The sequence below is a fragment of the Haliotis rufescens genome, unplaced genomic scaffold (assembly GCF_023055435.1).
Source record: "Haliotis rufescens isolate VD_foot unplaced genomic scaffold, xgHalRufe1.0.p SCAF_2, whole genome shotgun sequence".
Classification (NCBI taxonomy): Eukaryota; Metazoa; Mollusca; class Gastropoda; order Lepetellida; family Haliotidae; genus Haliotis; species Haliotis rufescens.
In genome coordinates this window covers 51,096,591-51,168,679 of record NW_025963890.1, presented here as the reverse complement: position 1 = coordinate 51,168,679, position 72,089 = coordinate 51,096,591, and the positions used below count along the sequence as shown (strand labels likewise).

The 72,089-nt window shown below is 39.4% G+C and overlaps 1 protein-coding gene across 1 annotated transcript; it reads right to left on the bottom strand.

Annotated features, from left to right (window-relative positions):
* Nucleotides 1-43,218: 43,218 nt before the first annotated feature.
* LOC124114319 (pancreatic triacylglycerol lipase-like) lies at nucleotides 43,219-69,520 on the bottom strand. The gene is made up of 11 exons (XM_046474813.2): nucleotides 69,407-69,520; nucleotides 62,828-63,093; nucleotides 62,144-62,290; nucleotides 55,271-55,379; nucleotides 54,774-54,890; nucleotides 54,175-54,294; nucleotides 50,785-50,900; nucleotides 49,530-49,662; nucleotides 47,280-47,403; nucleotides 46,379-46,579; nucleotides 43,219-43,436 (listed from the first exon to the last, which is right to left on the bottom strand). The coding sequence occupies exons 1-11, from the start codon at nucleotides 69,507-69,509 to the stop codon at nucleotides 43,361-43,363; spliced, it is 1,512 nt and encodes a 503-aa protein (XP_046330769.2). The 5' UTR covers nucleotides 69,510-69,520; the 3' UTR covers nucleotides 43,219-43,360.
* Between the last annotated feature and the right edge of the window lie 2,569 nt (nucleotides 69,521-72,089).

Below are 72,089 nucleotides of genomic sequence, written 5' to 3'. Positions count from 1 at the left end.
GCAATCCAATAGCTAGTGCCTTTCAATAAACATTTACGACAGATATATGCAATTCTCCAGTATTTTAAGACATTACTTTGCTTTTTTCGACGACTTGTATGCGTCTTCCATGTAGTTATCGTGCCTTTATAAATCACGTTCTTTTTATTTTAATAAATAAAAGTGACAAAACCCTTTCCAAAAAAGCTATTTCATATGTTTAGGCAACAAATTGCTGAAACAAGATAACAACGGGTTTTTTCCAGAACTAACGTCCGTCCATCTATCAATAACACTCAATGCTTACTGATATCAAAGCGTTTCATTATCGAAGGAAGGACCCGTTTCTGTTAGACGTACCGATTTGCATATACATTGTTCACAGACCTTCCCTTAATAGGTGTAAGGCTATTATAGCAGCTGTAGATCATCCCTATCAGCCGCCGCTGTCGGCTTCTCCTGCACTATCAAGGGACCTAGTTATTAGATTTTTTGTTTTTGTTTCAAACAATCTCTACATTATTCATCGTACACAGTTTTCCGCGGTATTATACAAGTATATATAATTGTCGAATAGTACCTTTTCAAATGTCATTTTTGCCAATGTGCCATAACTGAATTTACATCTTCAGGTCTGCACGTTCGGCATGTTAACTGAAATGAAATCACATGTGGTGTCAAGGCCACATCCGGGTTGTTTGAGTTCCCCATTGGGATATTAGTCCACGTGACCACACGGCTGTCTCAACCCAAGACCTTCATCCTTATGTATCTGGCTGCTCTTTGCAACGTGAGAAAATGAAAATGGCAACGGCTTATGTTTGATCGTTTCGAGTGGATGATCCGAGACAGTACATACGCCTGCAGGTAACTTTCATTCACCGAATACAGCCACCATACAAGGGGCGTTAAATCGTCAGCAGCACATACATTCTTCAAGAACAAAACGGCCTCAACCCAAGACCGCAGCAGCACATACATTCTTCAAGAACAAAACAGCCTCAACCCAAGACCGCAGCAGCACATACATTCTTCAAGAACAAAACGGTCTCAACCCAAGACCTTAATCCTTATGTATCTGGCTGCTCTTTGCAACATGAGAAAATGAAAATGGCAACGTTAAATCGTCAGCAGCACATACATTCTTCAAGAACAAAACGGCCATACTTCTTAATCGATTTACTCAATCAAGTGCATTTATGTAGTATGAACACTTACCAATAGTGATCATTGTAAATGTTGCTGAAATCCCTTAAATTATGGCTCTGGAAACATGTGCCTTTCGTTACGTTGTGTACCCATGAAAGACTCCAGGTTTCCACAATACCATGTTAAAGCACAGCAGCTTACGATGTACCCATCGATGTATGTAGGACTTGGCGAATAGAGGAAGTCGATACCATGATACCTGTGTGTCAACTGTAACCACGCTGACTGACACAATAACGTTATGACTATACAATAATGATTAGGACCAGGTAGCGCCGATTTCAAATACTTCAGAATGATTTTTGTCTGGTGTCCTCACTATATTGCCGTTTACGCCAATGGAATCTGTATCTGCAGATAATCGCGTTCTCGTTTTAATATTTATATGCATCTGAACCATGGGTGGAGACAATTATGTAGTGTAGAAGTGTTTTATGGTAGACATGTGGGCGTGGGAGTTGGGGGCATTTTGGGCCCGGACGTCAGTGTCAGAATGTCTTTCCTTTTTGACGTGGGCAATACGTTCCGGTGTTTATTTTTTGTCTTTGCATGTGTTTGTGGCGGGTGCTTCATTTTCGCGAGACCTGGTATCATTACAGTTTGATAGTGATTCGGTTAGCTAATGATATAGTCAGAATCATACAATCGACTCAAATGATTATGGAAAATTGTTTTGTTAGACACACCACCAAAATTAATTTGTTGCCTCACAATTTACTGTACTTTGATTTGAATTAAGCTTTACTAAAGCCCGAGCATCAGTATAAGACGGATTATGTTTATATGTAAGAGCATAAGATCATACATGTACTATGTTCGTATTCCATCGTTTGGTAATAAACGGCCCGAGATACCTGTCGGACTTAGTATTCTACAATCCCCTGGACATCGAACTGAATAGCCTATAGGATCGTTTCTTCCACCTGCACGCATGGAATAGCCAAAGAGTCACACACATATTCAAGGTTTCAAACACAATCAACAAATCGTCTTCCCCTTTTGAGAGGAAAGTGGACTCTCCGAAGGGTAGCTTTTATCAAAAAGTACAGTGCACGTAAACTGTTATATGACTATTGTTATTACTTACTATTAGTTTCGATATAGTTAAATTGTAATAATTAAAATTAGTTCTTAGTTTAAATACAGTTGAATATTACATCTTAAATAGTTGAACTTTCTTTGAACGTTAATTGTCAGTTGATTGAAACAAACATACATTGACAATAGGGTTTGGGTTTTCATAAATAAAGGTATATATTGCGTCACCTTTTGAGGAATAGTTGAGAGGTTTGAACCAATCAAAAACAAAAATCAAATGCTGGCATAAACACATATGTTGATGAACGGAAGGTTTATGAATTTAGTTATGCAGCCAATGTAGCAGATGATTATTCATTTTTAACAAGCCCTGTTTTCCCTCTTGTGTATCCGATGTCAGAAAAGTCCTCCACAGGCCCAACTCTGCTAAGAACTGTCAGTGTGCGACATTGATGCAACTCGATTTCCGAACTCGTGTCTTCAAGGTGTCAAGGTTTTTTGGTAAAGTTAAAGGTTCTCCCAGGGAATTGGCCCCCGTATCATTCACGTCGGTTTCCCCAAAGTGTTGTGAAAACCTGGTGCATGACTGTAATACTATCAAAACCCCAACCATTCACTCAATGTAATCCCAAATGATGAAACCAGGCTTAACCCTTTTTGTTCACCTCCTCACAGTGTTTAATGTCCCTTACTGTGTTGCAATTTCTTGTTCGTTTTTCTTTACGTATAAGCTGCAGACTTATCTCGACTGGTACACAATAGAAGTAATTCAATATTAACATATCGTTTTTAGTTCCAACAAAATCACTAAATCGTTATAATGTCTCGCTGAATTTTCTGGTCCATCACTTGATCGTTTGGTTTGTTTACAGGCCACCGTCGCATGGCAGGAGTACTGATGTGCGGCGTCAGACAACAAACACTTACTGTTTTAGCCAATTATATGAGAGGCGGATGTCCCCTGTAGGGCAGGACATGGTTACACTTCTTGCGAACAACTGGTGTCATCACCAATTTACATTCACCCATTCACATACTTTTCTTCTCTATAGAGTCTTTTACCAATTGAATCTTGGCAGATAATCGAAACTGAATATTCTCTGTCGTTGACGTTTTACATTTAAGATTTAACATTGTTAACAAGTGCCCCGTTCCACAAAGCGATCTTAGCACTAAGGTGATCGTAAGTCCCATACTTTAACATATGGTTACGATCATCGTAGCGCTGAGATCGCTTTGAGGAACCGGGCCCAGGACGTCCATAACATTCAAAAGAAACCGTGCTACATTTCCTTTCTACATGAACGGGTAAATTTGTCTGACCATGCATTGATGACCAACCTGGTACAGGCTTGAGTTTCCTCACAAAACCCTGGGAGAATGGGGAACACCAAGTGTCAAGAGGGTGACATTTCAGTTATCTTTTCAGGTATATTTGATAACAAAACATAAAGAAAAATGATATGCTCATATTCCACTAAGGGTATTCTCGCCTCCATTTTCTTTTGATGAAAGATTAGAACAGAAGCCAGATAGATTCAGGAAACACAAGGACGGATTTTGTCTCCACACCGGAGGCCGCCTGCAGCGGAATGTGTCTGTAAGTGCTGTCACATCAACATTTCCTCACTCCAGCCAGCAGATTATGCAAGTCAGGCAACGGCAACGACGTTATCGGCGCTGCAGGTGACAGCAGCGACTCACTTCAGACATGCGACATCAAGTACTCATCACTTACAATAGCTAGCTTCTATTGGTAATCTATCTGGAACAATGAGTCTTGCTATCAGGCTTTGTTCAAAAACGTTACGCCAGGCTACGTCCACAAACTAAATTATGGATTCCTAGATGACTGGAGAAAAGTATGTTGGTCCAATTAACTGAGCGCTCTCTTGGTTGTGTGTGATAAATTATTGCATGCGTATAAATCCCGGGCATAAACGAATCAGCCAACGCACGTGTATACCTTTGACTCTACAGGTTGTCACAGGGTTAATGCTTATTGTATGCCACACATGAGCAGGAGTTGTCCCCATGTCCTGGCTTGGAAAGTAGAATGCTGTATATTTTTTCCGTATCGTAAACAAATATGTTAAGAAAGAAAATATGTGTATGGTTCGCCTTATACAATCTCTATTTATGAAAACACACACGGCTAATAATCACTAGGTATCTTCTTATTATCCCTGATCTTTAATAAAAGCGACAAAACCCTTTCCATAATCAAAAGACATTTCTGCCCAAACCAATGTCTATTTACGATTCAGACTATTAGTTCTAGTTTCAGACGAGTATATCATTGGCATGGGTTTATGAATCACTATCAAATAGTGATGATATCAGGCGAGTGTGTCAGATTATCCTGCCCCACCAGTGCCAGCGTCACAAACATTCAAAGGCAAGTCAATTTTTAACCTGAAAAAACACACGGGGACATCGAACATCATTTTTGGAAAAGTCAAACACACATAACCCTCCGTGACAACTGATGCTATATATCCTGTCCCATCAAATTCCTTTGTGTTATGTATAACCCAGTTCTTGGCAGGTGTATTGCGAATAACCCCAAGTTGGAGAACTATAAGTAGTGGTAGTGATTTGTTGAAGTAGCGGTATATGGTTGTGCATCATCATGAAGGATTACTAGTGAGTGAGTGTGTGTGTATGGTTTTACGCCGTTTTTAGCAATTTCTAGCAATATCACGGCGGGGGACAACAGAAACGGGCTTCACACATTGTACCCATGTCGGGAATCGAACCCGGGTCTTCGGCGTGACGAGCGAACGCTTTAACCACTAGGCTACCCGACCGCCCTGAATGATTACTACATCACACGAGCATGCTAATCAACGGACACTACGTTTATCATCATAATTTGTTTCGCAGATTGAATAAGTAGTACTAGTAGTAATAGTGTTGATTGTTAGTGGTAGGAAGTTAATTGAGGCTCTCATAAAATACATCTACCCATACCGGAAGTGTGAAATAGAGTCAGCTGCCCTTAGTTCTTGATGTTGTTTACACTGGGAAAGACTTTATCGTTCGAGTGTTGTCGCGAGAAGGCTGGATCTACTAATATAAGATCAAGACGAGAGCGATTCGAGGCCTTCTACGACCTGTCAACTTTTCAACTTGCGGACGGGATACCTATCTGAAAATATCGACTACCTAACACCCCTCATTCCCAACTTGGTGTAGTGTGCCATTAATCAAACTGTTGAGATTTATAATTACAGATACATGGGTTACATTATTCAGCAGTGGTCAGAGGAGAAAATATTCTTGTAATTTAGCATATATTCAGCACTCCTGTACGTTGTGTGTTCTTGACCACCCCAGTCGATATCTACAACATCATCGAGCAGCTAAACACTATGTAAACCTTCGGATTCCCCTGAACCAGTCGGCAATGTGTTACGTCATGTTTTGGTCAATACTACTTGTGCTGCATTCAATGAAACGGTAATCTGAGAACACCATGGCATCAGCACACTTATTTTAATCACGTACCAACCTGACATTAAGGTTATCTGAATGTCAACGTACACTTTGATCTCATTCGCACAAAATCGAATCCCCTTCAGATCACTGTGATATGCTAAAACATGAAACAGGTTTTTCTATACGATTTGCTTCCTACCATATGTTAGTTTATTGGAATGAAATGATCTCGAACCATCAAAGATAACGGGAGGCTAGTTCTGTTGGAAAAGTCTGTAATTCATACACATTCAAGAGTTAGTCAAATTATTTAATTAAAACGTTGAATTATTGACGACCACAATAAAACAGGTAAGGCAAACGTAATCTGAAGTTTATACCTAAACATCAGCGACCAAGAGCAATGACAGTGGTATGTTTGTCAGAGTTGAAGAAGTAATGACGAAGAGCTGAGCAATGCCAACCTTCTACATGTAACACGTATATTAATACTTCCCTCAAAACAAGCTAGATACTGCCTACCTTCATAATAGTTTTGGAATATTTTACCAAGTCTGGATGCCTGATCGACAATTGCATAACTATTGAGTAACTTTGGGGCATACAGGTACTATTTCTTTACAACTGATTATGTAATCACATACTGTCGAATAAACAAATAGCGAAAGTAAAATCTTCAGATGGCACTTGAAACTAATATTCCAGTTGACGTGAACACACAGATAAATAAAAAAAATTATTATACCTCAAACAATTTAAACTGCCTCGGCTCAAGCGTTGGTATGCATAGAGTTTGGCCAACTTTTAACGACTTAAACAAAAATCAATGTTAAGTGTACATGTACACATGTAAAGTCTTCATCTAATCTGTGTCTGAGCCGCATCACCATCGTCCCTGATTTCTGACTATCGCAGTTTACGTGATCTGAAATTCATAAAGACATTTCCTTGTCCATAAATATAAAGTAGGTAAACGTTTAGAACATTAACGATGCTTGAAACCATTCTAATACTCTCTGCCATCACAGCATTTCGAACCTCCTGGAACATATATAATCGAGTTAATAAAACAAAAATATGACACATTTTATTTGCAAGCTAAACATTCAAGAATTATAAAACAACAATTGTATTTGTTTAACAATTCTATAATGGCGAATTCATGTTTTTTATACGTTGAAATCGATAACCATGCATATCATGAATTCATCTGTTGTGACAAAGTATACATATCTGTACTTTTTCACTTCCATATTTACATACGATTTTGAAGAAAAGAAATAACACGAAAAAACCTTTCAAGAATCATAAGTGATCTTCACTAAAAGCAGTTCATTGTACGACTCCGATTATAGATCACTGACATGTGTTTCACGAATACCTGGTTTCATCACTATTTGATAGTGATTCATGCTCTTAACAAAGTCGGAATCGAACAATCGACTCGGTTTTTGGCAGAGATTTCTTATGAATATGGAAAGGGTTTTGACGCTTTTATCATTGCTCTGACGATTGATTCAACAATATACATAGCAATAACAAGCTGGAATGATAGATATGAATATATGCACAGTTACCCTAATTAACCTATTTCAAATATCTCTGATCCGGATGTGAACCAAGTTCATGGGGCACTAAATAAGCATTCAGCAAGCGGTTAATAACCAGAAACAAATACTGATAACAAATAGTTTCATTATCTGTTTGGAAAGTCACCCTGACAAAATTCCAATGCAGAAAACCCAAGCCTTTACTAACCTACAAAGGAAGAGCGAGAGGAGTTCCCACAGTTGTAGATCATTCTCGTGATTGCAGGCTGCTCATCGCTGTCTCGCCTTGATACATCACCTGTCCTGGTCTCCAGCAACACCGAGGAACCTGGTTTAGTTCAATGTTTAAACGTTGCAGTAGGTTATGATATGAGTGTTTTTGCGGAACCGCAGGATCATTTCCTGCAATGCAGTGTTTGATCTCCTACCACCAATTTGAGTGAATGCTTTAAAGTCTGCCAGACTGTGTAATCATTTGGTTTCAAACAAATTTTTTTTAATGTAATGAATGAAGTATGAGAATATCTATCCCATGGCAAGTGGCTAGCGTATATACGTGCCTCTTTGTCGCAGCCTCCAAATCTTTTTCATCACCCTTTGAATGAAACTACACTGCACTTACTTAAGCAGTTATTCTACAATTCTATAATATTTTTTTAACAAGTATATTACATTTACACAAAATAAATATAATCATGTTTTCATCACAAGAGCTTATTTGAAACTCGAGAGAGATGTCGAACTCTCAACAAAATATATGCCGAATCTAGTGAAGTAGATTTAATCTGAAGAAAAATGATAGCATAATTCAGCATATGTTCAGCACTCCTGTACCTTTTGTATTCTTGACCACCCCAGTCGATATCTACAACATCATCGAGCAGCTAAACACTATGTAAACCTTCGGATTCCCCTGAACCCTGCCTTTAAAACATGGCGTCGGACTGGAGACCAAAAAACAGAAACATGTACATAAGAATGATCTTCAACACAGGGTCATTAAGTGAAGTGTGGTAAAACCTGGCATCAGCACCGAAAGTTTGTCCTCGTTTCATCCCCCAAGACCTACAAACTTCCATTTGAAATTAATCATAGTCACAGTTGGTACTGGGTAATAGTGGTCTGTGGTCTCAGTTTTGAAGCAGACTGGCAAAGTGTCAGTGAGATTGTTTAATCGATGTGTCTGGGAACATCTGTCTTATATTACGTTACGTACACAATAACATCTTTCTCAGGTTTCCATCTACCTTCGTAGTACAAGCGTTTATCAATGTCGTAACACTAAAAGGTGTCAGTGTATATCGAACGGTTTCCACTAAACAAATAATACTAACGCCACACAAAAAAAAACATTTTGTGTTGCTAGTTTAATCTTAAGCGTATGTCCTGAAGGTATACTGATATCACTCAAAGGTCAACACTCTCTTACACGTTCCTCGGTCCATGGGAACCCTGGTGAAGAATTGATCCCTAGTGACCCATTCTTGCAGTTACAACGGACTAAAATGGGATCTGGGAGTGACACACTTTGATTGTTTAATCTCGTTCCAACGTTGTGGCGTAACACCATTCGCTGGCAACTGATCTGGAGGTGATCGGATGCTGAAAGCCAGATGTCACCAGATGCACAGTGGAGACACAGGATATAATTTATTACGTCATTTGCTGCCGTGAGTATTCGTCATGACCGTCATCATAATTATTTTGTATTTTAAGTGAAGAAATATACAAGCTACAAAGTTAGGCATTAATGTACATGTTGTATAACATGGTATACATGATGATAAGGTTAGGTGTTTTTTGTCTCAGTTGATTGGATACTAGAAAGAATTGAAATGTCTTCCGATGAACAAAGCGATTTCAGGAGAATTAACTTATTAAAACGTAAACACTAGTTAATTATCGATTGTAAAAGACAAACGTCGGAATCGAGTTAGTGTTTGGTTTATGCCGTGTTCAACAATTTATTCTTTAAATCAGTAATTTATAATCACACACAGAATCATGTGAGAACCGGGATATTTGTTCTCCCAGATGATATTGATGTACAACCAAGGGCACAAGTATTGTATCGGGGACAGTAGTTTTACAGGAGCAGTTACAGCAAACAACAGCTTTTAAACACTTGCTTGATAACGGTGTTAGAACCTACACCGAAACGTCGCTCTTAATTGTAATATAGAAGTTGTTCATCCATAAATCTTATCCTTACTTAGTACTCCAACTTCTAAATGCCTATAAAAGAAGTTGTAAGCATGTTGTTGCCTTGTCAAAACAGAAAACATTAAATATGTTTATGATTAAATAACTGCAATCTAACATGCAAAAACTAAATGTACTCAGAGATTACTGTCACGGTGACAAATGTGACTCGAATACATTATGCTAATATATATTTAACACTATTTACAGATTATCATAGATATGTCGTCATATCCAATGGAAATATCAATCTGACCATTGAGACATACGGTATGCACAAAAGCGGAGAAGTGGCATTATATAAGTGTTAAGAGGGTGCTGTCACATCAGCCGTTACTCGGGCGAACAAAAAAAGTCATTATGCAAGACAGCATCAGTGAGGACTTTATCGGGTGACAGAAGCGACTCACTTCAGGCCTGCGATGTCAAGTGCTCTTCACTTACAATAACTACTATCTGTTAGTGATCGATCTTGAACAGTGGTTATTTTGTGGAGAAAGGTCGCAAGTCACCACTGAAATCTGAGCACATTACATAAAGGGAGAAAAGGGCATGACTCGTGTGTCCTATTACTTTCTGATTACTGTGTTTAGGTCGATAATAGATTTGATCGGTAAAATTAAGTTTACTTTCGAAAAGAGTGCTGCTTCCTTGCCACTCATGTACTTTAGACATAGAGACAACCTGAACAAGATCCATGAGACTTTTGCATAATCTATTGGCGCCAGATGGCCCACCTTTACTGATGGTTAAGCAGTGCTTTAATTCACTCATCATATAACTGTCTCCCATCACCGCTCTACATGGGAGCAATGGGAGCAATGGATTATCCAAGCGGCAAAGGCGTTAATGTTTGAAGCCTATTCACGATCCTGAGCTACCGCTGACATTTAAAAATTCACTTACCAGAACCGCTTTAATTGTCTGTGTGAACTGCTAGAGCCTTTGAAGAAAAGTATATCGTTCACAATAATTCCATTACCAAATCCATCGTCTGAAATTCTGAATAGTCTCTGCAATCTACCAAATATACTTGTAATTACGAGTTCTTTCAAGTCGTTATTGCGAAAATAGTTGTAATATTGAAACATTGTTTAAGATTAGTCACACGTATTTCAAAGAAATTGCTTAGGCATGAAGGGCCCGAAATATATCCGACATATCCTACAATCCCCTGGAATAAACGGATCGTTTCTTCCACCTGCACGCATGGAACAGTCACATACATATTCAAGGTTTCAAACACAATCAACAAATCGTCTTCCCCGTTTGAGAGGGAAGTGGTTTAATCAAATAGGTATAGTTTGCGTGTAAAAACTATTATAAGACTATTGTTATAACCATGTGTTCATATCGTCTGGCAGCTAGTATAAGAATGCTGTAGAGTGCGGAAGACCTCAGAAGATGTTGAAAGGTCCAAGAAGGTACAGTCGTGTGTTTAAACAATAGAAACAGAAGAATGTTTGCAAATTGGGGGACAGTTTTCATTTCACATGTCACACACACACGCAATTGAGTTATGCAGCCAATGTAGCAGATGATTATTCATTTAAACCAGCCCTTTTTTCCTTCTTTGTGTATCCGATGTCAGAGAATTCCTGCACAGGCCCAACTCTGCTAAGAACTGTCAGTGTGCGACATTGATGCAACTCGATTTGCAAACGTGTGTCTTCAAGGTGTCAGGGTTTGTTGTTAAAGTCAAAGGTTCTCCCAGGGAATTGGCGCCCGTATCATTCACGTCAGTTTCCCCAAAATGTCGTGAAAAACTGCTACATGACTGTGATGCTATCAAAACCCCGATCATTCAATGTAATCCCAAATGATGAACCAGGCCTTACCCCTTTTGTACACCTTCTCACAGTGTTTAATGTCCCTTATAATTACTGTGCTGCAATTTCTTGTACGTTTTTCTATACTTATAAGCACAATAAAAGTTATTCAAAATTAACGTATCGTTTTTTGTTCCAACAAAATCAGTAAATCGTTATAATGTCACGCTGAATTTTCTGGTCAATCACTTGATTGTTTGGTTTGTTTACAGGCCACCGGCGTCAGACAACAAACACTTACTGTTTTTGCCAATTATATGAGTGGCAGATGTCCCCTGTAGGGCAGGACATGGTTACACTTCTTGCGAACACCTGGTGTCATCACCAATTTTCATTCACCCATTCACATACTTTTCTTCTCTTTAGAGTCTTTTACCAATTGAATCTTGGCAGATAATCGAAACTGAATATTCTCTGTCGTTTAAGATAAGACACTTGTCACTTGTCACTTTTTAACCATAACATTCAATGGGGAACCGTGCTACATTTCCTTTCTATATGAACTGGTAAATCTGTCTGGCCATTGATATCCAACCTGGTACAGGCTTGAGTTTCCTCACAAAACCCTGGGAGAATGGGGAACTCCAAGTGTCAAGAGAGTGACATTTAAGTTATCTTTTCAGGTATATTTGACAAAACATAAAGTCAAATGATATGCCCATATTCCACTAAGCGTTTGCCCGCCTCCATTTTCTTCTTATGATAGATTAGAACAGAAGCTAGATAGTTTCAGGAAACACAAGGACGGATAAACTCGCCAGCAGCAGGTTTTGTGTCCACACCGGAGGCCGCCTGCAGCGGAATGTGTTTAGAAGTGCTGTCACATCAACACTTCCTCACTCCTGCCAGCATATTATGCAAGTCAGGCAACGGCAACGACGTTATCGGCGCTGCAGATGACAGCAGCGACTCACTTCAGACATGCGACATCAAGTACTTATCACTTACAATAGCTAGCTTCTATTGGTAATCTATCTGGAGCAATGAGTCTTGCTATCAGGCTTTGTACAAAAACGTTACGCCAGGCTACGTCCACAAACTAGATTATGGATTACCAGATGATGGTTAATGCTCATTGTCGAACGTAAGAAAACATTCCACAGTATTTTCACCAAAACTGGCGCCCCCGGCCAGCTGAAACTATTATAATATGTTCTTCACATCAATGCGATACCTTATTGTTAGACGATATCGTTTATTTACTCAGGTACTGTATTTTAGTGAATGAACATTTGTCTTAAATTTCGATTTGTTTACGAATGACAGAATATAAGGAGGATATTCTTACCCGAGTGTTTCAGTATCGTAAAAATTATGTTAAGAAAAACGATCTGAATATGATTCGCCTAATACGATCTATATTTATGAAACACACGGCTAATAATCACTATCATCTCATTATCCTTGATTTTAATAAAAGCGACAAAGCCCTTTCCATAATCAAAAGACTTCTCTGCCCAAACCAATGTCCATTTACGATTCAGACTACTAGCATTTCGTAAGCATGTGTTTATGAATCACTATCAAATAGTGATGATATCAGGCGAGTGTGTCAGATTATCCTGCATCACTAGTGCCACCGTCAGAAACATACAAAAGCAAGTCAATTTTGAACCTGGAAACAAACACGGGGACATCGAACATCATTTTGGTCACTGATGTGCCAGATTTGGAAATATACTCCACACACATACATTTTAACCCTCCCTGACTACTGATCCTATATATCCAGTCCCGACAAATTCCCTTATGTTATATTTAGCCAAGTACTTGGCAGGTGTGTTGTGAATAACCTCAAGTTGGAGAGCAATTATATAATTAGTGGTAGTGGTTTGTTGAGTTACCGGTCACCACGTTTATGATTTGTTTGGCCGAAGGTATTAGCAGTACTAGTAGTAGTAGCGTTAATTGTCAGTGGTAGGAAGCTGATTGAGGCTCTCATAAAATATATCCACCTACACCGGAAGTGTTGAAAAGAGTCATCTGCCCTTAGTTCTTGCTGTTGTTTACACTGGGAGAGACTTTATCGTTCGAGCGTTGTCGCGAGAAGGCTGGATTTACTAATATAAGATCATGACGAGGGCGATTCGAGGCCTCCTACGACCTGATTCCGTCTTTCTCTACTTGCGGACGGGATACCTATCTGAAAATATCGACTCCCTAACAACACTCTTTCCCAACTTGGTATAGTGTGCCATTAATCAAACTGTTGAGATTTATAATACAGATACATGGGTAGGATTATTCAGCAGTGGTCAGGAAGGATAGTATTCTTGTAATTTAGCATATATTCAGCACTCCTGTACATTGTGTGTTCTTGACCACCCCAGTCGATACCTACAACATCGTCGAGCAGCTAAACACTATGTAAACCTTCGGATTCCCCTGAACCAGTCGGCAATGTGTTACGTCATGTTTTGGTCAATACTACTTGTGGTGCATTCAATGAAACGGTAATCTGAGAACACCATGGCATCAGCACACTTATTTTAATCACGTAAAAACTTGACATAAAGGTTATCTGAGCGTCGACGTACACTTTGATCTCATTCGCACAAAATCGAATACCCTACACATCATTGTGATATGCTAAAACATGAAACAGATTTTTCTATACGATTTGCTGGCTACAATATGTTAATTTATTGGAATTAAATGAGTTTGGCCTAATCTCAAACCATCAAAGATAAGGGGAGGCTAGTTCTGTTGGAAAAGTCTGTAATTCATACACATTCAAGATTTAGTCAAATTATCTAATTTAAACGTAGAATTATTTATGATGTGAATAAAATAATAAAGGCAAAAGCAACCAAGAGCAATGACAGTGGTATGTTTGTCAGAGTTGAAGAAGTAATGACGAAGAGCTGAGCAATGCTAACCTTCTACAATGTTATATGTTGAATATGTGTATATTTCTCTCAAAAAAACTAGATACTGCCTACCTTCATAATAGTTTTGGAATATTTTACCATGTCTAGACCTAGGGATGCCTGATCGACAATTGCATAACTATTGAGTAACTTGGGGGTATACTGGTACTAATTCTTTACAACTGATTATGTAATCACATACTGTCGAATAAACAAATAGCAAAAGTAAAATCTGCAGATGGCATCTGAAACTAATATTCCAGTAGACGTGAACACACAGATAAATAAAGAATAATTATACCTCAAACAATTTAAACTGCCTCGGCTCAAGATTTGGTATTCTATGAGTTTGGTTAATTTTTAACGACTTAAACAAAAATCAAACACATATACAGTATTCATCTAATCTGTATCTAAGCCGCATCACCATCGTACCCGATTTCTGACTATCGCAGTTTACGTGATCTGAAATTCATAAAGACATTTCCTTGTCCATAAAAATAAAGTAGGTAAACGTTTAAAACATTAACGATGTTTGAAAACATTCTAATACTGTCTGCCGTCACAGCATTTCGACCCTCCTGGAACATATACAATCGAGTTAATAAAACAAAAATATGACACATTTTATTTGTAAGCTAAACATTCAAGAATTATAAAACAACAATTGTATTTGTTTAACAATTGTATAATGGCGAATTCATGTTTTCTATACGTTGAAATCGATAACCATGCATATCATGAATTCATATGTTGTGACAAAGTATACATATGTGGTATTTTTCACTTCCATATTTACATACGATTTTGAAGAAAAGAAATAACACGACAAAACCTTGCAATAATCATAAGAAATCTTCACTGAAAGCAGTTAATTGTTCGATTCCTATCATATGTCATTAATATGTGTTTCACGAATACCTGGTATCATCACTATTTGTGATTCCTGTTCGCAATCGACTTGGCAGAGATTTCTTATGAATATGGAAAGGGTTTTGACGCTTTTATTATTGCTCTGACGATTGATTCAACAATATCCACAGCAATAAAAAGCCGGACCGATAGATATGAATATGTGCACAGTTACCCCAATAAGCCTGTTTTAAATACCTTTGATCTGGATGTAAACCAAAATTTCTGACAATAGTTATTGGGGAACTATATCAGCCTTTTAGCAAGCGGTCAATAACCAGAAACAAATACTGATAACAAATAGTTTCATTATCTGTTTGGAAAGTCACTCTGACAAAATTCCAATGCAGAAAACCCAAGCCTTTACTAACTTACAAAGGAAGAGCGTGAGGATTTCCCGCAGTTGTAGATCATTCTCGTGATTGATTGCAGGCTGCTCCTCGCTGTCTCGCCTTGATACATCACCTGTCCTGGTCTCCAGCAACACCGAGGAACCTGGTTCAGTTCAATGTTTAAACGTTGCAGCAGGTTATGATATCATATCCTGCAATCCAGTGTTTGATCTGCTACCACCATTTTGGGGGAAGGCTTTAAAGTCTGCCAGACTGTCGAATCAGTTCGTTTCAAACAAATGTATTTTTCAAAATGTTGTGAATGAAGTATGAGAATATCTATCTCATTGCAAGTGGCTAACGTATATACGCGCCTCTTTGTCGCAGCCTCCAAATCTTTTTCATTACCCTTTGAACTAACCTACACTGCACTTATTAAAGCATTTATCCTACAATTCTATAATATTTGTTTAACACGTATATTACATTTTCACAAAACAAATACATGTTTTCATCGCAAGAGCATATTTGAAATTAGAGACTGCAGTCGACTCTCGACAAAATAAATGCTGTATCTAGTGAAGTAGATTTAATCTGCAGAAAACTGATAGCTGTCTTTAAAACACGGCGTCGGACTGGAGACCAAAAAATAGAAACATGTACATAAGAATGATCTTCAACACAGGATCATTAAGTGAAGTGTGGTAAAACTGGCATCAGCACCGAAAGTTTGTCCTCGTTTCATCCCCCAAGACCTACAAGCTTCCATTTGAAATCAATCATAGTCACAGTTGGTACTAGGTGATAATGGTCTGTGGTCTCAGTTTTGAAGAAGACTGGCAAAGTGTCAATGAGATTGTTTAATCGATGTGTCTGGAAACATCTGTCTTATGTTACGTTGCGTACACAATAACATCTTTCTCAGGTTTCCATCTACCTTCGTAGTACAAGCATTTATCAATGTCGTAACACTAAAATGTGTCAGTGTATATATAACGGTTTCCACTAAACAAATAATACCATTGCCACAAAAAACACGTTTGTTGCCAGTTAAATCTTAAGCGTATGTCCTGAAGGTATACTGATATCACTCAAAGGTCAACACTCTCTTACACGTTCCTCAGTCCATGGGAACCCTGGTGAAGAATTGATCCCTAGTGACCCATTCTTGCAGTTACAACGGACTAAAATGGGATCTGGGAGTGACAAACTTTGATTGTTTAATCTCGTTCCAACGTTGTGGCGTAACACCATTCGCTGGCAACTGATCTGGAGGTGATCGGATGCTGAAAGCCAGATGTCACTCGATGCACAGCGATGACACAAGAGATAACCTATTATGTCATTTACTGCCGTAAGTGTTCGTCATGATCGTCATCATAATAATCTTTATTTTTAGCCGAGAAATATACAAGCTACAACATTAATCATTGATAATGTCCATGTTGATGTACAACATGGTGTGCATGATGATACATGTACAATTAGGTACTTTTTATCTCATTTGATTGGATACAAGAAAGAATTTAAATGTCTAAATGCAGAGTTGTACTGAGGTGATCTCAAGAGAATAAACTAATATAAATGTAAACACTATTTGACTTTAAATTATTGACTTAAATTTCATGTTTTAAAAGACAGTTAGTGTTTGGTTCATTCCGTGTTCAGCAATTTACTGTTTATCTCGGTGATTTACAATCACACACACAATCATGTGAAAAGGGGGAAATTTGTTTTCCGAGATGATGCTGATGAACAAACCAGGGCACAAGTATTGCTCTCGGGGACAGTAGTTACAGGTGCAGTTAAAGCAAACAACAGCTTTTAAACATGGTTGGTGCCTTGTCAAAACAGAAAATATTTAATATGTTTATGATAAAATAACTGAAATCTAACGTGCCAAAACTATATGTACTCAGAGATAACTGACACGGTGACAAATGTGACTCGAATACATTATGCTAATACAATTTACAGACTATCATAAATATGTCTTCATGTGCGTTGAATATATCAGTCTGACCTTTGGGTCATAAGTGATGTACAAGAGCGGAGAAGTGACAGTATATTTGTGTTAAGAAGGTGATGTCACATCAACAGTTACTCGGGCCAACACAAAAAAGTCATTATGCAGGACAGCATCAGTGAGAACGTTATCGGCGCTGCGCGTGACAAGAGCGACTCACTCCAGGCCTGTGATGTCAAGTGCTCTTCACTTACAATAACGACTACCTGTTAGTGATCGATCTTGAACAGTGACTATTTTGTGCAGAAATCTGCGACATATTACATATAGGAAGAAAAGGGCATGACTCGTGTGTCCAATTACTTTCCGATTACTGTGGTTAGGTCGATAATAGTTTTGATCGGTAAAATTAAGTTTACTCTTGAAAAGAGTACTACATCGTTGACATCCATGTACTTCAGACATAAAGACAACCTGACCAAGGTCCATGAGACTTTTGCACAATCTACTGACGCCAGACAGCCCACCTTTACTGATGGTTAATCAGATCTTTAATTGACAACGCTCTCTCACTCATCACATAACTGTCTCCCACCAATGCTTCACGTTGGAGCAATAAAGTAGCCAAGTGGCAAAGGCGTTCATGTTTGAAGTCTATTCATGATGCTGAACTACCGCTAAACGTAAAAAAATATTCACTTACTAGCACCGCTCTAATTGTCGGTGCAAACGGCTGGAGCCTTTGAAGAATAGTACGTCGTTTACAATAATTCCATTACCAAATCCATCATCTGAAATTCTGAACAGTCTCGGCATTCTACGAAATATATTTGTAATTGCGAGGTCTTTAAAGTCGTTTTTACGAGAGTAGAGTCGTCATTACGAGTTCAAAACATTTTCTAAAAACGTAATTGCGAAAATATAATTGTCATTGCGAGTTCTATAAAGTCGTTATTACGAAAATAGTTTCATTAGTAATATTGAAACATTGTTTAAGATTAATTATACGTATTTCATAGAAATTGCTTAGTAATAAACGGCCTGAAACACCTGTCAGACTTGATATCCGACATATTTTACTATCCCCTGGACATCGAACTGAATAGCATAAAAAGGGTCGTTTCTTCTACCTGCATGCATATGGAATAGTGAAAGAGTTGCATACATATTCAATCGCCTTCCCCGTTTGAGAGGAATGTGGACACTCGAAAGGGTAGCTTTCATCAAACAAGTATAGTTTGTGTGTAAAAACTACTGTATGAGTGTCTGATAGCTAGTAATAGAATGCTGCAGAACAGCGTGTCGGAAGACCACAGAAAAGTCCAAAATGTCCATGAAGCTACAGTCGTGTGTTAAAACAATACAAACAATAAAATGTTTGCAAATTGGGAGGACAGTTTATATTTCACACACACACACACACACACACACACACACACACACACACACACACACACACACACACACACACACACACACACATCGTGCTTGTCAAAACTCTTTTATCCACTCAAGATCTTTCGCCGTTCAACGGCGCTTCTGGTGTGATGATAACTTTAACTTGAGTCCTAGGCGACGAACAACAGTAGTATTTGTGGCATCATAATGCCTATGATGTAACAGTGACAATAGAGGGAGAAGTAAAACGTAGTCCTAGTACAGGCGACAGTCATTTTATGTTTGTGACGTCATAAAGCATATGACGTCATAGTTAGTGATAATAGGGGGAGGCATAAATACATTATGGTGTGAGTGCACAAATACACATTGACCTAACTGTTCATTGGTACTGACCGCCTCCGTGGTCTTGTGGTAGAGCTTCCGCCTGGGGAGCGGAAGGTCCGGGGACCGATCCCCGGCCGCGTCAAACCAGAAGACATTAATAGATGGTACTTGTTGTTAGCCTGTCTAGCTCTCGTCATTAAGGGGCTAAAACAAGGACTGGTCGGCTCACACACACACACACACACACACACACACACACACACACACACACACACACACACACACACACACACACACACACACACACACACACACACACACACACACACACTTGAAATATTTGAATATTTGACCAATTTTCATTGATCCATTCATATACTTTTCACCTATATTTAGGCTTTTGCCCCAATTAAATCTTGGCGGATAATCAAGACTGAATATTCTCTGGCCATAACGTTAAACAGGAGAATGTGCCACATTCCCTCTCTACCTTATCGGGAAAATCTGTCTGTCTATGCATTGACGACCAACCTAGAGCAGCTTCAGTTTCCTCGCAATTCCCCGATGGACTTGGGAACACCAAGTGTCAAGAGAGTGACATTTCAGTTATCTTTTCAGGTACATTTGATAACAAAACTATCAAATGTTATGCCCATGTTCCACATACTTGTATAACGATATGCTCATATTTCACATACATGTATAACAATATGCCCATATTTCACATACATGAATAACGATATGCCGAAATTTCACATACATGTATAACAATATGCTCATATTCCACATACATGGATAACGATATGCCCATATTTCAAATACATGTATAACAATATGCTCATATTCCACATACATGTATAAAGATATGCCCATATTTCACATACATGTATAACAATATGCCCATATTTCACATACATGTACATGGATAACGAAATGCCCATATTTCACATACATGTATAACGATATACACATATTCCACATGCATGTAATACGACATGCTCATATTCTATGTTCACGTTTGCTCGCATCCATTTTCCTCAAATGAAAGATTTGAAAAGAAGCTGGATAGTTTCAGGAAACACAAGGACGGATAAACTCGCCAGCAGCAGGTTTTGTGTCCACACCGGAGGCCGCCTGCAGCGGAATGTGTTTAGAAGTGCTGTCACATCAACACTTCCTTACTCTTGCCAGCACATTATGCAAGTCAGGCAACGACTACGATGTTATCGGCGCTGCAGGCGACAGCAACGATTCACTTCAGACATGCGGCATCAAGTACTCATCACTTACAATAGCTATCTTCTATTGGTAATCTATCTGGAACAATGAGTCTTGCTATCAGGTTCTGTACAAAAACGTTACGCCAGGCTACGTCCTCAAACTAGATTCCAAGATAACTGAAAAAGGTATGTTGGTCAAATTACCTGAGGACTCTCTTAGTTGTGTGTGATAAATTATTACATGCGTATAAATCCCGAGCTTAAAGGAATCACCCCACAGTCATGTAGACCATTGACTCTACAAGTTGTCACATGGTTAATGCTCATTGCCGAACCTGAGCAAACATCCCACTGTATTTTCACCAAAACACACGCCCCCGGCCAGCTGAAACTATTTTAGTATGCTCTTCACATCGATGCGATACCTTATTGTTAGACGACATCGTTTTTTCACTCAGGTACTGTATTTTAGTGAATGAACATCTATCTTAAACTTCGTTTAGTTTACGAATGACAGGATATAAGGAGCATATGCTTACCCTAGTGTTTCAGTATCGTAAAATGTATGTTAAGAAAAACTATCTCTATATGGTTCGCCTAATACGATCTAAATTTATGAAAACACACGGCTAATAATCCCTATCACCTAATTATCCTTGATTTTAATAAAAGCGACAAAGCCCTTTCCATAATCAAAAGACATCTCTGCCCAAACCAATGTCCATTTACGATTCAGACTACTAGTATATCGAAAGCATGTGTTTATGAATCACTATCAAATAGTGATGATTTCAGGCGAGTGTGTCAGATTATCCTGCACCAACGGTGCCACCGTCACGAACATATATACAAGAGCAAGTCAATGTTTAACCTGGAAACAAACACGGGGACATCGAACATCATTTTGGTCACTGATGTGCCAGATTTGGTAATATCCTCCACACACATACATTGTAACACTCCCTGACTACTGATCCTATATATCAAGTCCCGTCAAATTCCCTTATGTTATATATAACCAACTACTTGGCAGGTGTATTGAGAATAACCTCAAGTTGGAGAGCTATCATTAATGGTAGTTGTTTGTTGAGTTACCGGTCACTACGTTTATCATCATAATTTGTTTGGCAGAAGGTATTAGTAGTAATAGCAGTAATAGTGTTGATTGTCAGTGGTAGGAAGTTGATTGAGGCTCTCATAGAATATATCCACCTACACCGGAAGTGTTGAATAGAGTCATCTGCCCTTAGTTCTTGCTGTTGTTTACACTTTGAGAGACTTTATCATTCGAGCGGCGTCGCGAGAAGGCTGGATTTACTAATATAAGATCAAGACGAGGGCGATTCGAGGCCTCCTACGACCTCATGACTTGCATCTTTCTCTACTTGCGAAAATATCGACTACCTAACAACACTCCGGTGTGCCATTAATCAAACTGTTGAGATTTATAAAACAAATACATGGGTAGTATTATTCAGCAGTGGTCAGAGAAGAAAATATCCTTGTAATTTAGCATATATTCAGCACTCCTGTACGTGTATGTTTTTTTGACAACCCCAGTAGATGTCTACAGCATCGTCGAGCTGCTTAACACTATGTAAACCTTCGGATTCACCTGAACCCGTCGGCAATGATTTACGTCATGTTTTGGTCAATACTACTTGTGGTGCATTCAATGAAACGGTAATCTGAGAACACCATGGCATCAGCACACTTATTTTAATCACGTAAAAACTTGACATAAAGGTTATCTGAGTGTCAACGTAGACTTTGATCTCATTCGCACAAAATCGAATACCCTTCAGATCACTGTGATATGCTAAAACATGAAACAGGTTTTTCGATACGATTTGCTTCCTACCATATGTTAGTTCATTGGAATGAAATGAGTTTGGCCTAATTTCCAACCATCAAAGATAACGGGAGGCTAGTTCTGTTGGCAAAGGCTGTTATTCATACACATTCACGATTTAGTCAAATTATTTAATTAAAACGTTAAATTATTTACGATCACAATAAAACAGTAAAGGCAAGCGTAATCTGAAGTCTATACCTAAACATCAGCGACCAAAAGCAATGACAGTGGTTTGTTTGTCAGAGTTGAAGAAGTAATGACGAAGAGCTTGGCAATGCTAACCTTCTATATGTAACATGTATATTAATACTTCCCGCAAAACAAGCTAGATACTGCCTACCGACATAATAGTTTTGGAATATTTCTAGACCCAGGGATCACAACTATTGTGTAACTTGGGGGCATACTGGTACTGTTTCTTTACAACTGATTATGTAATCACATCAGATGGCATCTGAAACTAATATTCCAGTAGACGTAAACAGACAGAAAAATAACGAATAATTATACCTCAAACAATTTCAACTGCCCCGGCTTAAGCTTTGGTATTCATATAGTTTGGCTAAATTTTAACGACTTAAACAAAAATCAAACACATATACAGTTTTCATCTAATCTGTATCTAAGCCTCATCACCATCGTACCTGATTTCTTACTATCGCAGTTTACATGATCTGAAATCCATAAAGGCATTTCCTTGTCCTTAAATATTAAGTTGGCAAACGTTTAGAACATTAACGTTGTTTGGAAACATTCTAATACTGTCTGCTGTCATAGCTTCTTTAGACCACCTCCGTGGTCTAGTGGTAGAGCGTCCGCCCGGAGAGCGGAAGGTCCAGGGTTCGATCCCGGGCCGCGTCATACAAAAAGACGTTAAAAGATTGTACTTGTTGTTACCCTGTCTGGCACTCGGCATTAAGGGGCTAAAACAAGGACTGGTCGGCTCGGAGTCAGTATACTGTGTCTGAGTGGGGTATTCATGTTAAACTGCGGCATGGTATCTCAGTGAGCTAGCACTATAAATCGGCATCACTCCGGACTAGTACAAGCAGCCACACACACACATACACGTGCATGCACGTCGCTATATAAGTGCAATAATCTTGGACGCGACGTTAAACCCAATTTCACCTCACCTCACCATAGCTTCTTTAACCTCCTGGAACATATATATGTATATATATATATATATATATATATATATATATATATGTATCTACAAGCGAGTTAATAAAACGAAAATATGACATATTTTATTTGTAAGCTAAACATTCAAGAATTATAAAACAACAATTATATAATTTCGAATTCATGTTTTCTATTCGTTGAAATCGATAACCATGAGTATCATGAATTCATCTGTATACATATCTGTACTTTTTTTTCCTCCATATTTGCATATGAATTTGAAGAAAAGACATAACGCAACAAAACCTTTCCAGACTCATAAGGAATCTCCGCTAAAAGCAGTCCTCTGTACGATTCCTTTCATATGGCATTAACATGTGTTTCGCGAATAACATTGATTCATGCGCATAACTTACTCAGAATCGAACAATAGACTCTGTTATTGGTAGAGATTTCTTATGAATATTTATTATTGATTTGACGACTGATTCAACAATGTACATAGCAACAACAAGCCGGACCGATAGATATGAATATGTGCACAATTACCCCAATTAGCCTATTTCAAATAACTTTGATCTGGATGTGAACCACATTGGGGCACTATATCAGCCTTTTAGCAAGCGGTCAATAACCAGAAACAAATACTGATAACAAATAGTTTCATTATCTGTTTGGAAAGTCACTCTGACAAAATTCAAATACAGAAAACCCAAGCCTTACCAACTTCGAAGGAAGAGCGAGAGGAGTTGTAGATCATTCATGTGATTGCAGGCTGCTCATCGCTGTCTCGCCTTGATACATCACCTGGCCTGGCCTCCAGAAACGCCGAGGAACCTGGTTCAGTTCTATGTTTAAACGTTGCAGCAGGTTATGATATGAGTTTTTTGCAGGACTGCTTGATCATATCCTGCAATCCAGTGTTTGATCTGCTACCACCAATTTGGGTGAAGGCCTTTAAAGTCTGCCAGACTGTCGAATCAGTTCGTTTCAAACAAATGTATTTTTCAAAATGTAGTGAATGAAGTATGAGAATATCTATATCATTGCAAGTGGCTAGCGTATATACGCGCCTCTTTGTCGCAGCCTCCAAATCCTTTTCATTACCCTTGGAATGAAACAACACTGCACTTACTTAAGTAGTTATTCTACAATAATATAATATTTGTTTAACAAGTATATTAAGTTTACACAAAATAAATATATGTTTTCATCACAAGAGCATATTTGAAACTCGAGAGAGAAGGCGACTCTCGACAAAATAAATGCTGAATCAAGTGAAGTAGATTTAATATGTAGAAAACTGATAGCTGTCTTTAAAACATGGCGTCGGACTGGAGACCAAAAATAGATACATGTACATAAGACTGATCTTCAACACAGGGTCATTAAGTGAAGTGTGGTAAAACTGGCATCAGCACCGAAAGTTTGTCCTCGTTTCATCCCCCAAGACCTACAAGCTTCCATTTGAAATCAATCATAGTCACTGTTGGTACTAGGTGATAATGGTCTGTGGTCTCAGTTTTGAAGAAGACTGGCAAAGTGTCAATGAGATTGTTTAATCGATGTGTCTGGAAACATCTGTCTTATGTTACGTTGCGTACACAATAACATCTTTCTCAGGTTTCCATCTACCTTCGTAGTACAAGCGTTTATCAATGTCGTAACACTAAAATGTGTCAGTGTATATAAAACGGTTTCCACTAAACAAATAATACCATTGCCACAAAAAAACATTTTGTGTTGCCAGTTAAATCTTAAGCGTTTGTCCTGAAGGTATACTGATATCACTCAAAGGTCAACACTCTCTTACACGTTCCTCAGTCCATGGAAACCCTGGTGAAGAATTGATCCCAAGTGACCCATTCTTGCAGTTACAACGGACTAAAATGGGATCTGGGAGTGACAAACTTTGATTGTTTAATCTCGTTCCAACGTTGTGGCGTAACACCATTCGCTAGCAACTGATCTGGAGGTGATCGGATGCTGAAAGCCAGATGTCACTCGATGCACAGCGATGACACAGGAGATGACCTATTATGTCATTTGCTGACGTGAGTGTTCGTCATGATCGTCATCATAATAATCTTGTATTCTAAGCGTCGAAATATACAAGCTTCAAAATTAGCCATGAATAACGTACACGTTGGTGTACAGTGAAGTGTTTTTTTCTCATTTTATTGGATACTAGAAAGAATTGAAATATCTTCAGATAAGCATAGCATTGGACTAAGGTGACTTCAGGAGATTGTAAACACTATTTGACGTTTAATGATTGACTGTAAATTCCGTGTTTAAAAATACAAACTTCGGAATCGTCAGAGTTAGTGTTTGGTTTATTCCGTGTTCAACAAGTTAATCTTTATCTCGGTGATCACACACACAATCATGTGAAAAGCGGGACATTTGTTCTCCCAGATGATATCGATGTACAAACAGGGCATAAGTATTGCATCGGGGACAGTAGTTACAGATGCTGTAAACATGCTGTTGCCTTTATCATTATGATTTACAATCTAACTAAATGTACTCAGAGATTACTGACACGGTGACAAATGTGACGCGAATAAATTATGCCGGTACAAATTTAACACAATTTACAGACTACCATAAATATGTGCTCATGTCCGATGGATATATCAGTCTGACCATTGCGTGATACGGTATGCACAAAAGCGGAGGAGTGGCAATATATTAGTGTTACGAGGGTGCTGTCACATCAGCCGTTACTCGGGCGAACACAAAAAGTCATTATGCAGGACAACATCAGTGAGGACATTATCGGCGCTGTGGGTGACAGGAGCGACTCACTTCAGGCCTGCGATATCAAGTGCTCTTCACTTACAATAACTACTATCTGTTAGTTATCGATCTTGAACAGTGACTATTTTGTGGAGAAAGGTCGCAAGTCAACACTGAAATTTGGGCACATGATATGGAGGGAGAAATGGGCGTGACTCGTGTGTCCAATTACTTTCCGATTACCGTGTTTAGGTCGATAATAGTTTTGATCGGCAAAATTAAGTTTACTCTTGAAAAGAGTACTACATCGTTGACACCCATGTACTTCAGACATAAAGACAACCTGACCAAGGTCCATGAGACTTTTGCACAATCTACTGACGCCAGATAGCCCACCTTTATTGATAGTTAAGCAGATCATTAATTGACAACGCTCTCTCACTCATCACATAACTGTCTCCCACCAATGCTTCACGTTGGAGCAATAAAGTATCCAAGTGACAAAGGGGTTAATGTTTGATGCCTATTCATGATGCTGAGCTACCGCTCACAGTAAAAACATTCACTTACCAGCATCGCTTTAATTGTCTGCGGGAACTACTAGAGCCTTTGAAGAATAGTACGTCGTTCACAATAATTCCGTTACAAAATCCATCATCTGAAATTCTGAATAGTCTCGGCAATATACGAAATACATTTGTAATTACGAGTTCTTTACGAGTCGTTATTACGATCATAAAGTCGTCATTACGAGTTTAAAACATTTTCTAAATACGTAATTACGACAATTTATTGTAATTACGAGTTTTTAAAGTCACTATTACGAAAATAGTTGTATTTGTAATATTACAACATTGTTGAAGATTAGTTATATTAATTCAATGAAGACAGCTTCTCTCGAAGCAATAAGAACAGTGGACAATGCATACATAATATGACAGCAGTACATGTAGCAGACATTAAAATGAAACAGAATTCATTATATGCAATTCTTACAAATCTCGTCATATATAATCTGTCAAAGTGTAAGATATAATCTTATCATTGCAGTTCTTACAAAATTCGTCAAATATAATATGTCAAAGTGTAAGATATAATCTTATCGTTGCATGATCGATGGTTACATGGGACCGTTAAACATATATATGCCAAAAGAAGATACATTATAACCTATATTTACACTATAACACAGATAAGTATTGTGTGGCTTTCCGTTTCTGTGCAGATATTAACCAAATATTTAAGGCAAATAATAATCAATGAGAATCATAAATGACATGATGATCATCTTTGAATTGAAAAAATGACATAATGATCTATACATCCTTTCGGACTGGAGATTTTCAGTTTTAATATAATAATCTTTGAATTGAAAAAATGACATAATGATCTATACATCCTTTCGGACTGGAGATTTTCAGTTTTAATATAATAATCTTTGAATTGAAAAAATGACATAATGATCTATATATCCTTTCGGACTTGACATTTTCAGTTTTAATATAATCATCTTTCAATTGAAAAAATGACATAATGATCTATACATCCTTTCGGACTGGAAATTTTCAGTTTAATAATTGTCACTGGCACTGTCAAATAAAATTGTTGTTTCTGTTTTACTACTGTGTTAACGTAACTAAAAGTAGGTGTAAGCTAGTGTTTTGTCATCGGCGTTTAATTTTCATTAATTGTGGAATAGAAAAATCATCTGGCTTTTTCTATTTCAAAACTCTTCTACTGTGGGTATACCATCTGCCCGTCTCTCAAATTTCTCTCATGCCATAAAAATCTAACCATCAGCATAAACAGTGGGGATAACGATATCAATGACATGTATTATTATGCACGATGAAGGCAATTCGCATCACCATAAAGCATGTGACAGTTCTTGCTGATCATTAGGTGGTAAAAAACGCTTAAAACAGGATTGGTTCAGTCTGAGATTCAAAATAGATATCGCTCCATCATTTGGTCAGGTTTGTATTGATGATTTGTAATGATTACACTTTTCTGATGGTTATGATATATTTTTCTCTCAGGGACGATTATCAACCCTGCATAATACGATTATTATAAACGGAAACAATGCTGAGTGTTTAAAAGACATACTAAAACATGCAAGTTTCACGAATCAGCAGCTGTATTTAACATAATAAAATTGAGGAAGTGATTTTTACTTGGAATGTTCTTGGAATGCTTTAATAGCCGTTCTTATAAGTTGTGGAGCACCAAATGTAAGACGTAGTTGATATTGAATAACATATACACGTATATATCTATACACAATATCTTTGGGCACTCGTCTTGATTAAGTCAGGATTTGCCTAGCCCAGACTCGATTATTTACAGACCACCGTGATATTGATTACATATTGCTGACTGAGTAAAAATATGACTTAAATTAGGCGGGTTTGATGTCAATAAAAAGCTGCGTGGATCCTGGATGTTTCTGCAATCACGATATTTTTCGCTACCAGGTTCGTGACAACAAGAATTTACTGTATGACGGTTACATAAATATACACGAAGCACCTTGCTACAATGGATCAAAAGAAACATTGTGAAACAACATGAACTCATATGCTAAATGAACCCAATTGGTTGGAATTAAAGCAATTACAAATGATCTTAAAAAATGATGATTATGAATATTGAAATAGCTGTTTTCCTTTTGTGTTTATAAACGTATGGCATTGATTTCAATCACAGAACTGTCGAACCAGGTCACTTGGCGTATCTTGGCGGATATAAATGCACCGTTGTTTGTTTAGGTACATTGAATATACAAATAGTAATGTTGTGGTTAATAAATTGAAGGCGAGACAACCTGGAAGTGCTTTACCTTCGAGATGCTAGAATCAGACAAACATGAAAGAGACATGGGATGAGGCGGAAGGGGAATAGCCAATTTCTTCTTGGGTAAAGACAAAGTGGTGTGGATTCTTTTGAAGGATATCTTCTGATCTGTATGACATGCTATATGTTGATGTATGGTTTGCGCTCGGAGTGGCGACTGAGAGTGACACCTGCTTACAAATTTAAGTTATCAGTGTAATAACGTATTAAGCCTAGCTCAATTGGTGTCACGAGGACGCAAGTCTGGTTTCAACTATTTATTAAAAAACGGTCACGTGTGATATTGTATACGTACATGATACTGTTATCGATATAAGTTTATATTTTCATTTACAGATGACATTGCTTCATAATGCCTGACATAGAATAAATGGGCTGAATTTATCAACTGAATTCGAATTTATTGTTGCGAATAGACAAACATGACAACAGTTTTTTCCTACTTTACCGGCTATGAGATACTATTCCCTTGTTCAATTAAACAGACATCCTATTCGAAGTGTCTTTTTGATTTCTGTTTAATGAGGGCATAAGTGAAGGTCATAGTTCTTTATGTTTCTTGCAGTAGCAGTGACATGTTGTCCACATATTAATAACCTCTGCATGTTTACTATGATGCACTCATTTTTAAACCTGCTCAACCCTCAATAACCTGTGCATGTTTACTATGATGCACTCACGTCTAAACCTGCTCAACCCTCAATAACCTGTGCATGTGTCCTATGATGCACTCATTTTTAAACCTGCTCAACCCTCAATAACCTGTGCATGTTTACTATGATGCACTCACGTCTAAACCTGCTCAACCCTCAATAACCTGTGCATGTGTACTATGATGCACTCATTTTTAAACCTGCTCAACCCTCAATAACCTGTGTATGTATACTATGATGCATTCATTTCTAAACCTGCTCAACCCTCAATAACCTGTGCATGTTTACTATGATGCACTCTCGTCTAAACCGCTCAACCCTCAATAACCTTTGCATGTATACTATGATGCACTCATTTCTAAACCTGCTCAACCCTCAATAATATGTGCATGTTTACTATGATGCACTCACGTCTAAACCTGCTCAACCCTCAATAACCTGTGCATGTATACTATGATGCACTCACGTCTAAACCTGCTCAACCCTCAATAACCTGTGCATGTATACTATGATGCACTCACGTCTAAACCTGTTCAACCCTCAATAACCTGTGCATGTTTACTATGATGCACTCACGTCTAAACCTGTTCAACCCTCAATAACCTGTGCATGTTTACTATGATGCACTCACGTCTAAACCTGTTCAACCCTCAATAACCTGTGCATGTATACTATGATGCACTCACGTCTAAACCTGTTCAACCCTCAATAACCTGTGCATGTATACTATGATGCACTCAAAATAAAGAGACCCCGTGGTAACACTTAACTGATTGTAAATTTTATCATTAATTGGTACACGTTGGAAACATCTCTTCACAGAAGAGCTTTTACAGTTTTCTTTATGGGATTTTAACATTTACAACTGAACATAAGAATGACTCGAAGACTCAAGATCTGCTCAACAGATGTGTTGAAGCAGTTGTCAGGTCTTCAGTATGGAGCCATTGAGAGCCTCTCCTGTCTTACGACGATGTCGCAACTTCTATGTCAATTTCCTAATCGTTCAGAATCCCGAGAGTTCTCACGAGACCCGAGAAAGATGACAGCAAAATACCATTTCCGGAGTATGTCACTTCGGAGTCAAAGATTTTAGAGAATTTGTCTACATAAAAAGTACTACATGTCACTTGGCTCAACTTTTAGACGTTGCAAATTATGTTCTCTTGACTTGGATTGACGGTTGCCATTTGGGTTCAAATCCTGTTGTTTTTTGGTCAACTTTCACTGCCGAATTAAGTCTGCTTGGAATTACGATCACGAACGAAAACATCTTGTCTATCAAATATTACATGTTCTTTCTACTTTCTGCTCCTCTTGCCAAATACCCATCCTTAATATTACCAGTACCTGGATAGGATAAGTTTGGTCGGAAGGCACAGTTGAAATTTCGATATATAGATTTATGCCGTCGGAAGTTACTGTCATTAGTGTTTCTGGAAAACATGAATCTGATGACAGCACATTGAAACAAAAATCCCTACAAACGTATCCAGCTTTTTCGTTCAAATGTCGTAGTTGAAAATTGTATTGTTTTGAATTCACATCCATCTCTTTCTACACCAAAACCAAAGTTGTAAAAATATAATGTGTTGATCAGTGTTTTATTCCACAAGTTGAAATGTGTTTTGCTTTTGTAAGTTAAGGAATATGATGCAGCGTATTTCAGTCAAGGAATTCTACTGATTTTATTAATGCCTTGACAGGGTCACCTTCACTAAATAACGAATGTGGCCCTTTGGCTCCGAATGATAGCCTGAAACCGTCGAGACAAAGACGTCTGTTGAAAGCAACAGGTCACTGCTCTCACTTCGACGTACGTCGTCACACGTCGTGCGACTGGATGTGGACCATTAGAAACGGCCGAAAGTGAACGGTTAAATGTACAGCAATATGGCTTGGTGAACTTCCGGTTCTTAGTATACCTTGTTCCTCTGGACTTGCCCAAATCGTGACGTTTTCAGTGATGTCTTTGCATGGATAGGGCCTGAGTGCATAACATACACGGCAAAACATTGAAGTCATTTACGCTTGCGTTTTGAAAAGGTTGGGTTTAAAAAAAAACTAATTGTCAGTGCAAGTGAATAAACAATCCAGAGTGTACGCCTAAACAGTTTCCAATTGGCGTTAGGGCAAAATAGCGGTGAAATTATATGAATGGATCACTGAAAATCTTATCTCTTATCTCAAAGTAGTTCACAGTCGTGAACGACTGATCATGATTCCCCAAATAGTATTGTGCCTTCAATGCACATTTTATTAAATATCCTTATTGATTATAGTGGCTTTTTTCACTATTCACAAAAGAGACTGGCAAAGTGCTAATTCAACTGTTACATAATGGTGTCTCTGGTAACATTAATGGAAGCTGAGTACAAGGATATATATTCAGGTTTTCAAGCTACCTTTTTATCCACATTTGTAGAGCACGGATAGCATTCAGATTAATATTTAATGTCTTCACAATGTAGCAACTAATATTGGAGAAAAGCCCAAAATTCTGCAGTCCAATGAACATTCAGTTGTTGCTAACTTACATATACAGTTGGTGAATTATTTATGTTATTCATTTATTTGTGTGGGTTTTTTTGCAAGACATTTGAACCCAGTAGTGAAGTTGGTTCCTTACAGTCAAGTTACTGATGGTATTACCTACAAACATATCATTCAGTGTCAAAACATGATAACATCACAATAAACTACGCACATATGGCTGCTACGATTGATGTATTTCGCAGTAATTCCAGTCGGATTTGTCAGGAGGCGCCGTTAGGTGTCCAGCACAAGAGCACTCTGAGATTTCATTTACAAAAAGATGTAGTGTACCGTTATACTCACGTAACATGTGATTTAGTACAGGACTCCAACTCTTACAAGTACACTATATAGGATTGTATGCAATCTCGAAGTAAGATATATTCGAAAATATTGAAGGTATGTGTAATAATAAATTCTGTTTTTTATTTTGACTGATGAAGAAACGTCAAATGAATGCGGACGTTGATACAACTCAGTCAAACTCACATCCCAGCGACTATAGAAGTGCATTTGAATGCTATCGTCTCTGCAAAATTGTGCCAGGCTTGTCTGTACCAATTCAAGACCAATTCCCTTCCAGTGATTTACTGAGCTGGAAATATGAGATCAGTGAAACCGTCTCATCTGTTTCATATTTAGATCTATGAATAAAGAACACCTCTCTATAAATTCTCCACAAGACTGTATGACAAAAGGGATGACGTCAACTTTCCATAGTCAACTTTTCCCTTTATGTCGAGCAATATTCAGCAGCCCCAACCTTTGGTATCTGCATTGCAACTTTTGATCAGGTACAGTCGAGCATTTCCTTTCTACTAAGATAGCACAGAGCTCCATACGACTCTTGCTCAGAAGTTTTTACAAGGTTACAACATGCAAACCCTCAGTTAACCTTCAAAGAGTTTTATGGTAGACGTTTGGAGGATATTTCTAAATATGACGCATCAGTGACAAATATTATGTCCGATGCACTACCCTTATTTGACTTGTACCATACGTTCCCGGGTTTTTGTTCAGGTTAACAATTGACTTGCCTTTGCATGTTTTTTGTGACGGAGGCCACTGGTAGGGCAGGACACGCCCACCTTTTCGGAACACCTGGTATCATCAATAGTGATTCATAAACATAAACTTACGGTATAGTCAGAATCGTACAATGCTTTTGGCAGAAAATGTTATGATAATGGAAATGGTTTTGTCGCTTCTATTTACAAACCCATCAGTGTCATTCGGGGATGCATTCAAAGCGTCCGGTCAGTCAGTTAGCAGCAGACTGTCATCTCAGAGCTCCGGCCCTCCAACCAGCACATTACGCAAGTCAGGCAGCAGTAACGACGGTATGCGCGCTGCAGCTGACATAAACAGCTCACTTCAAACGATCGATGTCAAGTACTCATCACTTACAATAACTACCATATGTCGACGATCGATCAACTCCAGTTACTATACCGCTTTGTAAGGAACACGTTAGCGCTGGACAACGGTATAAGGATCTATACCGAAACGTCACCACTGCAATAAAATACAGAAGTTGTTATCTATAAATTGTGTCTACTTTGATATTCCTGCGGCTTAAGGTCAACTTCTAAGACACATTATTTTGATTTTTGCAAATTCGAGCAAAAATTCTGAATCGTATGCTTGAAAAACAGGTCAGATCAGAGTTGAAGTTTGTTTTTTTCAGAGGTTGCTTAACCGTAAATTTAAACTTTTGTTTAACTGTAAATATCGTTAACGCATGCGCAACGCCGCTGCTTGCTGGAAATCAACGTTTTATGTGCAGCGAGTATACTGCAAACAGAAATGGCGGAAAACGAAGTTGCCAGACATTTAAATGTTCATCGAAACACAATATCGTCTCTTTCGAGACGTTATCTACAGCAGGCAACACTCATGACTTGCCATAGGCCGGTCGTCCACGTGACACGTCACGTCAACCAACCATATTAGGTTGGTGCATGTTCGGAATCGATACCAAACTGCCACATTAACAATTCCTTGGCTGAGACCAAGTAGTGGCAAATCCGTACGCAACCATTTGAGGGAGCACAACATCAAGCCCCGACGTCAAGCGATGCGCCAAATGTAGCTTCCACGTCACTGCCAGGCGTGCCTGGCTTGGGGTAGACAGCATCTGAGGTTCAGAAGACAAGACGGGGACAGTATACTGTTCAAAGATAAGTCCATGTTTCATCTGAACAGTTGTGATGGTCGTCCAAGTTTTGAACCACGCTTGTGTTATTCAACGTCGTCAGTTTGAGGGTGGACGTGTGATGATATGGGTGTCATCACAACTCATGGGAGAATACAATTCATCATTGTTAATGGCAAGTTGAATGGAGCACGCAACCGGGACATCTTGGTTCGAGATCACGTTCTACCCTTTGTGCAAATGCAAGAACGTAACGTCACGTTGCAGTAGGGTAATGCCCGCCCACATGCTGCACGTGTTGTAACATACTGTTTGAGGCAGCACAACATTGCTGTACTTCAATGGACCAGACCGAACCAGAACCAGCGGGTAACGAAAGCTCAGTTGGCCCAATCGTTGGTTGACATTTGGTACGACATCCGCCAGACTGTTTTCAATTATCTGATGTCTTCAATGTTAAGCCGCTGCCAACGCAAATGATGGTTACACTCAATATTGACATTCTTAATTACGTTGTTGCACCTCCCCTCTTTTAGGACGTGTCGCTGTGTCTTCTGTTACCAGGTATGGATGTAATATACTGAACCGCAAAAGAAACGTCACCATGTATAGATATATGAGAAACCTTATTTGTCCAAACACAGTAAACATACTTTGAGACATATTAAAAAGATTAAACTTAGCAAAACTGATCATGAAGGTGGAAATTAAAGTGTCAAATGTTCTTAAAGCGAAACACAACACTAGTCTCTGAGAAAATGGCATCACAAGTCAGTATCTCGTGTGTCCGCCATATGCATTGATGATACATGGAGTTGATGAGGCGGTTGATAAAGGCGATAGGCACTTGAGCCCACACTCTGAGGAACGCCTGACGCAGTTCAGCTGCAATTGTCGGCCTTGGTCGGACATCATTCAGCCGTCTTAGAAACTCGTCCCGAAGGTGCTCAATGGGATTTAAATCGGGCAGGCCACTCCATGGTTCTGATGCCATTCTGCTGGAGGAAGTTTCCCAATTGCTCTCGAAGTGTGGGCACAGGCTTTATCATGCTGAAACTCGTGCCAAATTAAATGAGGTATGGCGTATGGTCTCAAGACTTGATCAATTTACCGGGCTGCTGTGACACCATTGCCTCTAACTGGGCCGATGTTCTGGAAGACCACAGGGCCGACCATCTGTGCAAGACCAATTCCAACCCACACCATGATACTCGGACCACCCCACGAGTCTCTCTCAACAAGCATCCGAATAACGTTCCCCACGGCGTCGCCAGACTCTTTCTCTCTGCCATCTGCTGTTGAGATACAGTAACGGCTCTCGTCTGAGAAGAGGACTCTTCGCCACTGCTGGTGGCGCCAATGCTGGTGCGGTGTTGCCCACTGAAGACGGTCCCGGCGATGACGTGGTGTCAGAATGGGTCCTCGGTATGGCCTGTGACAGTGGAGGTGTCTGCTCGTCAATCGTCGACGTACGGTGTCCCCACTAGTTTCCGCAGCAGTAATAAAGCGATCTTAAAGATGCTGTTGCACAATCTGACGATCCTGGCGTCGAGTGATGACCCTTGGTCTTTCACTACGTGGTCGAACATATGTATAGTTGGTGGTCTAGTACCGTTGCTGGAGCCTGTATATGGACCTTACGTGGACTTGAAATGCATTAGCTACTTGCCGGGCGGTTTGTTCAGCTCGCAATTGTCCAAGGGCGTGGTGTCGCTGATTTCTTGCCAATCTTGGCATGTGGTAGCAATTTAATAGCGAAGGAATGTTATCCGATCTGGGTGGATTTTTATAGGGCAAGAAATGGGGGAACGCATGTGCATTTCAATTTGCACGGAACCCACGTGCATCGGGTTACCATGGCCGTTGCCGTGATGCGTTTGGGCGATCGGTTTTATTGTCATCTGCTTTTTTTTATCATCAAATTTATTTTTTCCGGACAAGGTCATGTTAAATTTTAGAAATTGTGATTTTTCAGATATTTAAATGACAAATTTTCGTCCAATGTTATATGGGGTGACGTTTCTTTTGCGGTTCAGCATATATGAATTATAAAACATTGATAACCAAATACTATGTAATTTTCAATAACATATACACCCCCTTACACCAGTTACTTATTCCCGTTAGTGTAGGAATGGTGAGTGGTTTGGGCAGATTTCTGCCTCTGTGAACATAGTGGTCAGGCAACAAACAAATACTTATTTATGCACATTGTATGAGTGGCGGGTGCTAACGGTAGGGAAGAACGTGTTTTTCGCAAACACCTGATACCATCATTGATTTCCATTGATCCATTCATTTAATTTTTACCGCTATTTTGCCTTTTACGCCTTTTGGAATATGTTTCTGCAGATAACGGAGACTGGATATTCTCTGACGTTGACATTTTATTTTTATATGTGACATTATTTGACATGTCACTTATACCAAATGCTTTGATCAAACAATGAATGTAGTGGTGGTTATATATAATGGTTATGTTATTTGAGGCCCTGTCAGTAGGAACAACTACATACTTTATGTAGGGCAGCCATCCTACTGTGTGGATCTTTTCCTGCAAAACTCCATTTCAACTCACTTCATATCTTGTACAGTTTGTGCATTCTACCAGTGACAACAGCACACACTGACGTAACCCAGTCTGAAAGATATTCAACGAGTACATCTTCTCTTTTGGCCCATTTTTGGGGCGAAAGCCTCGATTTTGAATTGGTAGCACGTTCTTCACGGTTATTTTGGACATGTTTGAATAACTGACGAAGGTTATTATTTTCAACAATCGTCAACAATGTGATTATATGACCAACATTTTGACTGCAGTATGATGAGTGCTTGGCAGCATCAAGTGATGGTGTGTACATCGTGAGCTCACAAGGTCATGTTCTGGAGCAAGTTACGTTGTTTGCACAACTTGGATGAGATAGTGTTCGTATAGGAAAACGAAACGAAAGTTGAAGTTTGACATATTGTGGGTCGTTTAGGGAAATTGATTGTTGTCTGAGTTACTTAAGTTTGAGGCTTCAATTTCCCTGTTCGCAAATTTGAAATTCAGGAACATGCGGTCGCCTTCTGATTGAGTATGGTCTGTTTCAGATTTTTTCCAAACGTGTCAAAGAAATATAAACTATACTCTCTCAGACATACTATGGCCTCTTAGTGTTTGTAGACTCATCAGTCACCAAAACTTGCTGGATTTCTGTCAACGACTCAGGGCTTGTTCTTTCACTTTAGAAAATTTCTAAAACCTCTTTAGCTCACCTCAGTGAAAGTGGCGCAGTGGAATGTGCATGAATTATCCAATAATACTAGTAATCATTTTGTATCTAAAGAGTTCTTCCAGAGTTCTGATCGGATTTTAAACATGGCCGCCAAGGCATCCATGTTGAAAATGTTTGTTCTTTTTGAATGCATGAAATTGATATCAAGTATGTATGTCGAATACCAAATAACATGTAATAAGTATTTTTGCATGTTTAAGTTTTACCCTTTACAACCTGCTCTGTCTCGCTTTAATGCAGAAGGTATTGGTTTGGGACGTAGACATTCTACATGTGAATATAGCAAGAATGACTCAAACATGCGCTCTCAAAATTCCTATTCGATTGTTAACATGGTCGCCAAAGATCCACAACAAAATGTAATTCATATATGCATAATTATGCTATGCCATAAGAAATATACATGTTTTATTTTCAGGTAATGTTTTACATAGTTTTAGCCTTGACAGTCACTATGAACATGTAAGTATTATACGTTACACAGCCACATATGTAAGAATGTGTTGGTGAATGCTCACGCCGGTGGGATGTCTGCTGTGAACACACTTGTGTTATTTCTCTTGTTTATTCTTCGTTATTCATATATGGTCTTTGTGATCTAATATAATATTCCGGACAATTCAGATGAACCACAGAGTCCTGTGTCTTTAAGTTAGTTTCTTATTGAAAAATAGTAAATTCATTATCCTTTATGTTTCATCCTTCATGTTTTCTTAGTCAGATAGTTCTTTTTCTGTTACGCTTGAGCGTTGGAATAGCTCTTTTACATCTTTATTCAACAAGAATGAATTTATCTGCATGTGTTGTAATCAATCATGATACGAGAATAGTCTGAATACTGACAGCCAACGTTTTCAAATATTTAGCCCCGTTGAAATAGATCCGATGCATTCAGTAACTGGTGAATTTGACGAAAACTAATTACAGATGCAGTATGCAACTCTGCAATACAAAAAAATATTCTTTGATTTGCATTCAGAGGGGAGCATAGTCCCCCTTCCAAGAGCTAATGCCATCATTTGAAGTTTATCCTCTTTTCGTTTCTTTTTGTAGTTAAGCGCAGCCATCACAGCTGGATAGTTTATAAATATGATACTTTTCGCATAAAACTGTACAAGCGTAAAGCTGCTCATGAAACTGTATCAATAACAGACGGGTAATAGTAAATCTGACGATATTGACGTAGCTTTGACGATTGGCTACGGCAGCCATATTAAAAAAAATATTTATGGCCTCTACTCAGCCATTTTCGTCACAAGTATAATCGGTTTTGTACATGTGTAATTAGTAGCCAGGCGCATCAATAACTTCGTTTTGTTTTTACTGGATGTTGAAAGTTAACCTGTGCCCAATTGCGTAGATCGATGCTCATGAAGTCAATCACTGTATTGTGTGTGTATAAGTGTGTATATATGTGTGTCTATATATGGTGAGGTGAATGGGGTTTAACGTCGCGTCCAGGATTATTGCACTTATATGGAGACGTGAATGCACGTGTGTGTGTGTGTGGATGCTTGTACTAGTCCGGACTAGTATGTGTGTATATGTGTGTGTATGTATGTGTGTATATGTATGTGTATGTGTGTATGTGCGTGTATATATATATATATATATATACATATATATATATATGCGTGTGTATGTATGGATATGTATGTGTGTGTATGTGTGTATATGTGTCTGTGTGTATATGTGTGTATGTGTATATATTTATATATATATATATATATGTGAATATGTGTGTATATGTGTGTCTGTGTATATATATATATGTATATGTGTGTACATATGTGTGTATGTGTGTGTATATATGTATATATGTGTGTATATGTGTATGTTTATGTGTATATGTTGGTGTATGTGTGTAATTGTGTATATGTGTGTATATATATATGTGTGTATATGTGTGTCTGTGTGAATATGTGTGTATATGTATGTGTATATGTCTGTATGTGTGTGTATGTAAGTGGGTATATGTGTATGGTATATGTATGTGTGTGTGCGTGTGTATATATATGTGTGTGTATAGTGTTCGCAGGCTGCTCCTCGGTGTCACGCCTTGATACACAACCTGTCCTGGTCCCCTGCAACACCGAGGAACCTGGACAATGTTTAAACACAGCAGCAGTTCATAATAGGAGTTTTTCCGGGACCTTATCATTCCCTGCACTTGTTTGTTTGATCTCCTAACACCCTTTGATGTGAAGGTTATAAAGTCCGCCCGACTGTCGCATCGTTGGGTTTCAAATAAAGGTACTTTCAATATGCCATGAATGAATTATGAGAGAAAAAACGTCACTGAAATGTTCATTCACTTCTAACCTCTATCTTAAGACAAGTGGCTGTCACACACACGCGTCCCAGTGTCTCAGCCTAAAAGCCATTTTCATTATCTTAGGGAGACAATTCACTAGACTCATTCGCAAACGTACTTTATTACAGCTGCAAAATATGCATTTGTAACAGATTCTGCGTGTGGAAACACACTGAGTTACAATCATTTGTTTTCTTTTCAAAAATACATTTTGTATGAACGCCCCAACTATTCAATGTAAGCAATCCATTCACAATGTGCAATGTAAAGATTTTGTAACGAAATATATTAAATAGACAGACAACGTCTTAGTTGCGCTTAAAAATCGGATGGACAGAAACAAGAATAAAAGATTGATCTTAGGAACAGGCAGGATTGTTTCCCTGTGACTGCTCCGATACACATCATTTTCTTCTCTGAAACAACTGGATGTTTTTGGTTGATTAATTCATTTTGCAAAATATGAAGTCAAAGGATATACCTGTTATCTGACTGACATTGTCGTCGGAAGTGTATATATACTTCATATTTTATTTCTCTAATTTCCTAGGTCAAATGAAAGTGACGTGAAATATGGTTACTGTGGACGAATGTAATGAATAACAGCCTTAAACAGTTAGGAGAGGCGGACCAGGGGTTATGAAGAGAGGAGGGGACGGGGCGTTGCAGAAAATACCCAAGTTAGCAGTTAACGTGTTTGGTGTCTGAAAAAAGGGGACCAGTGTACTTTTTCCTCACCATCCAATTAGTAACAACGGTTAAACACATGATCCATTGTCACACGCGGACAGGTAAATGTTTGTACCAAATGTATCTGACTGCTACAGTTGACAGAAACTGATTGCAGACGTTCTGGGATCAGTCCACAGGGAGTGCCCCAAGCACACTTGGAACAGCGTTTTGTACAACATGGTCTTGTCAATGCATCAACCACTTAATTACATGCTACTTCTTTTTCTATTAACTTTTGTTCTTTACAGTACGTTACATGGAAGAGATCACCAAGACAATATATTATTATCAATATAGAGGCTTGTAAATTGCACAAATGCACTGCCTCTGTATTGTATTATCAAGATATGTGTCTGAAAGATACCGCATCGATGCCTCAATATCAATATCATCAATGTACAGGTCTTGGAGATACCGCATGCAATGCATCTATATTGTATTAACAAGGTATATGTCGGAAAGATAATAGGGCGGACAAGCCTTCCAGCGGTAGGTCATGCATCCATGGATAAAGCTGGTTCGGTCACTTCAGAGTCACCGGTAACTATACTCATGGTCCAAGTGACAGTTGCGACTTAATACGTCAAGTAATCATCAATTACCATAAGAAACATCTGTTGTGATCGATCCGCAACAATTACCATAGGGCTTTGTACAGAAAGATTACCATGTCCTAGTTGAAGTCGACACTATCAAAGAAAACATCTGAAATTGTTAGCTCAAAATATACAATGTAACACATTTGACCACTTTCTAAATGGCATTGTGTGATCATTTGAAATTGGTCGGTCCAAATAGTCTTTGACAGTTCAGATTGGTAACGATGTATATCGGTACTACTGAACGCCTTACAGATGAGGTCAAGCTCTCATTTTTCTGCGTGATACCTATCATATACATAGAGTGGCAGTAATTGAAATTATTTAGACTGAAGATAGATATACCAGTAAAATGTACTTAAGCTGTAGAGGACTATGATAGCCATCACCACTAATGGTCAGGGGTACTGCATTAAGCGGCAGTATTAACTAATTCATGTCTGGACTGTACTTTCCTCCACGCAGCTGAAAAATTGCCGCATGAATCATCTTTGTACAAGAGGGGCCATTAGGGTAGAGGTAGGGTTAAGGAGTTCGAGATAATGATGGATTTGAATCTGTCCTTAAATACAAAGTGAAGCCAGTTCCAAGACTCTCTTGCTGTGGCATGAATGAAATACTGCTAACGGTCGTCTGAAACTATCTTAACTTACTTCATCACGAGCTGTCGTAATTCTGTGTGCGTCAAGAGGGCTAATATAGCGTTAACAATTATTTCACCCCCTGATCATGTTCTGAACGTCATAACTTTGTTATATTGGAAATATGTCAAAAACTCATCATATAAAGATTCATATTATCATAGGAATGTTCGAGAAATCTTAATTTCTGGTTCCGAGACCCATTGAGACCCTTGAAATCCCCGCAACCCCATGATTAATCTTTCATATCTGACATAAGGTGGGCAGAATTGATTATATTTGGTCTTTACATGGTCTAATTCCGACTAGTTATTTACTTATATCCGTTAAATGTTTCCAAAAGGTTGTGTTTAAATAACATAAATAATGATTAAACCCCTGGCGAGTGGTTTTAAAGAGTACACACTGTAGATTAATAGTAGCACCGTGTCACTGTCTTCTTTCTTATCACAAATCTTTCTTCAGTCATTCTATCCCTCGCCAAAGATACATTTACCTATGGAATAAAGAATTAGATCGTTGTCATAGTGACGTACGCGGTAACATTACACAGTTATCATTGGTGTCAAATAAAATAGCTATCATAGAACAGTTTCCTACTGAGATGTCAAGTAATATCATATGTCACATCTATAAGCAAATCATCATGGTCTTGTGACGGGAGTGACGGATGATATGTTGTGCATATGCATTGCAGAACTGAAATGGTACAGGATATATTTATAAAGAACCAACTAGATTACTAAATCTGAACAAATATCTTTTTGAAGATGAAATCAAATCAACACTTACTCCAGCAGAATCAAGCTTATGGCCATATTTCAATTATTATAGAATTACCATATTGTATGTGAGCCAGGGTCGTTGTCCTTTGAGGAATGACAAATCTTGTATTACCTCAAAACAGTATGCACAAGAATTAACATAAACATATAAATGAAATGTCATCTACATTGTGCACAAAAACTAGCATAACATCAACAGCCAATGCAGCTCAATTCAAAAGGTCAACATAAATCAGTCTCGATTATCTGCGAAAATGATTCCATGGGGTGTTAAAGACATAATAGTGATGAAATTTATATGAATGGATGCAATACTCCAACCACACGGGCTGGACTTCAAACAGTCCAGTGATTTGTATCATGAGCAATGCCTTACGTAGTCGGCGTTCTACGTCACGCTCTCAACCGAGTCACCACACCTAACCATCGATCCCTTCAAGTAAGTATCAGTGACAAAGGAGACAAAACTCCTGAAAAAGGTCATAGTCTGGGACAACAATGTGATAATATGTCTCAAAGGGACATCAGCTTTATGACGACGAACACACATATCGTTCTAAAGGCCATGGAAATAATTACCATAGCAATGCCCTCATAATCCTGATGGTTACATGGTGGAGTGTATGACAAGTTTACGTGAAACGAGAATTACAGAAAGAATTCATCAAAGAGTCGAGGTACCAGACTTTTATTGAATTGAATCACCTGAATCAAAGGGCACAAAAGAAATAAAATTAGTAAAGGTACATATCACATAACATGATTTAAATTTAGCATTTGATGGTAACAGGTATTAAGCAGTCCGACTGGTTCATCAGCAGGTGCTTGACGCTGACAGCTGTTTGGGAGTCTTGCTCTCCACTGCAACGTTAGAGCCACAAAACTGAAATCTGCAATGATAAAATAAGGTGATGGACTCAGTGACCACGTCATGGTAGATAGATAGATAGATAGAAAAAATGTCTATATTAACTGCAATATTGAAGATACATTATATAAGACAGTTACATGAATATAAATGAAACCTAAACAAAATAGTTACATGTTATAATGTAGGGGTATAAACAAATGCTGTCCCTTGTTAACATAATAAGAAACTAGTAACATATAGTTTAACCCATAAATAAAACCCAAGGTCTTCAATGCAATCGGACAGTCCGCTTAAGAGGAAAAACATGATAACATCATCATCATTCGACCAAAGGTCAACAGCGCAATTCGCATAGGTAATATATAAAATAGTTTCGAACATTTCATTTCTTTCTTGGATAAGAGTACATGATCTTCAGCAACCCATGCTTGCCATAAAAGGCGACTAACGGGATCGGGTGGTCAGGCTCGCTGACTTTGTTGATGCATGTCATCGAACCCAGTTGCGCTGATCGATGCTCATTATGTCAATCACTGAATTGTCTGGTCCAGACTTGATTATTTACAGACTGTCGTCATATAGCTGGAATATTGCTGAGTGCGGCGTTAAACTACAAACAAACAAACAAACAAACATGACATAAAAATGGGTTTGAAGACTATCGGAACTGACATATCCCATCGCACCAACGCATAAGGACATGGACAAAGACAACAATATGCAGACTATCTGTAAATGATACTTTGTATTTTACAAGTTGAAAACCATGAATGCTGCCATCGAAAAACTGTCATGTCAAATTGATATCATGGAAACCAGGCATCTGTACGTGTATCTGACATCAATGGAATAAAAAAGAATACTGACGAGAGTATCATTTACCACAAGTTCAAGGATAGCAACAGTAATCTGACTTACAATTCTACCTCAAAGCAAGGAAACAGATTTATAAGTGTTTGTCACATGAAAAAGATGGTACCCAAAATCAGACAGCAAATGACCTTGTGCAAGTGACTATTCTCTTAAAGACATAAGGAAGATATTTTAAACATTAACAAAAAGAGATGGGTACAGGATTTCCACGAAATATAAGTTAACAGCACACAAGTCATTATAGATTAACATTTTGAAAGATTTGTAAAAATAACACACCAAAGCCAGGGAATAACCGATGTCGAATATCTCTTGCAACAGTTTCCATTGGGCATTAAAGGCAAAATGGTGGTGGTAGTTATATTAATGGTTCACTGAAAATCAGTGATGACACCAGGTTTCTGCGAAACGGGTAACATTATCTAAAGGACCAGAATATCAATGATATCGATGAACTTAATGATATGAACTATATTCCATATGTAGTTTGCATTAATTTGTAGTGACGGAAGTGTTCATCCAAACAATTACGGAGGTATTTGTCTTCTAGATGTTAATGGAAAACGTTTCACAAAGATATTGAAGAAACAATTAATGGGCAGAAACAGACAGCAAATTACACGAAGAACACGCATGTCACAAAAGAGGACATTCGACCACAGATAACATATTTATTCTATAGCCAGTTATTTAGAAGTATTTTGCGAAGCGAAAAGGAAGAATGTATGTAGAAATTATAGATTTTTTCAAACAACTGTACGGAACAGCACTTTCTTGTACTAAAAGAACATGGATTAGGGGGAAAGACGTTAATGTGTGACCACGTGCAATAGTGTAAGTGATTACTTCAGTTGAGAAGCAAATGTTGTCTCAGCCCAATACTATTTGATTGTAATTTGAATGAATATCTTGACGGGAAAATTCTGAGTGCAGAAGAATCTACTGGGGTGAAATGTTGGAAAAAAAACTATTCTTTATACTTTGTTTTGGGCTGATGATGTGGTTAGTGGAACCAACACTGTCTTCATGTTATAACAACATATGGTTTCTGGGTGATATTTGTAATAAATGACTGTGCACAATGATAAAACTAAAACCGTGGTGTTTAGAGAGGAGCTCAGACAAGTGATATTACAATGGATGCCAGATTCAGATGGTTCCTAAATAGAAGTATCTCGAGTGTTGTTCACATTTAAATTATCGGGGATCAAAACCCATTTATATTTGTCAGAACAAGACAATCAGCGTTATGATAACTGAGATTTATCCGTAAATTCAGAATTGATATTGAGCAATCATTATTTTTGTTTGTCAGAACTGTTGCAGTTGCACTGCAGGCGACCAGAAAACAGAAAGTATTGAGAAGATACATCTGACTAACTGTAAACAGATATTGTAAGCTAAACCTAAGCAAGTAGTTAGGCGGTATTAAGTTGGATGTAAGTTTGCCTTTAGAAGTGTAGTATATGACAATGAATCCATATGACATATATATATACCAAGACTTGTAATAACATGAATATTTCTCTTGGTATAAGGACATGAGTGGCCACATAAGATCGTTTTGTTCTCATAAGGTTTTAGGTAGGTGTGTATTGATCAGTGTGTATGGACATCATGGACATCATAAATTACAAAAACGTGTTTCCTAATAGATTGGACCCGTGAAGATTCCGGGGTAGAAAAGGTCTTCAGCAACCCATGCTTGCCGTAAAAGGCGATCATGCTTGTCGTAAAAGGCGACTAACGGGATCGGGTGGTCAGGCTCGCTGACTTGGTTGATGCATGTCATCGATCCCAATTGCGTGCATCGATGCTCATGATGTCAATCACTGGATTGTCTGGTCCAGACTCGATTATTTACAGACTTCCGTCATATAGCTGGAATATTGCTGAGTGCGGCGTTAAACAACAAACCAACCAACCAACCTTATAGATTGGTTGCTGGCTGGGTGAATGGAAGGATGTAGGTTGGATGGGCAGTTCTATTCTTTGCAAACAGTAATACCAAATACATTGTTTATTCCTAATACAGGATATTTACCATCCCCAAACACACTAGAGTGATAACCTCTATATATTACTTACTGTTGTGTGTTCTCCCCCTCTACGACCTTCACCTTGGATATAAATAGAGTAGGATGGCGCAGATTAAGCGGGTTCCAGTCTAAAGGTTTGTACCAGTGCGCATTCTCCTCCCACCGGATTGTAAACTTTGTCAGCTGACCAATCTCTTGTGGTGATGTCACAACATAAGTATAGGATTTGCCTGGTGTCAGATCAATATGGCTGAAAAATCGACAGAGAAGCTTTTTAAAATATAGACAGAGAAAGTATATTGCCTTTCAAGAAGCACATAGAACCATCTGCTTCAGTGTGACGAACTATATAGTTTGCTCACATACTTAAAATCGTATTATATATGCAATGATACTGATATAATTGAACGTGGACTAATTGCGTTATGAAAGGTGAGGTGAGATGAGATTGGGTTTAACGTCGCGTGCAAGATTATTGCACTTTTATATTGCACGTTCGTGTGTGGCTGCTTGTACTAGTCCGGACTGATGCCGATTTATAGTGCTAGCCCACTGAGATACCATGCCATAGTTTAACATGGATACCCTACTCAGACAGTATACTGACTCCGAGCCGACCAGTCCTTGTTTTGCCCGTTTAATGCCGAGCCCAAGACAGGGTAACAACAAGTACCACCTTTTAACGTCTTTACGGGGATCGAACCCCGGACTTTTCGATCTCCGGCGGACACTTTACCACTAGACCACTGAGGCGGTCTCGTTATGAAAGGTAAATCTTTGGTAGAAAAATGTGGATTTGGATCAAGCCCCAAACAATCACCCCCACCCACCTCCAGAATCAAACGTTCGGTCTCAAAGCCGGTTCTTATATGTGTTATGTCCTAATTCCTATTGTTCCAAATACACTTTGAGTTAATCTGTATGATAACGAATTGAAAAGGGAAGTTTACTCGTCAGTGAGCTGTATCTCCTCGGTGTGTCCTTTGCTGCCGGTAAGTGTAGCATATACATCGCCCCTCTCCTTACGTGACCCGTGTGGCGCACCCAGAGTAATCTGCAGCTGGTAGTGGAACCCTGTGATGTACGTATGCAGATAGGTGAGGTGAAATGGAGTTTAACGTCGCGTCCAAGAATATTGCACTAATATAACCACGTGCATGCACGTGTGTGTGTGTGTGGCTGCTTGTACTAGTCCGGACTGATGCCGATTTATAGTGCTAGCCCACTGAGATACCATGCCACAGTTTAACATGAATATCCCACTCAGACACAGTATACTGACTCCGAGCCGACCGGTCCTTGTTTTAGCCTCTTAATGCCGAGCGCCAGACAGGGTAAAAACAAGTACCATATTTTAACGTCTTTTGGTATGACGCGGCCGGGGATCGAACCCCGGACCTTCCGCTCTCCGGGTGGACGCTCTACCACTAGACCACGGAGGCGGTCTCGAGCGCCAGGCATGGTAACAACAACGTCCTATGGTTATGACGCTCTGATGGCGGACGCTCAACCACTAAACCACGGAGGCGGACCACGTACAAAGATAATCGTACACTCATACCAGTATATATACATAAACACGTACATTTTGTCTTTGTAGGAGCAAAAAAAAATTACAACTCATTCGTTTCATGATCATGACACACAGAAGGCTAGTGAACATTTTTTTTAGTTTGAGGGAAAATAGATAAATTATACATGTTTTTTTCTTAACAAATTAGATTGTACAAAATATTTTCATCCCCTCCCCCTCCCCCTCCCCTCTTGACGTTGGCGGTTTGGCATGCCACGACCATTGGTTCGGTTGAAGGCATAAGGATGACACTGTATACAAATAATGTTATATAAACGGATGGGTGGGGTATACCGATGTAGGAGTATATGTAGCTGGTTATGTATGACAATATCTACACCCGAATCTACAAGTGAAACCTTGATGTGAAACCTGATCACAGAACATTATCTATAAAGATGTGATGTAAAGCATGACACATGCCGAGATTTGCCAAACATGATTTCAGCTATTGCGAAATGGATTGTAACCTAAATCATGATACTGATGAATACGTATATGGAGGTATCCCTGTTGTCTTTAGCAGATATTGATTGCGATCTTTGAATGTCACCTGCAGTGCGATACACTTGCATTGTGTCCAGCTTTAGGCGTTGATATTTACATCCACGTAAGTGTCTAGCCGACTCATATTTCCAACCAAAGAAATAGTTGGCGTGTGTGTTGAGCTGAGAGTGCAGGGCCCACTTGCACAAAGCGATCTTAGCGCTAAGTAGAGCTGGGACGGGTTACTCGGGTACTCGGGTCGGGTGGGTTCTGAGAAAGACCAGAGTACCCACTGGACTACCCGCCCGGACCCATGGTTAATCATGTGATATATTGTTTAATGACAAAAACCTACTATAGCTCAGTGGTTACACTAAAATGTTCGCATTTCTTTCTGACGATGCACAAATACCTTTTGACGTGTATATGTTTGAGTAAAGATAAAGGTTCAGTCAACTTCAGTGAACGCATGATCTGATTGTTTGATACATGTATCTAAATAGTTTTAGCCAGGGCTGCGGTAAAACAATTACCAATCAGACATTTTTTTCCCTACTCTTGAGACCTGCAGTGGGTACCCGGGTAGGGTCGGGTAATTGGGGGTCGGGTACCCGGGTAGTAAATGTGGACTCGTCCCAGCCCTAGCGCTAAGACTATCGTAAGCCTATGTAAGTATGGGAGTTATGGTAATCTTAGGGCTAAGATCGCTTTGTGCAAGTGGGCCCTGGTTAGATCTGACGTTTGGTAAAAAATGAATTAGTTGTCGACTCAATAACGCTACCACAATAATGAGTGAAAGAGTATGGTTTGACGCCGCTTTTAGCAATATTCCAGCAATATCACGGCGGGGAACACCAGAAATGGGCTTCACACATTGTACCCATGTCGGGAATCAAACCCGGGTCTACGGTGTGACGAGCGAACGCTTTAACCACTAGGCTATCCGACCGCCCCTCTACCAAAATAAAGAATATTATACATGTTATTATTCCATACACATCTGATTTCCGTAAATATAGGAGTCAAGTACATGACTGTGTCACACTTTACCTGACACTGATAAGTATGATTAATACTAAATGATCCCTTTATGAAACCGATTGTAAGTATTGTCTGCTTGTGTATTTACGACCTTACTTACGACAATAGGGCGCAGTCGAACCAGTCTTCAAGAAATACTTCACCAGCGTTTGCTTGTTGTTTGGCTTAACACGGTCACCATGGTAACCCATATAACCACATCCGCCTCCGCTGCATGGAATACATTTGCCAGCCTAAAATGAAACTTGATCGGTTCTTTTACAATAATTTGACGCAATACTGGTGACAGTGCTCCATAAATGATGATGTTTTTGTTGTGTTTCACAAAGGCTCACACGATTGCTCTTACAGCATACATTCAACGATGAAACACAATCCACACATTAATCCCAGTAGAAAACATCATGACAATTTGCACTACATGTTTTCAATGTATTTTTCATGCTGTTGCGCTGTTAACGTTTTTTCCCGATTTGACTTGATATGAGGTTTCATTCCTGCGAAGCCTTTGAATTAAATTTAACATATCGGTTGATAGTTTTCTAATGTTTCTTTCAACGACAGCGGTAATATCATCCGTTGTTATTATGTACATAGTGAAAATGGGGCATGAAAAAGGTATGTGACACCGTTATCCTATTTAAGAAAAAAACGACTCGTGGCCGTTGGTTTATCGTAAATAAAACACTGCTGGGGGAATAAACCATGAGGAGCCCAGACCCGAGTGGTTTATTGTCTCTGCAGTGTTTTATTGTACGATAAACAACGATAACGAGTCATTTATTTCTTATATGAGAAAAAATGTACAGCCTCTTTATGGATGATGATAAAGTGTAAAAGCTTTAAAATTTTACCCGTATTTTAATAATGATGACTCCCTCGTTAGAATCCGACCTCGCAATGTCGGACAAATCCATTTTATGAACAGATGGGATTGGTATTGGTATTTCCCGCACATTCTCACAATCCCCACGTCGGTTATCTGTATATCTGTACCTTTTCTCCCAATACCGATTGTCATATCTCTCCCACTATTGGATGCTTTGCCCAGCGACAGCTATGGGCAACAACTTACTGGACACTTCCCTCTCAAAATAACGTCGACCAATATATGACGTCATCAAGTTGCGAGCGCATATTCAAATCTCCACAGAAGTGTCGTCATGATAGAACAATGTTTTATCGTGAATAAACCACGCTTCGTTCATCATTGTTCTTTGCGATTTATCGCGTAGCCATCGTATATAATCTGTGATATATCCAATTATTAAAAACTCCTGTGTAGCACTGAAGTAGCATGTTCCAACCAGTTCAACCTGGTTTTTCTATTGGTGTACGTTGACTTTATAACTCACATTGAAATCTTCGTTACTGTTACACTTGTAAGCTTCAAATGGACATCTGCTGTTGATGGATTCCGTGAAGAGCGCATGTGAGCGTTTATGGCTGCAGTCAAAAAAGGTTTTGACGCCTGAAAAACGATGTAACACCGGTTTGGTACAATGTTAGAGACAGTGTGATGTCATCAGCATCAGTTTCAATAAGTCTTTGTCTATCAGATTAAATCAATTAAATCAGCGTTATCCTATTTGTCCATGAATGGCCAAGCTTTCTCTTACTACTTATTTCGTAGTGTAATTGGCATGGGTCTCCAAGCAAAAATTTTCATAGCACGCCACTTGATGTACTATTTCAAACATACGAATGCACCTTACTCAAGTGCATCTAAAAGGATTATGTCCAATCCTACACAGCATTCGCGATGAGAGTTTCACCTTTTGTATCTACAGTCTAAATATATTATTTTCAAATAAAGATAAACAATATATGTGATGTTTCATTCCACATGAAATTTTATGGTACCATGCCATTAGATCCCAGGGTGGACGTTGAAATTCATAATGCGCCATCACAGCCCTATAGAATAGGTCTTCAGCAACCCATTCTTGCCGTAAAAACTGACTATGCTTGTCGTAAGAGGCGACTAACGGGATCGGGTGGTCAGGATCGCTGACTTGGTTGATGCATGCCATCGATCCCAATTGCGTGGATCGGTGCTCATGATATCAATCACTGGATTGCCTGGCCCGGACTCGATTATTTACAGACCGCCGTCATATAGCTGGAATATTGCTGAGTGCGGCGTAAAACAACAAACCAAACACACTTAGGAAAGAAAGTGACACACCACCCTCCAAATGCACACACCATTAAACAAGGCCTCTCCGCAAGTGTGTGATACGGAGTATTGAACCTTTAGTTGACTCAAATTCGAAAATAGTTTCGCATAAGGTGGAAAGGACCCACGATGTTCCAGAAGTGCACTCTCTCTTTCTAAAGAATTCTTTCACTTCTGAAGGGCAATTTACTATTTCTCTTACGACTTTTGACATATGGTTTAAGTACAATCAAAGGTCACCATTTTTAAAGTTGAATAGATGTCGCATAATAAGTACCCAACCCTTGAGAATGTCACAGCCTTCCATCAATGTCACGACACATTTGTCAATCCGTCATCGTGAAGTGTCCCGAGCGATCGCGCGAAGACGGGACAATTTCCGGAATATGTGACTTTGCTTACGTTGACTTACATCTTTATTGACTACTTTCTGGAGATCACTATATGTCACTCATATCAATTTTGAGACGTTAGAAATTATTTCATCTTCTTTTAAATTGACAAACGACCTTTGAAATGTTCTGATGACACATTTTGCATGTCATGTTCATTTCCGAATACTCATGGCACATATGCATCAAGTCTGCCATATTATCACTCAGACATTGTGACCACAAATGTAAATAGTTTCTCTCAAATAATACATGGACTTGCTGTTTCTTTTTTTGTAAAATTCTCATCACCATATCTCAAAGATGTTGATAGGTTTGAACAGACACAAAGTCGTTTCAGTATGATGAAATTTTCTATGCATAGAGTTTTAACAGTCAGCAGTATGTCAGCGTATATTTTGTGTTACCATTTACTTCAACTGGTAATGCCTTCAACTAAACATGTATAAGTTTTCCAGTTTCAAAATCATAAATTTTGCAGTTGCTGCAAATGAAGCCGGGGTATTTATGTAATTGGTTAACAATTCAATTTAGCCTATGGTTTTATGAGACGAGGTGAGGTGAAATGGGGTTTAACGTCGCGTCCAAGATTATTACACTTATATAGCGACGTACATGCACGTGTGTGTGTGTGTGTGTGTGTGTGTGGCTGCTTGTACTAGTCCGGACTGATGCCGATTTATAGTGCTAAATCTCTGAGATACCATTCCGCAGTTTAACATGAATACCCCACTCAGACACAGTATACTGACTCCGAGCCGACCAGTCCTTGTTTTAGCCACTTAATGCCGAGCGCCAGACAGGGTAACAACAAGTACCATCTTTTAACGTCTTTCGGTATGACACGGCCGGGGATCGAACCCCAGACCTTCCGCTCTCCGGGCGGACGCTCTACCACTAGACCACGGAGGCGGTCTATGGTTTTATGAACACACAATGCCATTAAGAAAGTGGTCAAATATAGCAAATGTTATATTTGGGATAAAACCTTCTTTGTAAAGTACAGATTCTTGTACTTTTTTGGGTTAAGCCCCGTCCGGAATTCGAACCCACACCGCGTGAGGCAGCTAATCGCCAGCACACAAAGTCTGGTGGTGTGGGTTCGAATCCCGCAAGGAACTCAACCAAAAAAAGGACGAGAATCTGTACTTCACAAAGAAAGTGTTATCCCAAATATAACATTTGTTACCTATTGTTTTACTTCAAATAAACAGATCTAACAAGTAATATATTGGCTGTTGAATACCATGGGGAAAATGTGTTGCAGAATCAGAGGAAAAGAAGTGCATGTCATGTGTGGACGACATTTCAAAAGTTGAAGCATCAGGGACAAACAAATATGTCCGATGACATTCCCTATTTTGACTTGTACCATATGTGTATTCAGGTGAACACTTGACTTGAATTCCAAGTGTTTGTGACGGGTGCCTCTGGTGGGACAGATGCACTTTCCTTTTCGCGATCACACGGTATCATCGCTATTTGAAAGTGATTCATAAACACATGCTGGTGATATTGTGGGAATCTTACAATGAATTCTGCTTTTTCACAGAGATTTGTTATGATTATGAAAAAAGAATTTCGTTTATTTCAATTTTTCAGAGGGTATTAGACCCGTGAAGATTCCGGGGTAGAATAGGTCTTCAGCAACCCATGCTTGCCGTAAAAGGTGACTATGCTTGTCGTAAAAGGCGACTAACGGGATCGGGTGGTCAGGCTCACTGACTTGGTGATGCATGTCATCGATCCCAATTGCGTGGATCGATACTCATGATATTAATCATCGGATTGTCTGGTCCAGAATCGATTATTTACAGACCGCCGTCATATAGCTGGAATATTGCTGAGTGCGGCGTAAAACAACAAACCAACAACAACCAATGACTTGAGTGACTTGACATTTTTCTACCTCTAGCCAACATCACAGGCCCAGAGCATTAAATGGTCGGTCCATAAATATTGGTCTTGAAGAATTACTACTACGTCCTTCCGCTTTTCAAACTATATTCCTACAGCTAAATATAGTTTAAATGCCAACCAATTGTTGGTATTTCTGGATCTATTGGGCTTATTTTCGTAGCATTCCTAATTACTGTTTGGTTTCTTTGTCGTGGTGTCTCTGCGATTATCACATCATTCCCTATCAGGCCCTATACGCATGACCATAATCTCACCGCCTTGAAGTCCCTCGATCTTTATATTTGACACGGCGTTCTTCGCGTCACATCCGGGTTGTGTTAGTCCGCCATTAGGGTAATAATCCACGTGACCGCACGGTTGCTTCATCCCTAGACCTGGGAGTGAGGCAAATTTCTTTGACATTAAACAAATCTATGTGGCTGCTCCAGGCATCACAACAAAAGAAAACATGGCATCACATATTCCTCCACACTGTGCTTACGTTCCTAGCTGCAGAAGTGTCCAAGTACGTTTTCGAACAAATTATGACATCACTGGTCATCGCAGCTATTTGGGGTACAGGTAGCCCAGTCTTCAAAGGCACTGGTGCAGAGTTGCATCCCTTGGGCACGCCAGAAACATGATCATGGTTTCGAAGCTCAGTTCTCCCCAATTATGTGCCTACGTTAGTCAGCACGGTTCTCGTGCTTGTGGGTTTCACCAAAGGGGCATTACTTTCCACATTAAGCTGACACGCCGTGATATAACTGGAATACTATTCAAAGCGGCGTTAAACCAAATTCACTCTGTCACTCATTTTTGCTTTTATAAGTTCATTCCTAGCACGGTTGGTTATCATTGCAGTAGTATATACCTAGTTTAAGAAGGGATTCTCCATTGGTGTGTATGATGTCAACAAACATGGCGTCGGTCGGGTCGAGCCTCACTTTGACATCAGTGCCCTGGAAGTAGGGTTCTGCTGGGTCCAAACCTTGGTTAAAGAATCGTTTCATAAATTGTGAGATATATATGAGAAATGGTACAGGTGTTTCAGCAAAACGTTAGAGCACGTAACCTCTAGGTTATTCCACTACCATTTTGCCTTGTAGTTTTGCATGATTAGATGACATCATGACATGTTGTTGCTATCGACCATGTATTTAGAAAAGATTTGAGGGCTGTTTGGGACATATTTATTCACACCTGTTCATGGTTGCATTGATTAATTTATCCTTCACTGAATTTATATTTTACATTCAAGTTTTGAAAAAAGAGGTAAATTGGTCGTGTATTAACCTACCACTATTACTTTATTATCATATTTTTTTCATCTATATATCATTTATTGGCTCGTTTTTATATAAACGTTACCCGTGATTCTTCCAACGTACTGGATTCTCTCCCCTGCATAACCAGCTGCATGAGCGCCCAAACTATGCCCAATCAGATGAAAGTCTTCAGGCTTGGCGTGACCTACAGTCTGTAACACATGCCATGGTTACAAAAACAACTCACAGGACACAATTAGTAGAGAGATGTGGCGTCGGAACAATCTGGCTAGTATCACATAAGCAGTTCGACAGGACAAGGAGCAGATTGTACAAATATATACATAATTTGTGTGAGAGTCAGGAAAACAGTGGCCTGCCAAGCTTTTCCTGACCTACTAAACAAAACAAAGAATCATTAAAGTTCATTAAAATTTATGCACTATAAAACGTCATAAAATGTGATGGAAAAACATGTGTTGTGCGAGTCAAGGAAGTTTAGGAGTGTTGTTCTTGTTATACTTCAATCATTGAAATAAACTTTCGTCCGAAATAAACAAATGATATGAATAAACATCTCCAGACATGTCACTAAACTTCACCCATTCACTTGACATATGATGATATGTATAGACAGCACCCGACTAAGGGTGATTGGGAGGACTGGTGGTTAAAGCGTTCATGCCCGTGAAGATCTGAATTAGAATAGGTCTTCAGCAACCGATGCTTGCCTTAAATGGCGACTATGCTTGTCGTAAGAGGCGACTAACGGGATCGGATGGTCAGAGTCTCTGACTTGGTTGATGCACGTCATCGTATCCCAATTGCGTGGACCAATGTTCATGCTGTCAATCACTGGATTGTATGGTCCAGACTCGATTATTTACAGACTGGAATATTGCTGAGTGCGGCGTTAAACAACAAACAACAAAACAAAAAGTTATATCAAGTGCAAATGGTGTCTGAATTGCATACTAGCTACTTCCGTCGTTGACACGTCAGTTGGTGCAATGTCAATAGTTTATATTAGATAACAGGCTCCCAGTTTACCAGCAGACATCAGATAGCATATAATTCATGTCTAGACCAATAATCTCAACACCGACTCGAATTTAGTTATATATATTACAGCATTTCATCTAAAAGTCTTGTATCGTTTTCTGCATGGATGTGTTATATTTTATTCTAAATTCAGACATACGCGCTTGATTACAAATTACCAAGAGTCATATCCAGTTCCATCGACAATTACAGCTTACTGCAAGCGAAAATGAAAAAAAAATCTCTGTCGAATAGAATAACATGTTTATCTATTTAAATTCGTCCCTCAGACAATATTTTTAAAGATCCACTTCAAAATGATTTATTTTGCCAGAAATGTGACAGATTGCATTTCAGTTTCTGTCATGCTTAGGCCAGAATGTTCCATGTACTTTCAAAATATTCTTTGGTCGAAGTTGTAATGATATTATTCCGTTTATACATTCAACTTACAGCGTTGTTTCTTCAGTTATTCAACTACTCATTTGTAAACTACTGTGGTCAGTTTGATGATCACAAGGGACCAAGGGTTGAGTGAGTTGGGTTAAACGCCGCTTTGTAACAATACAGGTTTTTGGCTTTACGCTTTAAAGTAAACTACGGTTATAACGAACTTAAAGGGACCACTTATTTTAGTTCGTTATAGTCGTAGTTCGTTAAATGCATATATACAGCATAAGTACAGCAAATAGTCGGGGCAAAAAAGTAAGTTCGTTATATCCGTCAGTTCGTTATAAGTGTATATAGCGACTGGTGTTTTCTGTGTAAACTTTCTGTTGCACAGTATTAATTTCTTATTCCGGTTTGAGTCAGACTGGATGTGACGACAAAGCAGCAAATCGGCTCAATCATACAATCAGCGTAGATCACATCAACGCTAAAGCGTGACTTAAGACAATTACAATAACGAGTCTCGACCACAGAAAACGTGACCAATCTGTCTTTGTAAAAAGTATACCCCTGCACGAAAGTCATGATTCCTTAGGGCACATGGTGTAATTTCAGATTGCCCCAGATCACGCTATATTTTCATGTTGAGCGCTTCCGAACTACCGTAATGACTGCGGTATGAAAGGATGAAGCTACTGTTTAAAAAACATATGACCAAGAAACACACTGGTATCGGTGTATGATTGCATCGCATATACATATCGAGTGATGACAGACACACGATGAGAGAGTGTGTTGACCTCAACAGAACGTGGCGCTGATGGTAGACGTTCACCACATTCTCACAAAAATAACTGAATTACAATTGCGCACGATAATCAGGGTACCAACAATACCAAGAATTATGATGGTTATGATAATACTTACCTAGAAATGACAAGAAACCCAAGAATATAAAAAATAACACAATGTCTGATATGGCAGCAAAGTTATCTTGTCTTGATATAGCTGTACTGTTGCAAGCTGTGGCGTTACACAACATTCGCCCGCGCACTGCAAGGTTGTCGGCATTGATCAAAGCCAAACAGTCATTTACACACATAAAAATTAATGTAAAAAATTAAGCCACGCCCTCAAAAGACTTCTTTTACTACTACGGAATATCGGGGAATCGCGGAATATAGCACTAACCGTCGAGGGAATTCCCATTCTGCTCAGGGCTTTTTAGCGAAATTCATGCATAGTCATATTCCAAATCATCTTTCGAGACCGAAGGCCGAAAAGTATTGAAACAGCAAACGTGCAGACTCGCTCCCCTGGTTTTATTCGCTCCCCTGGTTTTACTCGTTCCCCTGGGTTCCACAAATTTCATGTCTTCGGGTTCCATTACTGACTGACATGTATCCAACTGTGTCTTTCCGTCCTCAGGGAACTAACGTTTGAGTCTGACGGTTACTGACCATGTCATTTGAAACAACCGCCTTCTCCCGGACATATTTGCCTCTTGCCTTGATTGACAGGTCCGTTCGACTGTGTTTTGATCCTACTCTCCGTTGATTGGCTACTGACTTTGTGGGCGTGTCAAGGTGAGGTGAGGTGAAATTGGGTTTAACGTCGCGTCCAAGACAATTGCACTTATATAGCGACGTGCATGTACGTGTGTGTGTTTGTGTGGCTGCTTGTACTAGTCCGGACTGATGCCGATTTATAGTGCTAGCCCACTGAGATGCCATGCCGCAGTTAAACATGAATACCCCACTCAGGCACAGTATACTGTCTCCGAGCCGACCATCCCCTTAATGCCGAGCGCCAGACAGGGTAACAACAAGTATCATCTTTTAACGTCTTTTGGTATGACGCGGCTGGGGATCAAACCCGGAACTTCCGCTCTCCGGGCGGACGCTCTACCACTAGACCACGGAGGCGGTCTGAGCGTTTCAAGTTATGTGCATAAATTAAACTGATTCATGACACGCCACATTGTGTATTCCTACTCCTGGAAGAATGTTCATGAATCTTGTCATTTTGTATTACTTTAGTTGTTTTGATTAATCTTTTGTAGATAACACATGTTTTCGTTGTCGAATTTAATTATTATAAGGGTTATTGGGTATATTGTTCGGTTCATTGAGGTATGAATCGAAAAACCGATGTGCAAACTTTTGTATGAATCAGTAGCGTAAATAAAAACTAACCTTTAAATCATACGTAGTGCTGCATGGGAATTTCGAGGATCTCACACTGAACAAATAAAAATGACTTATTGAATCCTAAAATACCCATTTTAGGGGTGTTTGATGATGTTTAAAACGTATTTTAACGGAAGGGTGCAGGCGATTTGCATTTTGGTGGAACACTTCCGCTTATTGCAAATCTGACTTTAAACCCAAAACACAATGCTATTCTTAAATTCGGCATCAATAACATCAGACGCAAGCATCCTTGTGCATTCGTCTGACGTTTAGGGCAAAACTATATTATAGTTAACTACACATGAGGTGGAGCAAACAGTATTTATAATAAATGCCAAAACTTTATGCGAACGTAAATCATTCTTTAATGGTTATTTCTGTACATTGTCTAACCTTGCAAAATACCGTCAATTGTGCTTATACAACAACATCTTAACCATTAAGAACTTATTTAAGCTTAAAGCACCTTAATATGAAACTCAAATAATACATTGCCATTTTGCTTTACATGTTGTATATTGGAATATTCTATTTGTCCTTATGTACCCCGATGGTGGTTTAATATATGTAATAAACTGGCACTTATTGGGCTTTGTGTCTTTGTTTGTTGTTTAACGCCGCACTCAGCAAAATTCTAGCTTTATGACGACGGTCTATAAATAATCGAGTCTGGACAAGACAATCCAGTGATTGAGCATCAATCTACGCAACTGGGATAGATGACATGCATCAACCAAGTCAGGGAAACGGACCACTTGATCCCGTTAATCTCCTCTTACGACAAGCATAGTCGCCTTTTTCGGCAAGCCTCTTCACGGGTGATTTGTTAAGCAAATGGAGCAGAGCTTCGTGAAACTATTGTGTGTCTGCTCCAAGTTAACGAGTGATTAGAAAACCACGTGGCAAACACGGGTCCTTGTGGTCCAAGACATTCGCTGCCTTTAAACTATTGAGCGTTCATTGTCGTTAGTTGTATACAGATGCGGAACAATTGAATGCATATTATCACGGGGACAGACATGTACACTATTTGTCTTTGAATGGTGCCGAATAATGTTGTTTTTGTGTTTTTGTAGAACACCATTTTTTAGGACATCAAGCAATATCTGGCGAGCAGACATTTTGTAATTAATTTTACAAAAATCCAACCACACACACACACACACAGAGAAGAAAAAAAGATAGTTCTATTAGGTTCATGTCACCTTCCTTTCAACACGCGTCGCCGAAACCTGCAGTGGATAGGTTTAAAGCTGAATCATGCGTTCCATTTGACAGATTCACATAGCTAAAAGTGACCGTTAAAACACCAATGACGTAAAAAAAACATTTACAAGTTACCAGAGACTAGTCTTTTAGCTTTTGCCTTCTATAATGGATATTGATTCAACGTTATTGCTGTACTAAGAGGCACCATGTGGGGGACCGCTGTGTAACAAACTGCAAACACCTTCCATAAACCCGGATAAAAGGTTGTGATGAATAGTGACGGAAATTATAAATAGAAAACGCTCTACGAGTTAAAGGGAGTCACTTTGGGGTATCTATAACTGGAGCGTGTTTCGTCTTGATGAGTTTCAGTGACAACGCACAGTTTCAGGTACATCATGAAATCACGTTGCAGAATGTGAACGTGACATGATAAGTGCACCTTTATAGGATAGGGTCGATAAATCTAAAACCTTCTAAACTTTAAAAGGTAATAAATTACCTAAACAAAGAAATTCATTCGCTTGCTGTAGAATGTATTGGGCTATTTTTGCTCCTACTAAACTGTAGCTAATGGTTAAATCAGGGTGTAAAGATTCGATGAGACAACTTGGAAGTAGGTAAAGGGTTATCAACAACTTGAAGATAGACTGCTAGTTGAGTTGAAGTCGACCACGACCAAGGTGGTTGGCGCTAGAAAAGTTGGAAATAGTTGAGTTGAATGTTTGTAGTTGGTCTCCTGGCTTGTAGGGGTTCGTGTTGCCGCGGCTGGTTGTAGGGAAGGGCGTTTGGCATAGTTGATGATTATAGCTTGGTGTGGGGCAGGGTGTTACTTTGGAACGCCCCATCTCGCCTTGTGTTAATTGTGAGCTTGTTGTGGGGCAGGGTGTTTCTCACTTTGAGCGCCCCATCTCGCCTTGTGTTAATTGTGAGCTTGTTGTGGGGCAGTGTGTTACTTTGAGCGCCCCATCTCGCCTTGTGTTAATTGTGAGCTTGTTGTGGGACAGGGTGTTACGCTCTTTGAGTGCACAATCTCGCCTTGTGTTAATTTAATTGTGAGCTTGGTGTGGGGCAGGGTGTTACTTTGAACGCCCCATCTCGCCTTGTGTTAATTGTGAGCTTGTTGTGGGGCAGGGTGTTACTTTGAGCGCCCAATCTCGCCTTGTGTTAATTGTGAGCTTGGTGTGGGGCAGGGTGTTACTTTGAGCGCCCCATCTTTCCTTGTTAGCTTGCTAGCTTGTTGTGGGACAGGGTGTTACTCACTTTGAGTTCCCACTCTCGCCTTGTGTTAATTGTGAGCTTGTTGTGGGGCAGGGTGTTACTTTGAGCGCCCAATCTCGCCTTGTGTTAATTGTGAGCTTGGTGTGGGGCAGGGTGTTACTTTGAGCGCCCAATCTCGCCTTGTGTTAATTGTGAGCTTGGTGTGGGGCAGGGTGTTACTTTGAGCGCCCCATCTCGCCTTGTGTTAATTGTGAGCTTGGTGTGGGGCAGGGTGTTACTTTGAGCGCCCCATCTCGCCTTGTGTTAATTGTGAGCTTGGTGTGGGACAGGCTGTAACTCACTTTGAGCTCCCAATCTCGCCTTGTGTTGATTGCTAGCTTGTTGTTGGGCAAGGTAATACTCATCTTGAGCTCCCAATCTCGCCTTGTGTTAATTGTGAGCTTTTTGTGGGGCAGGGTTTTACTCACTTTGAGCTCCCAATCTCGCCATGTGTTGATTGTGAGCTTGTTGTGGGGCAGGGTGATACTCACTTTGGGGTAGGCGAGGAACTGAGATACGAGCATCCCGTCCAGCCGGATACTGGTTGTAGGAGGGTCGTTCAGGGAGCATCGTAATCACATCGAGGTGGATGATGACATATTGGTGTCCATCAATTCTCAGTACACCTCTTCGGATGTTGAGAAGGATCTTACTCACTTTGAGGGAGATAATGAGATATCGGGCCCCAAAAATAATGACATGGATATGAGGTAAAGATCTTATTTCCTTGGAGGTAGGTTGGGAAGCGAGCAAGTGCCCCGTAGCGTAGGGTCTGATAAAGGGATGGGGGAGTATTTGAATCACTGCGAGGTTGGAGGTAGGTGTACCATCACTGGCCCGCCAATGGTTGACAGTGTGCCGGGTATGGGGAGGATCGTACTCACTTTGAGGTGGGTGATGAACTGAGCCACTATTGCCCCGACCACTCTGGTGTTTGCTGTGGCCTGGGTGTACAACGTCTTGGAACCACCGCCCCAGTCGACAATGAACACATTGACATCGTGAGTCTTGAGGTACTCGTCCTTGACTTCCTGGAGAACAACACGCACAATGCTCGTTATCATTTTTCAGGTGCCACCGGGCCGACACTGAAGGAAACTATACACCGCACAAGAAATTGCATTTCTTCTGGAGCGACACCTAAAATCAATGTTAATAAACATCTCTGTTTGCAATGTCGTAATGTCCCTCGACAATGATGACAGTCGACACGAACTGAAGTCATCCTTAAGGCGTTTCGCCAAGAAGCTCGCGTCACAAAGAAAATAAATTTATGAAAAATACAAATCATGTTTGATTACTTAGTCTGATTATGCAACTACCAGAACTGTTGATTGCATGCAGAACCCCACATGTTTTTTGTCTCGAGCTTATTATACTTTTTGCACTCGTCGCTATATGGCTGAAATAATGCCGATGCGACGTTAATTTTTAACTCATACACTCAATTTTTGCAAAGAGTGAAAAACGTATGTTATGTTGAATACTGCATCAATAGGTTGATAAACTGAACGAATGGAAACTGCGGAGGACCAGCAAACAGTGAAACAAACAAATGAGCCACTAACGTGAAGCCATGCTTTTTGACCATTGTCAAAGTAGCCGTGTATGGCGATCTTGGTGGGCTTTGCGGGGTCAAAGTTCGATGAGGTGACAGAGGCCGAGTCGTTGATGGTAACAATCTGTTCTTTCTGTGGATTGTGTTTGGTGTACAGCATGAACTGGACATTGATGTGGTCTGGGGACTCGGGGAGGAAGTTCAACGGACGATGAAGGCTAAAAAATGGCGGGTCGGTTGCGAAACATCCCAGATGGTCGTAGCAAACAGAGGAACCTAGAATGAAATTATGATGTGTACAAAGAGCGGTATAATAGGTTTGAGTGGAGTGTAAGAGTCATGATTTCGATACCAACATAAGTAATTTTAAACTTTTTAAACCACAATCACACACGGCCTTTAAATCACCACCGCATCCGGTCTCTAAACCACAACCACACATAGCCTTTAACCACCACCACAACTACACGCGGCCTTTAAACCACAACCACACATAGCCTTTAACCACCACCACAACCACACGCGGCCTTTAAACCACAACCACACATAGTCTATAACCACCACCCCAACCACACACGGCCTTTAAACCACAACCACACATAGCCTTTAACCACCACCACAACCACACGCGGCCTTAAACCTCAATCACATACAGCCTTTAAACGACCACGGCATTCTTTCTTTAAACCTCAATCACACACAGCCTTTCAGCCACAACCACACACAGCATATACACCACCTCCGCACCCAGCGTTTCAATCACAATCAGATAAGCACTCTATCACACACCGCCTTTTAAACAACAACCACACACACAGCCTTTAAACCTCAATCACACACAACGTTCAAAGCTCAATCACACACAGCTGTTGTGGTTCTCTTTCATCGGCATGTCCTGAATGTGGGTTCGGACTCAGCATTGCCCCAATCACGATCTTTGGTTTGTCTGCATCCGATCTGTGCCTGTGGGTTTCACTTGGGTCACTATATGCTTTCTTCACATATTGAACGGACACACAATTTGACTCACTCACTCACTCACTCACGCACGCACGCACGCACGCACGCACGCACTCACTCACTCACTCACTCACTCACTCACTCACTCACTCACTCACTCACTCACTCACTCACTCAACACAGACTAAACACCACCACACAAAACGTGTACCCAATACCATAAAACCTTCATTTGCATGCATTCGAGCCAACCCCTCAACTTTGGCACTAACGATATCTTTTGTAGATGGTAAAGAGTCGGTTTTCCAATGTTACAATGAAGGCCCGGGAAATTGAAATAAATGGCGTGGTTACATTACTCTACAACGCGCCTGTTTATTTCTAATGGGCGACAGCTTAAAATGGATGGTGTGAGATCAAGAGTATGTTGCGTAATGACCGAACATCACAAAAATATGAGATAAAACGTTGGTGGTGACTCCACTAAATCGATGCCGAGATAAAAGCCGCATTTCAAAAACCGACATCAAATCATTCTTCACTAGGGCTAAAATCTGCAAAGTTGATATAATTACGGAAAAATGAAACAGGTCCATTCAATCCAATTCGACTGTAAACTTTGCACAAAGCGTTCTGTAACGTGTAAATAATCTCCCCTACAATGGTGGGGAAGATGGCGAGGTTTGACTTATTGCATGAGGTCATTTAGCATTAGTTCCTATTGAAGATTATTCATGAACCATACAGTAGTGTTAAACCCCCACTTAGCCTTGTGCTCTGACTGCTCGAGTGATTTATATTGGTAATCGCATTTAGATTGTAATCAATATTACAACATATTTTAGTTTTCGACCATTTGATCTCCTTCAACGGATGTTACTGTTGAACGTCCACAATCGATAGAGGTAACGTGCCCCTTTACACGGCTAAATCATCCCTGATTGATAAGAAACTGACTAATTATTAAAGAAATGTGTGAGTATGAAAAAATAGAAATCTCTCTTCAGCAGAGCATCGATACTTATCCGTTAGGCAGCGTGCTTTTAAAATTGTTTTTTAGCAAATACAGCCAGATACTACGTCTAAGTAATGCTGGAAGAAGCGACCTCTTCAGGGACATCGACATCGAGGCTTGCAACATCTTCAGCTCTCCTCATTTCCAGAACAAACACAGCTGCGTTTGTCTCATGCAAACACGGAGGGGAGGAACAGGACAATCACTTGCCCACCTTGCCCATCACTACAGACTAATTGCTTGGTATTTTCTCACTTTTTGTGTTGCTTACAATATGATTATCATTTTTATTTAGTTTAGTCTGTTCGTAACGAGTCAGATTCATGACAGAGGATAATTTTGTCTGCCTGCGTCCCCCAGGGTAATGCATGTTTGATCGGTGATATTTATCTAGCATATTTTCAGAGGTTTATGGGTATTCACAAATCCCTGCAGCGTGCCAAAACATTAGCAGTAGAAACTTGTCATCTATATTATCAATACTCGTACAATATCGACATTCTGTTTGTTTTTGACCACCATTAAACGTTTTATTGGGATCGGTTTCTTGTGAAAACGTCGTGACTCTAACATGTGACAACATTTATCTAGACTAGGTCGGCCATAATCACAGACATATCAAACAGAAACACACCTGTTGTTCTGGAGTTAGAGTATGTACTATAAATATCTTGAAGCCGTAAATATAACATCGTATAGTCGGATTCTTATCATATCACTTTCTGGTCAGGTATTTAAATACTATTTATTTAGCAACATTCTTCCTATCATGCCTAGTATTAAGCTATCAAGTGCCTGTTACGACTTTTCTGACGTATTACTTGGAAAACTGAAGCCTACTTCATCATTATTGTAACATGACCTCGAGGTTTAAGATTAAACATGATGAACAGCGAGGTAGGCATTTCTTCTGATGTGATAAAATAGGGGATCGCAGGATTTGAATGGGAAATAAGCAGTCCTATATGTAACGGCTATGTAACACTTTCGTTACACTTTCGGATTCTTGGTAATGACATTGATGAATAAAAAGTTCTTTTAGCAGAAATTATACATGTATATATCACTAGATGTATATTATAATTTTTAGCACGGGTGGCCCAGTCGTTTAAGCCGCCGCGATTCGCTGTGCAGAGTTGCGTCCCTTGGGCTCGCCAGAAACATATGATTGTGGGTTCGAATCCCGGTTCGCCCAGATTATGTTTCCAGGTTTGTCAGCACCATACCCGTGCTCGTGGGTTTCACCGAAGTGGTAAACTTCTGATACCTGCATCACTTCGGGATTTCCTTCCACATTAAGCTGACACGCTGTGATATAACAGGGATATTGTTAAAAGCGGCGTTAAATCAAACTCACTCACTCACTCACTATGGGGAGTGAATGTGAAAACTGACTCCCATAGAATCAGACAACTGCTCACACCGTATCGAGGTGTGATTCCCCATGGAATCAGAAGCAAAGCTGCAAAGAGTTGTTCCAAGATACAGGACGTTGGTAACAACGACGTCCACGTTCATCCCACAAATATTAAAAGAGGTTGAAGTTTGGAGCTGATCCAAACAGTACCCGAATGTTCTTATTACTTAAATGACCCATGGACACACGAGTTGTGCATGGGCGGGTGTCATCTTGTTCTAAACGTTGGCCAATCATACACACTAATGGAACCACGCCTGGCAGCAAAGCCTCATTACGATTCCGAACCTCTATGAGTCAATTATTAAGACGGTCTTTTTGTCATCCGTCCCTTAAATGTTCACCACAATTTTGCCTTTTACGCCCACTGGAATCTGTTTCGGCAAATAATCGCGGTTGGTTAATCTCTTACGTTGACGTTATATATTTACCGTCTTTCATAACCTCCGGGAGGTTTCTGTACATTTTGGATTTATTTATTTTAATTACTCTCTCTACCATCATGTTGGTCTTGCTGTGATATGGTGTTCTGCAGGTAGCGCTCATGGGTACGTTTCCAAACACGACTCTTGCCATCATTAAATCGATAATTGACCTCGATTTGTCGCTGAACATGTTGTAACGTCGATGATACAGCTGCCTGACGTTATGACGTCGTGTCCACGCCTTCCTGAAACGTCTGTGATTAGCAGTCATATCGTGATGCCAATCAATAGCCGACAACTTTTTAGGCCTGTTGCTTTCAAGGGTTTGCGAACGGCTCGACCACCTCTTTGTGATAACCATAAACTAAGCCTGTATTTTGTATTGGCTTGGATATATCCTTTAAAGCTGTAAGTCTTAAATGATCTGTCTTTTGTACGTCCACATGTTTACGACCTTTCAACAATTTCACATCAACGGTTCCATAACACTGTGTGTGTCTAGATCTTTGTAACCCTTTGAAGCATGTAACCCCAGGTTTCATGTCTGCAATTCGAGCGCTACTGACGTGTCTTGTCTTCCCATGATGACGTCGTTCACAGTTATCATCATTCCCATGGCAATGCATTGGAGACAAAGATGTTGCTAGCATGATTTTTGCATGCTTCTTTGGCGAATGTAGTGAGTCTGGGTATATTAACCTGGATAATTTCCTGGTGATCATTTAATGTGACCACTGTATGAAATGTTTCAGGGGGGGGGGGGGTTCAGCCTGAAGGCATATGAGGACTGGTTAAACAATATCAACTTTGGGATGGCATGCAAGGTAATAAAATAGTCGATAAACTATTTCAAATATTATAATACTTCTACACACGTAGAAATATAAAAGTTGAAAAGAACATGGAACTTTAATTCACTGTCAGCAAAATAATGAAACAAAGGAGAAAAAGCTACATTCGACGCACACGTTTACCATCTCGGTGGACACAAAGAACACAGAAATGATGCTTACAGGCCATAATCGGGACGAAAGTTTCGAAAGATTCGAACGCATAACCAGCAGATCCTGTAACGCATAAGGGACGCAACCCCCAAAGTCGGCCTGGGTCTTTGGTCTCATTAGTCGCGACTAGATGATACACCGGTGGCATTCATTGAGAACATCTACAGGTATTTGTAATTAGCCCATATAAATATAAAACGTCAACGCCAAAGAATATACATATGCTGTCTCAATTTTCTGCATTCTCGCTTTTTTTTGTACAAAAGTTGACATAACTTGCACCATCATTTAGACTTTTTGTTTGGTCTTCACTTCTAGTTGGTCGAGTTCCCCAACTTTGAGTTTCTTACCACAGTGATTCAAGCTGTCGTTCCTGTCTCTTTTAGTTTGGCCCTGGGGTGGGTGTAGTCGCAGTAATAAAATTAACGTGTTTTTAATGCACGTTGGGGAAATCATTATTAATCGCCGCACCTTGTCATAAATATAGATAAAAAACTAGCCATATTTCACATTGTTTTTACAGGATGGGTTATTTACAGTGTGGCAAAACCCATTGATTTCACAGATGAATTACTAAAACGGTGTTACATGTGTATATATGGTTGTTGTCAAATATAGTTTTGTTATGGATGTATCAGTTATACAGTTGTTACATATGGGTGAGGTGTTTTACAGACATATACGTTTCATCGTTGTTACAAAATTTTGGAATAGTAACTATAACAGATGGATCAATTGCATTGTTGTTGCAGAGAATATATATAACGCCAAATAAAAGCATAAAGATATGCCATACGTGTGACATATAAATAGAAATGTATGACTTTAGGCGTCGTCGGCGTCATATGATACCATCGGTTACCATGGCGTCACAAACAAGTGATATCAAGTGGCCCTCAATCTGGTTAGCTGTACATTTTACACTAAAGACACTGATTATTACTGTTTTGAAATTTTCGTAAATAGGTCGAATGATTTTGGAAGACCATAGAATGACCCCTGTTGACATTTAAAATCGGATATGTTTAAACATGTATCAACTTGTTTTGACATATTTGATATCAAAAGATACTCGATTAGAGGCTCAATGTCCCCAATGGTACTAAGAGTCATAACTGTGTATGAGGTTTTTAATTTTAAATTAGTAAAAGGAATAGTACTCTTATACTCTGCCCTTACCATCGGCATGACGAGTTGTTGGTGTGACTTTAGTGAGAGACAAGTTGTCCTTTAACGAGTTTCAGCTGTACAAAAACCATTTACAGCACAAGATATTGAGGCTCAGACAAACTGCCAGTACGACCAGGTTTGATTTTAGTCATTCAACACCATACATGTAGTTGATATCAATCTATTAGTTAATTACTAAAAAGAAACACAAATAGTGTCTCAATTTCACACATGGCGCAAATTAACATGTCCGGGCCTAGTCTGGACATAGGAACTATAACATCCATGTACAGAATCCCGCTTCAAGAAGGAGCGCATTGCAAAACCTGCCTATTTATGTATAGAAGGTGTTTAACGCTGCACTCAGCTATATGTCAGATATGAGACGGCGTAAAACCTGTCTTAAAGTAACGGTTTAAATGTAAACGAGGGGAGTCTCGTTTGGCAGGCTGAGATCACATCACACCGTCCATCTTTGACATATTGTTGCTTTCAGTTTAAACGAGACCCATGTCCCCTGCAGAAAGTTTCAATCATTAAAAACTTATCAGCATACGAAACTTCAACGATAGACAGATGTCTCCTGTAATTAGCTCACGTTTGTGTAGCCCCTCTGACAGCTGTAGGCTAACGCAGGCGATGAAAATGCCTAGCACAAGTGACTCCATGCCTTCCTGATAGTCACGAAACAGACATGTCATTCTGGCGTTATCTGGTTTCTCCGTTCACTGTGATAAGACGGCCTAAGTGGCTGTAGATTACGCATTCTAAAGATGTTTGAGGACAAAGAAGAATAAGGGCCCTTTTTGGACCACTGGAAATGCCAAATTATTAAGTTGCAGAAGTATTTGTATTAAAATCAGAGATTTACAGAATGAATTAAATAAGTAACAAAGATATCCAAGTGTGGGCAAGAAACTCAGCTCGGGTCAAAATCTTCTAAAATCACCCACATTTTAACTATATCTATAATATATATCAAGTGTTGTCGAAATGAACAATGTCTTTTTTCACATTGTCACATTATTACGAATTTTAAGTGTTTTGCTATAATTATGCATTTCCAGTCAGCTAATAAGTGCCCTAATCATATGTGAGATAAAAACGTTCCTTCCGAACAAATTATTTAATTGTTCCTCTGTAAACCGGTTGAATATTAAATTTTATTTTTAACAAAAACTCGTGTTTGTACATTTGTACAATTTATAAACGACTATCACCCAGTCAGTAACTTAATGCATGGCATGTTTCATACAGAGACATTTAAACATACGTATTTGCAATCAACTCTGATATTTTCGTCATCACAATATTTTGCAACATTTTCTTATATGGCAGTTTATACTGACACTTTATTTCTGATAATAGCATGTGGCAGCGTTATTGTTGTTAGGCGCTGGTACAATGTTGCGTTGTGGTAGTGACCTTTATTTAGCGTGACCCCCCTTAGGTGTACATCGTCTAAACACCGCCCCAGCGCTGGACACATTCTTACCCTCCGTTGTGTGGAGTTTGACTTGTTTACAATCATCAGCTTCTTGAAAACTACGTTGTTCGAGGCGCTTCGAAGCAGCAGTTTTTGAAGGCTGGTTGTTCCTATGTACGCGCGAGTACGATTCGAGGCCTTCCTTCTTCGACCTGACTTGCGTCTCCTCGACCTAGCAAAAGCGGACGGATACCTGACGGAATACACCGACCTTTCTGCCTGTTTCAAACGCTGATTCCAGGATTCAAGAATGGAGCACATGTCTCATTGAAATCACTCAGCTGTGATAAATACTAGACATTCGTGAGCGTAACAGCTTTTATATTAAGGCCTATCATGTAGTTGCTGCTGCTACAAATTTTGACTTGTCGCATTGCATTGTATGACTGCAACCCTTGACCTGTGTATTTCAATCTAATGTGTTGATTTTTATTGATCTTGTTTTGGTTATTTACTGATTTCACAATTTAGTTCTGTACGTGCCGATTTCTGGGTTAGCCTTCGCGTTTCAACTTGGGAATCAACAACTAACAATATGTGAAAATGAACCAAAGATGTATGCCTGTTTTCGTATCAGAGTCCATGATCGACGTTTGTTGTCCAGACTATCCCATATAGATGTCCATTGCTGTCCATAAACTCCAACAATACAAGCCCTCCGTTCCCTCCGCCACCTAACATCAGAATTAACCCTATGGATTACAGTAACTATACGAGAAGGCGTAAGACGCAGGTGTGGTGACGGTAATCCGATTTATGAACTATTTCGAGAAGACCTGGATTTTCTGCAAGTGTTGTTTTCCCATCGGGATGACGTCAAGAGTTAAATTCAAATATTGCCCCACTTGGTGTCAGACCGGAGGGGTATCCAAGGATAGATTATGTCGACATTAATGGTTGCAATCATAGTAACATCAGATGAGATAGTCCTTGAGAGACAAAGTAACTTTAAGAGTGCACATGTCGATGTTGATTGGCGATAGCCTATTGTTTTTCGGAGAAGATATTTTTGATTGGAATGTCATACCATCTGGTAGGTGTTCGTATAACCAAATTAATACAAAAGAAACATGCTTTGATTATATTGTTCACATGCGTACATATTTCCCTGTGAAACGTACAATTGTCGCTGAAAGTACTGTTCATGATTTAACAGTCTGGGGTCCCACAATAAAACACAATGTACATCAAAGGATAGTTTTCAAAACAGTTTCCAAACACGCATTGTGGTACCTGATGCTAACAACTGACTTCACGGTCCTCTCCCGTCATTGATAGACGTGCAACGCGTATGAATATCCAATTTTATGTCTCAACTTCCTTCACTGTTTTAAAGTTCAATCTATGATATCCTACTCTTTCTGTGGCTCTTCCTGCACTGATTAGAAGAGCAAATATTGTTAATACCCTAGTATTCCATCATTGAGATGATGTACCACTCATGTAAATATCATCGACTATGCAATACCTCGTTTGATGTATTTGATATAACTTGCCCCACGTCCAATCAAACATAAGGTATGCAAAAATGTTATGATATGATAAAGGCCTAAGGTGTTTCGTTGTTAGTTATATTGGTGCTACATATAACGCAAGAGTACTCGAGAAAATGCAAGCAATATTCTTTTTGTTGTCAAGTAGGAGTCGAGTAGGTTCCACATTCCCCAAGCAGAAGATCCAACCAACTAGTAACTAACTACACCCAAGGAGGCACTGTAACACGTATGAATTCCAAAGAAAGAGTAGTACGAAAACCACACATACATTTTGTAATTTGAAAAATATTGTTTTCTCT

Bases quoted from the DNA above. Each gene is read 5' to 3' on its own strand.
- LOC124114319 (XM_046474813.2), bottom strand. From the start codon at position 69,509: ATGACATGTCTGTTTCGTGACTATCAGGAAGGCATGGAGTCACTTGTG. The intron at 54,891-55,270 runs GTAACGTTTATA...TCTTTAACCAAG, and splicing joins GTACGTTGGAAGAATCACGG to GTTTGGACCCAGCAGAACCC. The intron at 54,295-54,773 runs GTATATACTACT...CCTCACTCCCAG, and splicing joins AGAATCCCTTCTTAAACTAG to GTCTAGGGATGAAGCAACCG.